This window comes from Schistocerca gregaria, chromosome 4 (assembly GCF_023897955.1).
Source record: "Schistocerca gregaria isolate iqSchGreg1 chromosome 4, iqSchGreg1.2, whole genome shotgun sequence".
In the NCBI taxonomy this organism is placed as follows: domain Eukaryota; kingdom Metazoa; phylum Arthropoda; class Insecta; order Orthoptera; family Acrididae; genus Schistocerca; species Schistocerca gregaria.
Window position 1 is genome coordinate 310,977,185 of NC_064923.1, and position 72,089 is coordinate 311,049,273.

General features: G+C 40.5%; 1 protein-coding gene across 1 annotated transcript; it reads right to left on the bottom strand.

Annotated features, from left to right (window-relative positions):
* Positions 1-8,906: 8,906 nt before the first annotated feature.
* On the bottom strand, positions 8,907-54,536 carry LOC126267212 (trypsin-1-like). The gene is made up of 7 exons (XM_049972185.1): positions 54,436-54,536; positions 40,791-40,864; positions 35,094-35,182; positions 27,152-27,290; positions 19,298-19,411; positions 17,215-17,364; positions 8,907-9,223 (listed from the first exon to the last, which is right to left on the bottom strand). The coding sequence occupies exons 1-7, from the start codon at positions 54,488-54,490 to the stop codon at positions 9,071-9,073; spliced, it is 774 nt and encodes a 257-aa protein (XP_049828142.1). The 5' UTR covers positions 54,491-54,536; the 3' UTR covers positions 8,907-9,070.
* Positions 54,537-72,089: the final 17,553 nt, after the last annotated feature.

Consider the following 72,089-nt stretch of genomic DNA (forward strand, 5'->3'; position numbering starts at 1 on the left):
TAGCCATTTCTAAGAATTATTTTGTTTTTGTAAAATTTTATGTAATGATCCCAGATCAAAGAATCGATATGTTAACATTTAAATTGTGTACAAGTAAAGTAAGGCATGGCCTTTAGCTTTTTTTGATGACAGCTAGGAGGTGCTTCATTGTTCACTTTTGTCGTTTTCCATCTTGGTCTCGTCATTTAGACATTGAGCTCTATATAAATTATAACACCTTAAGTTAATTCTTAGATAAAATCTGTTCAACGTTTTCTTGCCATGACAGTTCACGTATTTATGCTAACTAACAATGTATTAAGAGTTTTATTTTTCAGCCTTTCGTGGAAACGAGAAACATTGCCACGTGGCACTAAGGCGTCATCGGCGTGACTTTGTTACAGATTTTCAATATTTCTTTCCACTTACTGCGCGACCTGAATAGAATAAGTATGAGAATTTTAACCAATCACAGCACATAGAGCGATTACTAGGTTGTGAGATGCAATATACGTTTCGAAATTTCCTCGGTCTCCATCTTTAGTTCTACAGCTCCAAACACGAATCTGGGGCAGTTGTATCATGCAGATTCGGCAAATATTTACTGATTGGCGGAGGATGCCAACTGCTGTAGCCACATGAAAAGGCTCATTTGACTTAGGGTGCCACAATTTAATGTTCTTGACTAAGCTTTCCTCAAGTCATTTAACAGAACATTGCAATCGTTAGTGCACACAAATGTACTCTTTTTCTTCAATAAGTTGTTTAAATGTAGACTGTTAAATAACTGCTCATCCACATATTTGCGATAAAACGAGCATCACTGAATAAATGACTTATATTGCTTTTCGGTTTACAGCAATGAACAATTTTGAATTTCTCTGATCTTTCTGCGGACGTTCTATATTTATTATCCCGTGATAATGTCCCAATTTTTTTTTGTCTTGACAAAACCTCAGGGTCATACCTTCACTATTTAGAGCTTCTAACGCCGTCTCGAGAAATGTCAAATGGTCTTGCCCAGTTTTTGTAGCAGTCATTAGCTCATCTATGTGTAACAATATCTTGAACTGCTTTTGCTACCTAAGATCTTATCTAATACATGTATGAACGAAGAAACGAAAGTATTCAGTCGAAAAGGGACCACAGCGTATTAATAACGTCTACCAGCAAACAGAAATGCTGCACACTTCCATGATTCTGCCTCTAAGGGTACTTGCAAGTATGCTACCGTGGGCTCGATAAATACAGTACTTTACACCAGGAAATTTCTGTAATGAATTGTCCATATTCTCTGGACGATCTGTCTGTCTTTTAAAAGTTTTATTTAACGTATGCGTATCAGTAACAATGTGTATGATGTCATAATAGGGTATTAGTCTGTTTTCTGGAAACTGTCTTAAATAATAATTTTATGCTCCTAATATGCTTGGCTTCCTCTTGAATTTCAGTATTTCTTTTATAAAAATGGCAATGAAACTCGAATAATTTGAACGCCCGCTGAAATGTTCCATTGGAATCTTGTGATAGCTGTGACGTCACTAGCTAGCTGCTGCTCCAACTGTTGAAATACTAATTCACAGTGATGTCTTGTTTCGGAAGTTAGTGATATTTAGTACGTCACTCTACAAATACATCTACAAAAACTCATGAAATGTTGCTTTGAGTGACCAGAGAATGAGAAGGTGCGTAAAATGTGGTTGCACTGTAAAGGCAAATTGCCACCACGTCGTCGCAAGAGTTCACTAACCTAACTAAAAATGCATTGCAGTGTGAAGTTAACACTAACTTATTTCCGTGGTATGGACTCCTAATATTACAACAATGCATAGCGTCATTCAGAGAAAATAAATTCCCAGTAAAACAGTCGTTTTTTTTAAACTGCAGCTCAATTATTCAGAAGCTCAGTTGTTACAAAGGTACAGAGGTTATAGCACGATGCCCATAGACCGCTGGTTCGAATCTAATGCGAAAGAACATTTTAACTTATTCATGAAACCAGTCGACAGTCTTCTCATATGCAAACCAAATTACAATTACAAAACTTCACCACTCCTACAACAAATAGAATATTATTGTGTTTCCCTTGCTGTTTACACGCTCTTAAATCTGCAATATCTGTTCACACAACTCATGTTGAAATACATATTTTGTAGTTAAACTGACCACACACTTTTTGCTTTATTAGAAACAATGTTTTTATCATTGTACTGTCTAACTAGAATCCTTACTGTATAAACTTTTGCAGATTCATGATCTTACATAAAGATTAAGTAAGTCTGCTTTACACTAACAGACGTCAAACCCCTTAGTTTGTGTCAGTTGCATGCTGTACACGCTTTATATCTCTCAGTATAACCTCATCATCCTACACTTCCTTGCACTCTGGGCGTATCTTTCTCTATCCCCCTCACTCGAGCATATGATCTATTTCTTTTTGCATGACACTCTTCCTTTCAAACAGACATTCGTGTGGTGGTTTGAAGAATGGTTCATGCTTGACAACTTCCCAGTGGTGTTCACACACTATCACCTTCCCTAGTCTATTCGAAACACTTACTTGTTATTGTCTGATACCTGTAACAATTTTCCTTTTGTGTTATTGACAAACTCGCAGTCTGATCTACCACTTGTTGTAAATCTGATTCCTTCCCTTCTCCTTTTAGAATATTATTTACACTTAGATCATGAATGTAAATTCACTCTTTTATATTCCAATTATTTAACTGGGTATCTTCCATAACACCTGCTACTTCTAATGGAATTTTCAATAATTTCCGTTCTGTGTGACATAAGACAAATTTTCCATCAAAGTCTATTACAACTCCCTGTCATATTATGAATTCCTAAAATAATCCCTGCACTTATTCTGGAACTACAAGAAATATCTAACTAAAAATCTCTCTTTGGTATTACAGTCAAAACACTTGAAATATTATGGCCTTACTACTCTTACCCATAGCACCTATCACATCAATGTCCTTTATGGACTTTACCTCCATCCCAGTTTTGTACTTAATTTGGTTGAAAAATGCATTCAAAATAGCACTTATTTGCACTCCTACGTCCAAAAGTACAAGCAGCTCATGTCCTTATATTGCAATGGGAATGATTATTGATATTCTATTTTCCTACTATCAGTTTTATTTATGTTCCCACAAGAGATCCTTTTCGACTGCCAGGTCTTTCCATGTCATCCATCTCGTCTGTACACTGAACATGTTATATGGAGCTTTCTTCCTGTTCTTCAGTTGGCCGTCTTACCCCACTTCTTCCTGTTGCCTGGTGTCTACATTTTCTACTGCTGCTTCCTCTACTGTATCTGGTCACAGTTCTCAGTAATAGTGTAAGATTTATTCCTCTTATAAATCTGCATAGGTGTTCTTTTAAGTAGTGATGACCGATGATTTACTAATTCTTCTTACACCACCCGCCTCTGCTTCAAAAACTTACTCGTGCTAAAATCAGTTTGGTTTATTTCTTTATCGAGATAAATAAACTTTTCATCTCTACTGCTTTCAGCTTGTTACAAATGCCGTAATTCATATGAAACGTTTGAAAAAATACTGTAGTGCTTATAAGTTTCTATAATGTCACATACTTCGTCTTCTTTTTTACTAAGTGATTAGCTTCTGCAGATATCGACGAGTGCTGTCACAAGACAGTTATCGAAACTGTCATAGCTCTCTGTTAGCTTCATGGTCTGGTGAGAATTAGTTTCTCCATCAGTAGTCACCTATTCTTCAGCAGGCCAGTTCTCGAGCTGGTGAACATATTGCGCAAACAGTATAATCTCTGAACATGCATGCGTCTCTGTGCTATGCTTCTTTTCATTAACTCTCTTCTATTCTGTGATTCCGCCTTGTCGCATTTCATAGAGTTTCAGATTGAATTCTATATTGTCTTAACCATCAATCGCTGCCCGCCCCAGGATGCATTCTTAGTTGACGTCTTCTACGGCAACATGCTCCAAAATTGGCATTTACTCCTCTAATTCAGCTTGCTGATCTCAAACCCTCTCAGTTCCACTACTTCTACCCTGTGATTCTACTCGATGTACTTCTAGCTCGTCTCTTCCGCTATCGACTATTTCTTTTATTCTTCCACTTTCTTCATACTGACTTCAATCCTTTCGTAGTTCTGGTTTTGGAACTGCTCTTCGTGCGAACAATGCTTCATATTTTCGTCATTGTTACTTCTTCTGCAGTAATTCGCATAAGCCTATTATTATTTCTCCATGATCGGGCGTTCTAGCGATGACAGATTCTCGACACATACTGGCCTGCTTCTGGATAGACCAAAACTCTTGGAGAAATGTACTCTTAAATTCCGAAAGTTTCCACATCCGTTATCAGACCCCAAGTCTTAACACTTTCTGCTAACGAATCGATTATCGCATTGATGTCTTCCTTTAATTTATGGGGATGCTGATCAGGACTGCCTACATAAAGAAATAAAATTAAGAAATCGAAGTGTTACTAAGGAATAACATACGTCTTTCAATCAGAACAACATTCAAGTGAGGAAATGCTACGTCAATATAACAACCGACAAAATTGGCATTATGTTATTTCAAAAACCGACATCATAGACACCATATATCAGCGACTAATTTTGGTCGAAGGGATTATCAACTGGCTGCTAGAATCTACCACAATAAAAACAGCAGGTGTTTGCGTGTTGAGTACCTTAGCTTGATCCGTCTCAGCTTAAGACACTTGATATTCATTGTAATATGAGTCACCAGAAGATGAGACTCTGAACAGAAAAAAATTACTGAAATAAATTAATAATTAAATTATACTGTAGTTTACACAAAAAAGACATGAAATGCTTCAGTTGTTTTTCCGGTTATACAGTCATCGTTTAAGCTGTGTAAAATACGTGATATTCACTTAACTAGATCCTCCACTTGTTAATTATTTTTGATAAAGCATCCTTTGGTACTGTCACTTTAAGATATAATAATTATTTTTCAAACCACAAGTGAACAGCATTATTACACATGACTAAGTTGATAAAATAGCTCAATATGGAAATAACACAGCCACAGTGTTTGTTAATCATGCACCGTTCTTTGAAAAGGTGTCGTTCTGATATTCATAGAGAAAAAGTGTGGACCTCTCTCCCACCAGGGCTCTTTTCGGTACAATCCATTGAGTGACAGACGAAGTTAAGTAAGGCTGGACAAGTTCACCGTTTCCTCGCGAATAACGGACTTAAAGCAATTATCCACAGTTGGTTAATAATCACTAGTTGTTTTCAAACTCGAAAATGCTGAGTGTTGTAATAGCATCGCTGTTGGTTCATTTTATTTATAAAATGAACTTGCCTGAAGCGCAGTAAAAACTTTTACTCATGCTGCCATCATATTCTGTCACGGAAATTATACCATTTTGCATTATGAACGTATTCGTCAAAAGAAAAGTTAATGTCGAGACTCCTTACAACCGTTTGGAACGTTGTCAGACGTGTTACTAAATAAGATTATAAATCACTCCTTATCAGTTTATGGATTTTTATCTTGTGGTGTGAAAGAGAATGGGTCTTGTAAATAACTATGTAGTACCTGTACTTCTGTTCTTACCTCTAGGTTTCAAGTGTCGTAGGATCACTAAAATACTACAACAGGATTTTTCTCCGTGAACTATATTTGGACACACTCACACACACACACACACACACACACACACACACACACACACACACATCTTCATAAATATGAGACATTCATGTTATCTACAGTCGTAAATATCCAGAAGCCTATCGGAAAGCGTTTGTTATTTTCCTCATCATATTTATTTTAGATCATCTGGCGCCAAAGTCCGTGAAGTTCCGCAATCAAAGAAAATAAAATTAACGTCACCGAAATGACTGCGTCGTATTTATATTTTTAGCATGTTGCCTAGACAGATACCGCAGCATATCCCACAACTGTAGGATGGTCGATTTTTTTCTTCCGACTCGTATTGCGTACATGTTACTGGCATGTATCTGTCTAACATATGTGAAACTGCAGATAATTGTTCATTAGTCTGAATAATACACATGAAAATTTTTAAGAGTATTAAATAGATGACATAATTAATGTAAAATAACAGAAGAGCAGTTACATAATTATTGCAAAACGTTGCAAACTTCCACTTCTAATGACATATTAACGTTCAGACTATGTACCATAACATAAATCTTGCTATTTCTGAATAAAAGTAATCAGATTTACGATACAAACCCAACTTTTTCTGATATGTATGTATTACTGTTAAAACAAGAGGCTGATACCACACTATTGTTGTACTCCAGAGACTTATATAATCATAAAAGTAAAACGCATACATATAATAAGAGAGAGGATCATAAAATAATTAAGACATCATTAACTTTTACTGACACATATTACAGTAGCAAGAAGAAGCTTATACTTCACTACTGTTGTAAACCAGAGACTGACAACTTGCACTCATTTTTATGAACTATGTTTCTTAACCAATTTTATATTATGCACACCACATATGTTAAGTTTATGTTGTGGCAGATGTTTCTTTATACAAACTTCATGGATTATTATCCAATAATTATGCTACTGTTTAGCATCTAGATTTTGCCCAGGTTTGTACCTTCTTGCTGTGGGAGAGGTGTTTTTCTGTAATTGTAACTGAAACTTTTCGTTTTTCACTTTCTATTTACGTGAGAAACTAGCAAAGAAGTTCGCCACAGATGATATAGTCTCCTGAAATCAGCACTTAACTCATGACCGATATATTTGTATCATATGATGGGAAGGTTTAGTGAAAGTCTTTGAGTAACTCTTCAGTGTTTTTACCACATCAGTACTTACTTCTCTAGCCTTCTCATTAGGGGGCTGTTCTGTTAACTGATATCCCTACTCAGAACACCCTGTCTGTCCTCTGTAGAACTGGACTATATTAGATATTACAACACCTGTGACGTATCCACTGTAAAAAATAACATGGGGAATGTACTTACTTGAACTGTTCTTAACTTTGTAACTATTCACATACGTTTTGTACCTGTTTATAATTTCTTAACGTATTTCAATGTTTGTACCTTTGAATAGATATCCTTTGATGATGGTCTAAGACCGGAAAGGTTGATGCTCAGTTTTCAATAAATCGGCCGATGATCAAATATGCATTTCACGTAACATTAATTTTAGCCATACTCTAATGTATTTTACCTACAACAGACATCAAAGAACTGGTTTGGGATCAATTAGTGAATCATTTGTGGGACATAATTCACAATACGACGTATGCCAAGGACAAATTGTTCAATCAATAATGTGAAGAGTATCCTATATTAGGCTAGTGCAACGAAAATAGGTGAAGTAAAATTGAAATTCTGACCCAAAGATAGGTATGATGAACGTAACTTCCAAAACTAAAAACCATCAAAGAATAAAGTAGCTTGGTGGGTAACAGCAACGACCGTTATAAAGGCAGCATTTGGGGTCCGTTTCCTGACCCATCAGGGAGTTTAAATATGCAAGAAAGTTGCGAAAACAGCATGTACCGCTGCCGAGTGTTAGACTGATTTTAGTGTAATTCGAGTTTTGGCATTATAAACTAATTTATTTGCAAATAAGTATATAAGAATACGTATATACAAAACAGCATTGTACACACTGTGTAAATCCTTATGAAACTAGACACACACACACACACACACACACACACACACACACACACACACACACACGCGATGATTTAAGTTATGTCTCATTGTTGCTATGTTTATTATGCAAATAAGAACAAATATTGTCCACCTTTTGCTTCTGTGTACCCTGTTGTTGTGCTGATGTGAGATATATAATTTTTAAAATGATCTGCGGATAAACAAAAAACTGACATTTCACTGCCATATACATTACACGACATTTACGTTGGAAGAAGCAGTACGTTTGTTATGTACAGCTTGTGTCATTAACAGTTAACATCTCAGATTTCATTAGTTCTTCAGACTGTAGTGTTTTAACATACAGTGATATTCTGTATTACACATCCAGGACAAAAAATATTTTGCACTCCTTCTCTTAACCAACAGTTCATACTCATGAAAGCATCACGTGTTCACAAGACAAATATCTGAAATTTCTAAGGCGTTACCTACGTGTCCATATTATCTGTTGTGAGGCCTCCATACAACTGTCTCATGAATCAGTGCTGAGAATTCTACACCACCAGTTGTCAAATGTGTCATATTTTTAGCACATAATGTTTCGCGACTACGTTATCCCATTATCAAATACTTAAAGGTGCTACACCAACCATTAAGCATTTTATAATTGGATCACGTAGTCGCGAACCTTGTTGGGCTAAAAATAACACACATTTGACAAGTGATGACGTACCATTCTCAGCACCATTGTGTTCATATAATTAGTCTAACATCATCTGTAGATGCTGTCATGAAACAGTAATTGATGTATGAGCTTTATTGCGTTTGCAATGAAGTTCTGAAAGCAAAAATATGCAAATTGTTGAATATGGTGAAAGTAACATTCAAACATATTGTACGGTAAGTGTTATAAACTTCCTTGAAAAATTAACACAAGTTTCTCGTCGGACCCAGACACCAATCCCTATGGAAGCGAAGACGACCTTAATTGTCATGATAAGAAGTTAGAGAACGAAAAGCTCTTACACCGTACATATGCAGCCAATTTTCACATACACCCTTTACTTAACGATGAATGATGAATGGATAGAGAGAGAGAGAGACAGAGAGAGAGAGAGAGAGAGAGAGAGAGAGAGAGAGACAGACAGACAGACAGAGAGATAGTTGTTCCTTTCAAGTGTTACACACTACTCAACTTCAGATTACGTACCCAGCAATCTAATACCGTTTTTTTGTAAATGTTTTTGGATCGGACATTTGAAACGATTTAATGTTCACAAGGTGCAGAGGCTGATCGCAGTTTCATAAACTTGCAGGAGAAACTACTACCAATTTCATAGTATGTAGCTCATATTTTGTAATCCCATAAAGAAATCCGGAAATTACATATGTGCCGATATCACATGTTAATCACACTAAAGAGTATGCCTGTTTTTTCAGTGGTGAGAATTCTTTAAGATCTGCCAGTCGTCTCTTTGATCCAGTCGACGTAGAACGAAACTTCGACGTACACCCCAGGAGATCCCTTTGTAACGCAAGGCTTCCTGGACCACGACACTATACCGATCTGAGTGCCGTTCACTAACAGCGGTCCACCTCCATCTCCCTGAAAAAGGGAAAAAGAGAACTGGGTAATCAAAAATGCAAAAAGTGTAATGCTACATTTGATATGATTCGAAGCATCCTTTTCAGCGCTTTAAGGTCGCTCACATGCAGATCAATCAGAACATTCAGGTAAGTTTGTAATTTTCGTTATCTTTCAAGATACTTCTAATTAATGAGGAACATTTTACAAACACTATTACCTGGCTGATGACAAATGTTATTGAGTTTATTTATTTATTTATTGAACTAAAACTCTTTTACCACTAGAAGAAAAATGTAGGTTTTATTTTTATTATTACTTGACGTCGATATTGCTGGAAGTTGTGCTTTAAAAACATAAGTCGCGATATATCTCCAAGCAATGTCTGAAGAGTTTTGGGATATCAAGGAAAACTGATCGGGAGGGAGGACCGCGATTTTCAACCTCCTCGGTCTGATTGCGACTGCAGCTCGTCGTGCAGTTCTGTCAACAATTTCTGCTTCATTTATTTGTCGTTCTCTGCAGTAGCATTACCAGCTGTTAATTCTTTATGAGTCATATAAAGCTGCATTCGTTTAACAATGCATCAAGTCATAAAACAGGCATTGTTATAGTTCAAAGGCCACACTATAAGCAACGCAGCGTATCTGGAGTAATTTTAAAGCTTTATGTGACAATATTTGCAGTAAACTTGCTAACATCTCGCAAATAAATCTTCATTTCTTAAATATCTACTAATGGCAGTTATAATTTCTAGGAAAAGTAAATATACTGAACGCGAAATATCTTGTAGAATTGATAGGGCTCAATGAAACGTGCAGGAAGTAATACCACATACTTTTGGAGGGTCCTTTCATTACTTGTCTCTGTGAAGCTACTGGACCCTGTATAAGCGTTACTATTCTACACGTGTAAAAATACCAGTTTTGGCTATTGTATGTGTGGAATGTACGTTAACATTTACAACAAAACCTATGGTTTGAGAGTGGACAATTTAATCCGTATGTAGCCATCACAAATAATAATTTTAGAACGCATCTGAGAAAGAAGTTGAAAAAATAAATTTAACAAGTAAACACTTCTGACTGGAGGGCAACAAGGTAATCGTAAACAGTAAGTGCATTTGATCAATGAGTAATGGAATCAATACGATTAAATAATGGAAGGTGCGACTGAGTTTCCAGCACCCACTGATATAGAATATAAAGAAATTACCTACAGCGAAGATTGTACAGGTTTAGTTAAATTTGATGAAGTGTTGAAATTTAGTGGTAGGAACAAATATGCTAAATGAGGTGAACGTTGTACAGTAATTGAAACTACGATGGTGATATTGGAATAAGGGAAAAGAATTAAGTTAGGGAACTGCGTAGGAGAAAGGGTAAGAAATTTTGTGATTCATTTTAAAAGTTTCAAGAGACGTAAATTTTGTAAACCGCAAGAAGAGAAGACGTAGGAAAGGTGATTAAATAGAGGAAGACTATAAGAGTAACACAAATGTGTAGGGATGGATGCCACAGCTCTTGGTTACCGTTGTTCATAAATGGTTGGATCAAAATTTAATAAAGATGAAGAATAAGCCGCAGCAAAAGGAATGGAGCAAAATATCACTGAAATTCTGAAAAGTGCATGCAGATGGGCTAAGTAAAAGAACTGCCCGTAGCTGGCGTGCAATACACACAGGAAAGGCGTGCGGCGACACGGAACGTTGCTTCGTGACCCGTGGTATTTGTCTTTTATAGCCACGATTGACGCTCGGAAGCGACGAGTGGCGGAGACGTTAAAGTGGAGCGCTGCTGTTTCCATTAACTTAAAATGTGAAAATGCGAGATCAATTACAGTGTAACGTAAACTGTAAACATTTCCTGTCCGTGCCATGCTACCGTCGCTCCTCCAACAGGCTTCCGCATCCTGTGTTCACTGCTCCTGTTATGAGAAGCTTTAAACACATAAGGAGCAAACAATTAATACTAGCGAATATGATATATATGGGAACAATTATGTCTTTGAAAAGAATGGGTAACTAAAGGAATAAAGCAGTCTATGACTGTAAGAAGCAACTACCAGAATGAAGAATATACGATACGAAAGGAAGCCTTATGAATTGCCTAGAAACGTAATCACAAGGAAATGAAAAACAACAGATGTAGGGTTACTGTGGTAGATATTTAATAGCGAGGTATCTGACGCTGTTTCATGGAAGGCAATAGTTAAGATCATGGAACAGTTTAAGACTTCAACAGTAATCTTTAATCGGGTATCATTTGCAGCATTTGCACTTGATCCATTTTAGAGGCTTCTGTGTCAGTATCGACGCGTTTTAGTAAAGCGAGCTGCGTTAACTCGCACTGTGAACAGATTCCTGTTATTACATACTATGTTGCGCTTACTTATCGCACGATAATGGCTACCTTAATTTCTGACGAGCACAAATGATTCATCAGATCATAATGATTAGGTGATCTGTCTTTTAAGACAAATGTCGACTGCTACTTCTGATACATTTGCGTAAATGAGGAAAAAATGACTGTTGGTGTATACATACTCCCGAAATAGTTTAGAGCCGAAATCGGCCAAAAGTGGTCATTCATACATGAGTTCTTTGTTAATATGTAAATAATTAGTGAGAAATTAGTATACCTTTCTAAAAATTCCGGATGTAAGACCGAATACTTGAAACTTACGCCAAATACCTTGCTGTTTAGCCCACGCTAACGTCCTGACTAGGAACGCGTCACTGGTGAACACGTGAAGTGCGAATGCGCACCCTTGTTCAGAGCAAGTGGCAGAGTATGGGGTGAGCTAAAAGAATCGAGAGACATTAACGTGGGAGGGAAAGTACTACGGCTTTACCAGCACATTTACAGGTACACGTCAAGAAGACACTTTGCTAGAACTAGGACTCCGGAACTGAACTGGACAATTTTATGACTTCTGTTCATTCCGGTACATTAATCGTCTCTGCACAATTGTGACAACAGTATATTTACAATATTTCTCTTATGTCAATCATAAAACGTCTTTTATTCACCTAGCTATTTGGAAAAGAATGTATACCGAACGGTACACGTACTACAAGGTTGGGAGTCAATGAGAAATCCCCAAGGGTTGCTCTGATACTGTACCCTCTTTACATTTACAGCCATCTTTGTACAGTTTTCGTAGAAATGGCGTCTAATGAGATTATCCGTTTTGTATGGATGATTATGGTGAGAGTAAGTATATTGACTACGCGACTGATGAAATACGTGCTTGTATATGAAAATTATCAGCTGGAGTCAAAGTATTTGTTACGATGGTACTACTTTCGGTGTACGAGAGGTGTGAGAAAAGCAATGAGACAGACTGTTTTTCTACCAAACTTTTTCTTCTTCAGAAAACGATATTGTCCACTTCAAAGTAATTCCCTTCGGCAGCTACACACTGCGGAGCGCTGAAAGGCTTTAACTCGTACGAATCTTAACGTGCTTTGAATGTTTTCCAAAATCCCAAAATGACATCACTTTAAGACATTTTTTAATTGATGTACAAGGACTAAGATCATTTACGCACGGTTGCAGCGGAACCACAGGAATATCTTTTGAGGTTAAAAATTCCGTGATGGAAGTGGTCGTGTGACATGGAACGTTGCCATGATGTAGTATCCACTTGTTTGCAGTGTCCGGTATCACTCGATTCACCCTTTTCCGAAACCATTTAAGGACCTCTTGTAAAATACTTGGCTGACAGTTTTTCCTGGAGGGAGAGGTTCCTCATACACGAAGCCCCTACTTTCAAAAGAAGCAAATCAGCTTTGTTTCGATCTTTGATCTGCACATTGGAGCTTTATTTCAGTCAAGTAGATGTGTCTGTGTACCACTCCTCACTTAGCCGTTTTGTCTCAGGATCGTACTCAGAAATCCAGGAATCATAACCTGTGATCAGACGACTGAACCATTCGTGTTCATTGCCATTTCCACCAAGAAGGTCCAACACACGTTTCATCGATTGTCCTCCTCAGTTCTGAGCTTTCTCGGCGCTATGTCACAAAGCTTTCGAATGTGCGGATTTTCGGTCATGATTTGATGTTTGATGAAAATGTTTAAGTTTAACGCGGCAGGCCGGCCGGAATGGCCGAGCGGTTTTGGGCGCTTCAGTCTGGAGCCGCGCGACCGCTACGGTCGCAGGTTCCAATCCTGCCTCGGGCATGGATGTGTTTGACGTCCGTAGGTTAGTTAGGTTTAAGTAGTTCTAGGGGACTGATGACCTCATAAGTTAAGTCCCGTAGTGCTCAGAGCCATTTGAACCATTTTTAACACGACACCCCTCATTGTTATTGTTAAATGTCAGTCTGATCTCACAAGTGCATGCTCATTTTAGATACTTCGTCTCCCTGAGTGAGGATAATCTGCAACGTGTTCTCAGCTTTCCAAAACTTATTTGTGGCAGCGAAAAACTTGTGCTCTATAAAAAGTTCCCCAAGGCCTATTTCAACTTTTCGAAAGTTACACTCGCAGATTCTCCAAACTTAACACAAAAGCTGATGGCATAACGTTGCGCTAATTTACACTTTTCCATGTTCCTAGGGAACAACAAAAATACAGCTTTACTAATGGCGCTCTCAAAAGTCACGCGATGGCTGTAAGCAGCTGAAACTCGGACTGAGCATCTGGAAGGGATGAATACACCGGTCTGCACAAGTAGGAAAACATGGCGTTGCCAGGTCGCTCGCAGTGTTGTGAGTCTCATTACTTTTCTGGCTCGCCTTATGTATCTTGTAATACATGCATTCCGAGAAACCAATATCTTTGACCAGAGGGGTTTACCTCACAGGTATTCTTCTGGCTTTGGCATCTTTGGTTTGACTGAGGTGTTCAATAGGAGCCATGGAAGAGCTGAAAGGAGAGTCAGCAGAATGAGCTGGTGGTCAGCCTGTGTTCGCGAGTTACACAGGAGGAACAGTGCGGGCTGCCGGCGGAACGGTCGCGTGTGTGAAGGGGCGATAGGCTGCGTCGCGGGCTAGGGTGCGCCCAGGCGCGAGTGCTGACTTGGGAGCTGCTAGTGGCTGCTGCAATGCTTCACAGGACTTCTTAGCCCCATGCAGCGTCTCACATTCTGCGGAACTACGAGTTCTCTCTTTAAATATTGGATCTGAACCTGTTTATTGTTGTTTGTACAATCAGATTTTGCTGAATTGTATCAATAAATTTTGACTCAATTAATATCTGTCCAGAAATTTTTTATTATTGTTCAGATTGCGGAAATCACTAGTTCCGTAATTGTTCTATGCATGCTAGAGGTAGAATGTCTCATTAAATAAATAAAAAAATATGTTTTTGGTGTATCCTCTACTGACGCTTCTACTCCACCAGTCATATCAATTGTTCATCTTCTGGCACTGGTTAAAAAAATTCATTGTCGCAGTCTGCTTTCTGATGCATTGCATATAGTTACCCTAACGTCAAGTTAAATAGGTTACCACCAGTGATGTTATAGGATGTCCGTAATAGCAATTAATACCAAGGCTTGTCTATTATCTTAATTTTAAAGCAACTTACATAACACAAGAGAAAGCAAAACGCTATAACCAATTCCAGAATGAGATTTTCACTCTGCAGCGGAGTGTGCGCTGATATGAAACTTCCTGCCAGATTAAAACTGTGTGCCCGACCGAGACTCGAACTCGGGACCTTTGCCTTTCGCGGGCAAGTGCTCTACCAACTGACATACCGAAGCACGACTCACGCCCGGTACTCACAGCTTTACTTCTGCCAGTATCCGTCTCCTACCTTCCAAACTTTTCAGAAGCTCTTCTGAGAACCTTGCAGAACTAGCACTCGTGAAAGAAAGGATACTGCGGAGACATGGCTTAGCCACAGCCTGGGGGATGTTTCCAGAATGAGATTTTCACTCTGCAGCGGAGTGTGCGCTGATATGAAACTTCCTGGCAGATGCTATAACCAATTATTTGACTAGTGACAGAAGGTAGCGTACGTAGTTTTGACCAGTGTCGGAAGCTGGTACCAAGCTAACAATAATTATGTTTTTCACGGCATGATACAGGTAGATAAATATGAAACATGTTGCAGCTGTGGAGCACAATATAAAAAAAAAATCCTTGAAATATTCAGTTGGTTCTGCAGACATAAATACACTCCTGGAAATTGAAATAAGAACACCGTGAATTCATTGTCCCAGGAAGGGGAAACTTTATTGACACATTCCTGGGGTCAGATACATCACATGATCACACTGACAGAACCACAGGCACATAGACACAGGCAACAGAGCATGCACAATGTCGGCACTAGTACAGTGTATATCCACCTTTCGCAGCAATGCAGGCTGCTATTCTCCCATGGAGACGATCGTAGAGATGCTCGATGTAGTCCTGTGGAACGGCTTGCCATGCCATTTCCACCTGGCGCCTCAGTTGGACCAGCGTTCGTGCTGGACGTGCAAACCGCGTGAGACGACGCTTCATCCAGTCCCAAACACGCTCAATGGGGGACAGATCCGGAAATCTTGCTGGCCAGGGTAGTTGACTTACACCCTCTAGAGCACGTTGGGTGGCACGGGATACATGCGGACGTGCATTGTCCTGTTGGAACAGCAAGTTCCCTTGCCGGTCTAGGAATGGTAGAACGATGGGTTCGATGACGCTTTGGATGTACCGTGCACTATTCAGTGTCCCCTCGACGATCGCCAGAGGTGTACGGCCAGTGTAGGAGATCGCTCCCCACACCATGATGCCGGGTGTTGGCCCTGTGTGCCTCGGTCGTATGCAGTAATGATTGTGGCGCTCACCTGCAGGGTGCCAAACACGCATACGACCATCATTGGCACCAAGGCAGAAGCGACTCTCATCGCTGAAGACGACACGTCTCCATTCGTCTCTCCATTCACGCCTGTCGCGACACCACTGGAGGCGGGCTGCACGATGTTGGGGCGTGAGCGGAAGACGGCATAACGGTGTGCGGGACCGTAGCCCAGCTTCATGGAGACGGTTGCGAATGGTCCTCGCCGATACCCCAGGAGCAACAGTGGTCCCTAATTTGCTAGGAAGTGGCGGTGCGGTCCCCTACGGCACTGCGTAGGATCCTACGGTCTTGGCGTGCATCCGTGCGTCGCTGCGGTCCGGTCCCAGGTCGACGTGCACGTGCACCTTCCGCCGACCACTGGCGACAACATCGATGTACTGTGGAGACCTCACGCCCCACGTGTTGAGCAATTCGGCGGTACGTCCACCCGGCCTCCCGCATGCCCACTATACGCCCTCGCTCAAAGTCCGTCAACTGCACGTACGGTTCACGTCCACGCTGTCGCGGCATGCTAACAGTGTTAAAGACTGCGATGGAGCTCCGTATGCCACGGCAAACTGGCTGACACTGACGGCGGCGGTGCACAAATGCTGCGCAGCTAGCGCCATTCGACGGCCAACACCGCGGTTCCTGGTGTGTCCGCTGTGCCGTGCGTGTGATCATTGCTTGTACAGCCCTCTCGCAGTGTCCGGAGCAAGTATGGTTGGTCTGACACACCGGTGTCAATGTGTTCTTTTTTCCATTTCCAGGAGTGTATCTAACATACCGGAAGAAGACGAAACTCAACTAGTATTGAACATTGTCTTATGTAACTTCTCATTCAATCAAATTTTTCACAGGCGCTCTCAACTACTATCGTTAGTACAACTGTAAAGCGAAGTAATACACAGGAAATCAAAAACTGGAAAGAAATAAAAGTAAACGAACATAAAATCTCCCGGGTAATTAATTGCTTCAATGGCTCTCGTATTTCCTCAAAAACTCGACCTTTCCGCATTCCTGAAGTAGTCTTCTTTAGTCTTGTAGTGTTAAACCAATCATCAGCATCATAGAGATTCTGAAGAATGTACTAGCATAAGAGTCAAAAAATCAGATTCTTCAGAAAGTAGGAGTATACAATGACGCGACGTTATCACCCGCAAGATTTTATTTTCATGGACAACAGCCAGTAACTTCAGCAGACTTGTACATAAAAAGAAGAACGTAACTCACACTGCATTCTCCCCTGCCTCCTTCAGGCATCCCGGCGCAGATGTCCTCCTCCAGAACCTGGTACTCGTAGCCTGCGTACGCCTCCTGGCAGTCCTCGTCAGACCACACCGGGATGTCAGCCTTACGCAGTGTTTCAGCTGAAGATTCAGACTGGAAAAATAATGTGCATCGATTTCACAAACGGTTATCGAAACGAATAACATTTTGGAACTCCCTAATTCGACAAATTCACTGACATTATCATAGAACTGTGAATAAAATTTTATACTTTTCAATTCTTGGCAGCATTCCTCCATCCTTAATGCCTAAGTCATTTAATTCCATATTCCGTGGACTATTAGCCGAATTTTCATCTCATTGAAGTGGAATGTGTCAGTATAGAGGTTACTTGTTCAGGATTTGCCTGGCGGACTAGTGACACGTTAGCTATTTACAATCTGTTAAGCACAAAACTTGTTTATCTATTATTCCGGAAAGAACATTTTAGTCTTTAACACTACTCGTACTACTAGTGAAACAATCCCGAGTTCAACATTAAGGGTAAAAATTGCGGCATGCTCACCAACACGCTGATCGGAACGCAACCGTACACTCATGCATGTTACTTGGGTGGCCTAGCTTCTGGGTGTTGTCCACTACCAGCACTGGGAAGGCGGTAATCACAGAATTACAGACTTGACCACCAGTCGGCTGCTCTCTCTAGCCGACCAATGGAATCGTCCTCTTACAACCTCCAGTTGCAATCAAAGCAAGTCCTCTTTTCGAGGATGGTACTGCTAAAGGCAAAGTACTTGGCGCCAAGATCACACTACTTCTCAGAATCTCGTCCCATCTCAAGTTTGGTGACGAGATACCTCATTTCTCGGTCTCAGCGAAGCTTGGAAAACTTCTCCTTACCCCATGAGTCTCCCACTTTTTCCTGTTTGGGACTACTACCACCTTTTCCAGTTCTTGACGTGTCATTAGCACCTAGTCTCCTGTAGGATCTAGCCTTTCTGTGATATTTCTTTTTTGATCTGTACCTAGTGGAGCCTCTGTTTTTGGCCAGGTCTCCCTGATTATGTCTTCTTTCCTTGACTGTTGTTGTAGTCTTTGTGCTCCTTATTCTTTTTCCATCGTTCCACCGTCGTGAATATTTCTTCTTCAGAAATTATTTCCTCAAACTTTGGGGTTCCGTTTTCTAACTCCGTGTCACATTTTCACATACGCCTTGCGCCTTTCACTGGAACTTCCATTCATGGGGTTGTCCATCTCTGAGGTCATCCATTCCCAGGGTCGTTTGATTTTGTGGTCATCCGGCTCCTAGAACATCCATCTGCAGGGTCCTCTGTTTGTGCGATTGTCCCCTTCTGGCCTGGCTATCTTTGGGGTCGTCCATCGTTAGGGTTGTCTGGCCTCTGGCATCAACTGCCTCCATGGCTTTGGCGAGGTGTGGCAATTTCATACTCAACCAACTCGTCAGGTGCTCTGCGCTCTATCTGCTGGCTTCTCCGGCTCCACCAGATTCCTCACCTGAACAGGGCCTTCTATTCTTCTTTCCCTCCATGAAACCAATTCTTCCTTTTCCATGGTTTTACATGTAATGAGGAAGAGAGTGCTCCAAGGCCTATTCAATGATTGCTCATTTCTGTTTCTGACTATTCTGTGCCAGTAGCGGTTGCTTCTACACTGGCATCCGATCCTCGTGACTGGCCACATTTCTAGCTGCCAGGGTTACATCTCACTTTTAACCATCTGACTAAAGTTACTGTCATGCAGATTTTCAACAAGGATGACAAGGCCAAGAGTCTGGATCTAACTATTTACCTTTTCTTCATGCATGTCATATTACGTTAGTTTACAGTCGAAATAAAGCCTGATAACCCATAATCATCACCATGCCCATTATCTGTCATTGTATTGATGAGCAGTTTGTACAGAAACTACTGTAAATGATTTTTATGTATATAATCATCTTTAGTGCAGCACGCTGAGATACGCTGCAAGAGTACAGCTCATAAAAATTCATTCCGTGCTGTTCTTACGTACAGGATTTTCACTGATACTTGCGTTTTTCTGCTGCTGTGAGTTGACGCTGGCTCACCTCTGTAGCTCCCCATCCGACCACGGTGGCTACGGTCCCGCCTGCTGTCTGCTGTCCCTGTTCCGGTAGAGGCACTGGCTGTACTCTGGGACCTAAAGTGAGAGGCTGCACCAGCTGGAATCAGTGAAAAGAATCGCTGTCAATACATTTTCCATCTTATTGTTGATTGGTGATCAGATGAAACGGATATTTGAAATATAATACATAAAATACCAACTCGTTTGGCTGTTAACCTAGTGCAAATCTGTAAGAGACGGCATTAAGAGATGTAGACATTTCAAATCCCTTTAGCGTGGCAGATTGTGATGAGTAGGTATTTGTGTTTTAAATTGTGATTCTGTTGACAAAACGGCTAGCAGCCTGCACGCTCAGAGCATAACTTTTGGGTCCGCTGGGCTTTGAGTCCCCATCCGGCGAACTGGTCACCAAAAGCAGAGTTGTGGAAATCAGGCCACGATTTGACACAAAATTTGGTGTTCAGCCATATACTGGTGATAAGTGTTTCTTCTATCACAAGGTTTCGAACCAGCTACATCTGAGTTGAATGCCACTGCACAAGCCCACCTTAGCAATCTCTGCTATGGAAGCAATTGGTGAAATAAAATAGACCTTTGAAATGTATGGGAGACAAACTAGATACGTACATCAAATGTGTACTCAGTGCCACAACTATGCAAACGTCGTACACTCACGACTTTAGCTTCTCAAAAAATTTTAAGATTGCTTCTGACCTGGAAGTTACTATTTGGGTTGGGTTATTGGCTCTACAGGTGCCGAATATTACCGAACCATCATTTAAATAAATCATGTTATTTACAGGATAATCGAAGAACTGGGAGAGGTCATCCTCAGGGAAGATCAATTTGGGTGCCGGTGAACTGTAGTAATACGAAAGGTAGTAGGGGTTTACTGATCCTACAATTTACCCTAGAAGACGCTTTAAACAAAGCCAAACGTAAGTTAATGACAACTGTAGGCTCAGAGGAAACTTTTGACAATGCTGACTGGATTACACTCTTTGAAATTCTGAAAGCAGCTAGGGTGAAAGGTTATTTAAAAATTCGTACAGAAACCAGATGACAATTACAACAGTCGGCATGCGTGGAAGAGGAACGGTGGTTGAGAAGGGAGTAAGACAAGGTTGTAACCCACCCCCGATATTATTCAGTCTGCACGGTCAGCAAGCGTTAAGAAAACCAAAGACATTTTGGAGAAAGGATTTGTATTCAGAAATAAGTTTACTGATGACACTGTAATTCTCTCACAGACAGCACATGACTTGGAACAACACATGAACGGAGTGGACATTGCCTTGAACGGAGGATGTAAGATGAGCACCAACAAAAGCAATGCTTAATGAAATGTAGTCGAATTGGATCACGCAATGCTGAGGGAATTAGATTAGGAAATAAAACACTAAAAGAAATAGCTGAGTTTTGCTGTTTGGACAGTAAAACAGAGGAGATGGCCGTGGTAGAGTGTATATGAAATGTGCACTGGCAATGGAACGAAGTGCGTTCGTGAAGAAGAGAAATTTGTTGACATCGAATATAAATTTAAGTATTAGTCTGGATTGAGTTTTGTACGGATATGAAACGTGGGTGATAAGCGGTACAGTGAAGAAGAGAATAAAAGCATCCGTAATTTGCTGCTACAGAAGAATGCTGAAGATTAGATGGGTAGATCCCACGGCCAATGACGAGGTATTGATTACAATAGGGAAGGAAAGAAACAGACGGGATCGGTTGATAGGTCACCTACTGAGACATGAGAGAAACACCAATTTAGTATTCGAGGGAACTGTGCATGTGGAAGGGTGTGGGGGCAGAGGGAGATGAAGGGATGAAAACAGAAAGCAGGTTGAAACGAATGTTGGTTGCAGCAGTTATTCGGAGATGAATAAGTCTGCAATGAAGAAGGGTGGACTGGATAGAGTAGCGTGAGAGTGTATCAACAAAAGTGCTGTTACATAGTTGCTGTCTGTACAGCAATAATTAAAATGGGAGTGCAATCGGAGTTCTCATCTCCATCGACATGAACACGGATACTCCACAAGCTACAATACGGTTCGTGGAGGTTACTCTGCACCACTGCTAGTCATTTTCTTTCCTGTTCCACTCGCAAATAAAGCGTGGGAAAAACTACTCTCTATAAGCCTCCGTATGAGCCCTAATTTCTCGTATCTTATCTTCGTGGTCCTTACTCGCAGTGTATGTCGGCGGAAGTAGAATCGTAGAGCAGTCAACTTCAAACGCCGGTTTTCTAAATTTTCTCAACAGTGTTTCTCGAAAAGAACTTCGTCTTCCCTCCAGGGATTTCCATTTGAGTTCCCGAAGCATCTCCGTAACATTTACGTGTTGTTCAAACCAGCTGGTAGCAAATCTAGGAGTCCGCCTCTAAATGCAGAGAAGAGTGTGGATGGGTGGAAAGAGAACACTGTAGGTCTCTATCAGGGAACAGACTTGTCTGATGACGTGATAGAAGAAGAAATAAGAGTCGATATGAAATCCATAGGCGAAGCAGTATCAGAATTAGAAATTGAAAAAACTTTGGAAGACTTAAGCTCGAATAAGGCAGAAATAATAGATAACATTTCATCAGAATTTCTAAAAGTGCTTGGGGAAGCAGCAACAAAACGACTATTCAGATTGGTGTGTAGAATATATAAATCTGGCGATACACAATCTGACTTTCGATAAAACATCATTAACACAATTCCCAAAGCTGCAGGAGCCGACAAGTTCGAGAATTATCCCACGATTAACTTAACAGCTCATGCATCCGAATTGCTGACAAAAATAATATATAAAACAACTGAAAAGAAAACTGAAGATCTATTAGATGACGATCAGTTTGGCTTTAGGAAAGGTGAAGCCACCAAAAAGGCAGTTCTCGCGTTGCGGTTGATAATGACAGCTAGAATAAAGAATACTCGAGACATGTTCATAGGTGGTGGCCACCTGGAAAAAGCATTCCACAATGTAAAATGGTGCAAAATATTCGAAAGTCTGTGACAAATAGGGGTAATATATCTGCGAGAGATGGGTACTGTATAATATGTACAAGAGTCAAGAGGGAAGCTTAAGAGTGGAAGAACAAGAATGAAGCGTTAGGATTAAAAAGGGTGTAGGGCAAGGACGCTGTCTTTCGCCGCTACTGTTCAACCTATACAATGAAGAAGCAATCACGAAAACGAAAGAAAGTTTCAAGAGTGGGATTAAATTTCAAGATGAAAGGATTTCAATAATAAAATTCACTGATATTGCTGTCCTGAGTGAAAATGAGGAAGTGAATTGAAGACAAACAGAACTCCGATAAAAGATCCCATGTGACAATTTCAGTCTTGTCATTCTTAATATAGGTCAGCGTGGTGAGGGAAGCCTACACCTTATTCCTAGTAAGCATGATAAGAAGATTTATAATCTCTGCATGGATCAGAAATTTGTTAATCAACAGGATGCCCAAAAAGCTCTCAAATTTCATGATAGAGTAGTTAATTTGACCCACATATTTTTATAAACACTTACAGGAATTGCTAGATAAAGATATGAATTTCAGTGTCTCCTTGCGCTTATGTGGAATAAGGTAAAAGAAATAATCGTGGAGACTGAAATGATCACTGACCTAGCTAAAATGAATAAGTTTAACGGCATCAGTGTTACTGTCAAAGCAAAAAATTCGTTGGCTACAGATATAAAGTCAAACAACGCGTCCAGTAAGGAAACTTACAACCGAGAAGTTCTAATCAATAGGGCAGACAAGGGTAATGTCACAGTCAGTTGCATCACTGAGGTAAAAACGTGTCACACAAACCTAAAAAAGAAACCGATGGTTCTGTCTTCCTGTTTTCGGATCCAGGAAAAAAGATCTGTAAATCGTACTAATCCACAATACGTTCACAAATTAAGGAGCCCAAAAATGGAAAAATCTGTTAGGTATGTAGTTAACAATACTACATCCCCAAATTACGAGTTGAATCGTGTGATGAATAAGAAAACTGAAAGAGGCCTTCACTTTTGGAATTCGTATGACGTAAAAAATCGTTCCGAGGTTGCTAACTTACTGGCTGACATTAAAATGCCTAATAACGCCAAACTTGCATTGCTGGATACAGCCAACTTGTTCGGTAAAAGGGTGCCTTGATATTAAAAAAAATAATTTACTGACACAAGAAAGTGAAAAATTATTGAACTGATCGAGCTACTGGATATGTAGTTATCCTGCAACTTCTTTGCTCTTAATGGAAAAATTTATTATGAGGAAGTGTGGCCTAGAATGGGCTATAGCTCAGCCGGGACTTTAGCGGAAATTTTTGTCAAAGATCCAGAAAATAATTTTTTCCAAGAATGCACTGTACTAGAAGAGATAAACATTATACTACAAGCGACACATCTATGACCTCCTTCTTTTAGTTAATGGGGACGAGGCTGACATACATAACTTCGCATTTTTAATAAACACTATGCATCCAGAAACCGGTTTTATATTTGAACTGGAGCAGGACTGCGCTATCAATTACTTCTATCAATTACTTAGACTTTTCTATTACTACACGAAATAATAAGCATATATTCGGTATTTACAACATACCTGCACGTACTGACGTAACTATTAACGCCCGCTCGTCACACCCTCAGTGGTATAAAATATCTCTTTTCCGTTGCATGATTCATTGTCTACTGCGGCTTTCTTTACAGCAGTGTGAACCTGAGATCCTTAAACCAGTGGTATAAAATATCTCTTTTCCGTTGCATGATTCATTGTCTACTGCGGCTTTCTTTACAGCAGTGTGAACCTGTGATCCTTAAACCAGGCTAGACCGTTCCTTACGCAAATCGTACCGTTACAAATGAAGTTAAATTTACAACAATGACCCACAACGGCCTTGCGTCACGAAATATTGAGAATTGCTTTTATAGAACGGATGTCAGGATTAGTACGCAAACTACTAACTCTCTTAAGGCGTCATACGACACCGGATAGGGCCAAAGCCCAAACTGTGTGAGTACAAGTTCAATTCGGTCAACTGCGACATACCATGGCATTACAGGCAGATCTTTTGATATGCCTTTCAGATGTCTTATCTATTATCATAATATAACACCTTTAGCTCGCGTATTCCCTCTGAAAGACGTACGGTGCAGAACATTGAGCAAGGGCTAGAGATATTACATACTTCAAAGGGAAGAACACTTTATTTGCTCGTAGAATTATCGATTTCTTCCACATGAAGAAGGCCTCATATAAAGTGTCGAATAACCAGACAGAACTGAGTCAGAATTATTTCTTCAAAATGTTCCATAAAAAGTTATAGAGTGATTAGCCGTCGCTAACCTGCGACTGCACATCTCCCGGCCTTGGCTCTCAGAACACTGCCGCTATCCGCCATCAAGCCGCGCGTGCCTGTGATGCTGCTGGCGGAGTTCCTCCTGCTTCACCATCAGCTGTCGCCTCATCTCGACGAACATTTTATCTTTCATCGTAAAATTCTATGATGAACAACAATGAAGTTCCTGCTGTTTTCGATGCTCTGTATTTTATATGTCTATTGGATCTCTGTTCGTCTATTATTCACTTGCGTTATTACATTAGGTATAAGTTAGACATTACGATCATTTTTAATCGTCATTGCTATGTTCCTTTGCAGTACACATACAAAACAATAGAGTCAATCTTTGCAAATGCAAGCGCTCGTGCGCCACCTGTTTCCCGTTTCGAGTACTTCGGCTGACCAATAGGAGCTCTTACATAATTCAGTTACTTTTCAAGTGTCTTGTCACGTTGGAGGGGGAGCATATTTTCCTTTTATCCTTCGACCTGTACACTATTTATAATGACGATAACTTCGTACTCCGTGCAGGAACATGCTTCTTTAAGATAGGGTGTGAGGGTTCCTTCTCATTCTACAACTGTTTGTCACATAATTTTATTATAAAACTATAGCGAACTCTTTGGCTTACAGGTACGAAACAGCTGACAATTTTTGCAACAGTTGCATATACTTTTCTCGAGAAAATACCTGCTGAACTATCGCAAATAATGATGTTTTGATGCAACTTCTTCTCATATAACTGGAAAATTTCCTACATTATTATCAGTTTGCGAGATAACGATTTCCCTTATTTTTGGCGTATGATATATCTTTTGTCCTGTTATGGGCATACTTAGCGCTACTTTGATGTTTTTATCATTTAACACACAACTATGATCCGACTTTTATTCTGTTATTTATATATTTGGCGCTACTCTGTACTTTGATGTTTTTATCATTTGACTCTCACGTATGATACGTCTTTAACATATGGCACGTTGCCAGTTAGCTATAAAGGCAGATTCCCTGTTTGATAGTTTTCAGCTATACTCTCCTGTTATTTTTATGGTTTTAAAATTAAATGGAATTAGGCACAATCTTCTTAAATTTTATTCCTAAATTAATCCCTGTTACGTAGAATTTTCCTCCTACAAACAGCTTGCTGCCAGTCAACGTTCTAGTACAGATCTTTGGCTTACATTTTTAACTTTGTGCCCTTACGTGACTGCACGTAAAATGCTTTACAGTTCATATTTCCGCTTTACCATATTTTGAATGATATGTTGTCTTATAAGCATCAACAAATTTTGTATTATTCTGTTAAATAGATTTGTGACATGTACACTTCCACTTTAGAAATGCGTCCCCATTTACACTTATGCTTAGCTATTCTACAGCGTTTTTGTATTCTCCTTGATTGTCCTTAATTTTCTTAGGCTACATCATTTCTTCCATGTGTTACAAATCTGAAAATCGTCGCAGATAGCAAACGAAGCTAGTTATCGTACTGTAACTGTGATAGGAAAATTTTGGTCCACATGTTACTTCAAAAAAGAAGTATTCAACAAAGTAAAGAAGAATTATAGGGTCTTTTGAGTGGAATAAATTATCATAATGAGTATAGAATACGGATAAAGTGCAAATCGAAGAAAGACGAAAGTCGTGAGAAGTAGCAGAAATTTATTACAATAATTGGTGACCACGAAGTAAATGGAGATTAGGAATTCTGCTACCTAGGCAGCAAAATAACCCATGATGGACCAAGTAAGGAAGACATAAACAGTAGACTAACACTGGCAAAAAGGGCATTCCTGCCCAAGAGAAGTCTACTAGTATGAAACATAGGCCTTAATTTGAGGAACAAATTTTTGAGAATGTATGTCCGGGGAACAGCATTGTATGGTGGCAAAATACGGACTGTTGGTGACTCGATCTGTCGAGCTGCCATTTGAGAACAGCATTCCAGGGGATGTTTTCCAACAGGATAATGCGCGCCCACATACCGCTGTTGTAATCCAACATCCCCTGCAGTGTGTCGACAAGTTGCCTTGGCCTGCTCCATCACATATATGTCTCCAATCAAGTACCTATGGGACATTATCAGATGACAACTCCAGTATCATTCACAACCAGCATTACGTACAACACAATATATACACGTTCACATGTTTTCATTCAACATTCTGGCTGTTACACCAGTTATTAATGGACCAGCATTTCACGGCGTATCTCTTTCTTACTTTAAACTCTGATGTTGTAGTGTTAATCATTAATTGTGTTACCTAAACAAATTATTCCTGAAATTTCATTACTATATATTAATTATTATTTGGCTTAGCGATTTTTTTCCGCCAGTGTAATTTCTGTAGAGGAAATACGTGCTGCTAGGGATCATAACTTTATCCTATGAAAACTCATAAAACACTGAACATAAGAAATTTTTAAAATGATAACAGTTGTCGATTTTTACCGCATACTGATGTTCTGCCTTACTCAGACATGTATATCATCACTTGATATGCATACAGGAGTCTGGCATTTACCTTAATCAGAGCTACGTCGTTTATGTAGTCGTAATGGTAATTTTCGTGGAAGACGAATTCGCTGACGTGGATGAGTACTCCAGTATCATTTCTCACACTGTTGGTACCGGCTCGGACGTCGGACACGCGGATCTCCTTCCTGAAACAGAAACAAGACTTCTCGGGTTACTTTACAGCTACCTAGGAACACGTTCCTTGGTGTTGTTGTGCTTTGTCACTTCGTATCACTACTAATCTTCCGTGAACTATGAGTAATTTAGAAATTCCATTTTGACCGATAAGAAAACAATAGAAACCTAAATATCCACAAATTGTGGCAGAAAAAGGAGCTCGATGAGACAAATAAATAGTGAGATACAACAAGACGTAACAAAATCAGATATGAAGTGTCATAATTAATTCATAGGAACAGTAGTTATCACACCAGAATTGAATAGTGATTGAACACAAAAACTTGAGCAACAAGAAACTAACAGGAATGCACAATACCTTTACTGATCTATTAACCCTCCTAATACCGTGGGGTCTATAACGACACCAGACCGTAATTTTCTGTAAAATATACCTTATTTCCCATTCCTAAAAATTATGAAAAATTCGGACTCTTCCTGAGTTAAGTAATGGGTTCGTAATATATTAATATAACTTTTTGAAAATATTTAGTTTTTCAGAAAATCAAGAGAGAACCACTGAATACCTTTGGAGTTAAATGTGACCCCATTTATCTCTTGCGGTATTATTACACAATAATGCTGCATTGATCTGTAACTGTTGCTGTATGTCCTTTATTTTATTCATGTAAATATTGTTGTAACATGTGATTGTTGCCAATACTTTATAAGCCGACAGTTATTTGTTCCATACAAGTGGAGACTGCTATTGTGTGTGTTGCATTTAGTGGAAAATGTCTCGTCATGTTTCCGAAGATGAAGTGCTTGAAATATTACTGCAGGATAATCCTCTGTCTGGAGAATCAAATAGTGATATCAGCGATATAGTTTGTGATGTCTCATGCAGCGATGGAGAAATTAACCTCTTAGAAGAGAATATTCCTCAATCAGGCGGAAGTTCAGAAGAATATTTGGACAGAGCAGATGTCTAGCCTGAACAGGAAGTGACACATATTTCTGACGTTATGTCTAAGTACACATTGTATTTTTGTAAATGTGGGTTAGGGTCTAGCACCAAGATATACACTTTGTATTTTTTTCTAGGTCTAAAAACAAGGAAGAATTGTGGCACAAACACGAGTTGAGAAGAGCTTGAGCAAGAGAAGAGAGATGGAACATAATGCGAATGAAGCCAGGTCCAACAAAATTCGCTGTGAAAAATGTAGACTCCATAGAATCAGCTTTTCAGTTGTTTCTTAGGAGAAACAATGTTGATGTAATTCTGAAGTGGACTAACACAGAGGGTAGTCTTGTTGATGGAAGTAAACGGAAACCAGTAGATGCAGTTGAATTGAATTGCTTTATCGGTGTCTTGATCCTAGCAGGTGCTTGCAGGGCCCATAATGAAGCAGTTACACATCTGTGGAACGAAGAGGATGGTAGACCCATTTTCAGTGAAGCAATGGCTAGAAATCGCTTTACGCAAATCTCAAGGTGCATCCGATTTGATGGCGCAGATGCGAGACGTCATATCCCTGCTCCTGACAAGCTGACTCCCATTAGAGAAATGTTTGAAATGTGTGTATACACATTTCAAGGAACATATGTTCCTCACAGTAACGTAACAATTGATGAACATTTTGTAACATTTCGTGGTAGATGTCCATTTCGGCAATATATTCCTTCAAAACCAGTAAAATACGGATTGAAATAATGGGCTGTATGTCATAGTGCAACATCTTACGTTCTCAATCTACAAGTTGACACTGGTCGACAAGAAAATGAGTCTCGTGAAGTTGCTCAGGGCAAGAGAGATGCTTTAGATATGGTGAAAGGCTCAGAAAACAGTGGCAGAAATGTAACAACTGACAACTTTTTCACTAGTTTGGCGAGAGAACTTCTGAAAATCAATCTCACACTCTTAAGAGCAATTAGAAAAAATAAAGGAGAACTGCCACAAGCTTTCACTCAGACCAAAGGTAAAGTCAAATTTTCATCTATTTTTGAATTCCAAGAGCATGCTTCAGTTGTTTCATATTGTCCGAAAAAGGGAAAAGTTGTAACTTTGCTCAGTACAATGTATTCAAGGAAGGAAGTGGAAGATTGTGAAGAATGCAAGCCAGTAATTATTCTGGATTATAGCAAAACAAAATCAGGAGTAGATACCGTGGACAAGCTGGTTAGAGAGTACACTTCAAAGAGGATGAGCAGAAGGTGGCCAATGATATTGTTTTATTATGATTGATATCAGTGCAGTGAATGCATTTATCATATGGCTACATCTTACAGAAGACTGGGCAGAAAGGACCAACTATAAGAGACGGGCATTTCTCATAGAATTAGGGAAGCAGCTCGTCGGAAGAAAGCCAGACAAAATTATTTCCCTAGTACTTCCATCAACAGTATAGACAAAAAAAAAGATGAAGGCGTCCGTTTTGTAAAAGGTCTGAGGATAGAAAATTTACCGATAAATGTTCGAAATGTGGATGTTCTGTGTGTAAAAACCACTCTGCAATTTATTGCTGTAAGTGTAATGCGTCATAAAAGTCGATTCGGAATTTAATCAAAAATGTTTGTAGTTTCATGAGAATCGTTTCTAACTTTACCGAAAAATTTAAAAAATATGCTTTTTAATTTAATGTAATGTCACTGACATAATGTTTTAGATTGTGGGAAACATATGGAATGTGATTTTTATTCTACCATTATTAAAACTATCCTAAATAAAGAATAAATTCCGTTGGGGTCACTGAAGACCCCAATGGTACTCAGTGTAACAAGAAATACTCGGTATTAGAAGGGTTAAAATATGCTGGAGAGGAAGCGAAGCTTTATCAGTATGAAATAAGTATAACAACGAAACTCTACCATCGGAATTTACGATAAAAACTATTAACCCGCCCAATAAAAGAAATGACAATGAAGTAGTCAGATTAACATTTGATAGCCGTAGAGTGACAGCAATCTGTTCAGGATTGCAGTAGCAACAACTTAGATTACTGACTAACCTTGCCTTGATAAAAAAAATGGTTCAAATGGCTCTGAGCACTATGGGACTTAACATCTATGGTCATCAGTCCCCTAGAACTTAGAACTACTTAAACCTAACTAACCTAAGGACATCACACACAGCCATGCCCGAGGCAGGATTCGAACCTGCGACCGTAGCGGTCACGCGGTTCCAGACTGAAGCGCCTAGAACCGCACGACCACACCGGCCGGCCGAGGTCAGTAGTGTAACTGTATAATGTAATGGTGATGGCATACTATGCCGAAAAATATTTCGCAAATAAAAAGGTCTTGCATTCCTATATCCGGTCGGGCACTACTGAGGAAGACGTTGTCATCAGGAAAAATAAAATGGACGTTCCTACGCCCATCTACCCACTAAGCAAGCCGTAAAAGACACTTAGCAGAAATTTGGAAAATAATTAAAGTTCCGTTGGGAAAACTAAAACTTTATGTGGTTTGTCGATGAAACTATAATGTTGTCAGGGACGGCAAAGAACTTGGAATACCAGTTGAACACAACTGACACTGTTTTGTAAAGAATTTACAAGATAACCAAAAAAAGGGCAACAATGTTAATGAAGTGTAGTGGAGTTAAGTCACCCTCACCCGACAGAAAAGAGCGCTATGTGAAAACACTTGTACATTGTTCAGGAATGATATTAGATGCTGATAACAAGTCCCTGGAGGAGAGACACCTACGCATGGCCTTCATGAACAAGAGATACAAAGTGCATCCAAAAAATGAAGTGATTTCAGACAAGAATCAAAGTAAGATCACGGACGAGAAGCAGGAAAAGAAACTTGCATTTTTACCGTTCTGTGGTTTCGAGTCGGGCAATGTAAACCGTTCGATGAAAAGACACAAAATCAAGTAGATCTTCAGATCTCCGACAAAAATAGTGCAATTATTTAATCCAGGTAAAGATGCACCAGGTCTCAGAACATCTGGGATCTACAAAATATATTGCAAATGTGGCTTATTAATGGGAATCAGATACAACTTTTTAAGAGTAAGTTAAGAGAGGAATTACAGGGTGAGCTGTCTTAGAAAGAGATGATAATGTCAGATACAGTTTCGTCCACAGTAATTTTGTACGCATATTTGAAAGTAGCATTGCTAAAAGTTATCCAGAAAATTAATTAAAAATACTAGTATGCCGTGGGTGATTACGCCAGGAATTAAATCTCATGTAATGGAAAGAGGAAAATACACACAGGGGTCAGAAGAATTCAAGTTTCGACGTTACTTGCATACTTCAAAAAAATATTATAGTATTTTAAGAAAACCATTAAAACTTCAAGAAGTGTGCAAACCGTGACAAATAAATAATGCTGATAAGAAGATTAAAAGTTTGTGGCACATTGACAGACATGAAACAGGAAGGTCAATTCACATATAAGGTACTGTAACTGTTAAACTAAATGACAATGTCGTCACTGACAATTCACAAGCTGTGAGTGCTTTTAACAAATACTTTCTAAATGTAGCAGCAAAAATATGATTATATGGTTCAGTTGAAAGAGGCAGAGAATATACTGAAAATGGCATTGCACAGAACTTTAAACTACTAGACATATCACCAGCATCCCTTGCTGAAATTAATAGAATTACAAAAACTCTGAAAAACAAAAGCTGATATGGTGTTGTTGGAATTGCAAACAGAAATTTGGAAAGTTTTTCTGATGTAATAAATAAGTCCTTGGTGCTATATCTAATGCAGTACTGGCATATGGAATTTTTCCCGACAGTTCAAGATATGCAATTCTGAAACTTCATAAAAAACGTGACGAAAACGGCTTCAATTATCATCGCTCAATTTCCTTACTGACATCTTTATACAAAAAACTCTAAGAAGAAGCGGACTCGACAGTAGTCTCACATTTCAGTAGAAGTAATTACATACCTTATAACAGTGTGGAATCCAAAAGGGTTGCTTGACAGATAATCCTATTCACTCCTTCACTCGTCAAATATTAGAAGCCTTAAATAATAAAATATCAGCAGCTGTTATTTTTTGTGATGTCTTCAAGGCGTTTGATTGTGCTGACCTTGTTACACTCTTAAGAAAACTTTGGAATTGGTAGCTTTACACCAAGCTGATTGAGTCATACTTAACAAACCAAATGCTGAAATTGGTGTTGAATTATTCCGAAAATCTTGGAAACGTAGAAAATTGTAGTGACTGTGGAGGAATGACAAAGGGAATCCCATAGGCTTCAATTTCTGGTCCACTCCCATTCCTTATATACGTGGATCAGCTTCCACTTAACATTCAAAAAGCAGATTGGTATTTTTGCAGACGATACTATTGTTGTAATAAATTCCATTAGAGAGACAGTGGCAAAAGAGATTATTATTGATGTGTCTGAAACAATTACTAAGTGGTTTCTGAAAATAGATTCTCCAATAATTTCGAAAAAAAACACTGTATTAAGTACTCTACAAAAAACAGAGTCATACCAACGGTTGATATAGCACAGGAACAGGAGTTAGTAAATCGTGTAGAATGCTTCAAATTTGTATTGGTTAAACCGTGAACAGGAAGAAGCATATTATTGAGCTCCTCAACCCATCAAGTACAACTGTTATTGTTCTTCCTATAACTCCAGTTGTTGGAAACAAACGAATCAACCTCCAGACATATTCTGTGTATTTCTACTCAATAATGCCTTATGGAATAATTTTCTAGACTAGCTCATCACTTGGAAAAGACAAGTATTGATTGTACAAATGCAGGCTGTAAGAATAATATTTGTTCACCCCGCAGTCGTCACGTAGCAAACTCTTCAAGGAGTAGGCATTTTAACTGTACCGTCGCAGTACATATATTTGCTAGTTACATTTGGCATATGTAATTCATCAGAATTTAAGAAGAACAGTTCTGTCTATACCTACAACGCTAGAGATAAAAGTGTCCAATAACATAACATATCCGACAGGTGTCAAGACATATTATAAATTTAGCTTAAAAGCCTTTCTCCTGTACAAATGTTTCTACTCCATGGAAGAATTTCTATTTAAAAACTGGTAGTCTGTATGTAAAAAAGTTGAATAAGTTTTTTTTAACTGTATTTGAATGAGTAGGACTAAATAAAACGTGTTCGTTAAGATTAACGTTAATCTTGTACACGTATGTTGTAGACCCCCGTTTTGCACGTTATTTCTGGAAAAAGTATCATTCAGATGATCTGCGGACACGTAACGAGCTAACTAACTAACTAATTGTCACTTTCGTTTTCAATTGCCCTCTACGAGAAACGTAAATATTTGAAATGAAACATCTGATTGGCATAACAGGTACTGAGAATAAAGGATTGTAGGATAGAAGTAAATAAATAACTATCAAGTTAATCTCATCTGCAGCTAATGGTAGGTGTCAGCAACTCTTGCACACCTCTCAACTTCCGTAAAATTAGTAATCGCCTCATGAATTGCAGGATGTAATGAACTGTACACAGTCGTCCGTGGTCCGTACATGCATACTAAGGAGGAGGATACATATTTAGCAGCACTGTGCTGCAGCCAGAACATCTCAACTCTTTTGCCTGTGGTGCAACAGTATGTAAGAGGACATGTAAGACAATATATATGATTAAATTCAGTATTGATGTTTCATTATACTCTTAGCATTTTTAAGCTAAGTATGCATTCATAGCTATAGGAAATAAAGCCATCAGCGGTGACAGCAAGGCAATGCCTGAGGTTCAACTTGTAATCAGAGTAGCACATGCAGGATACTCTGCTTAGGAAATGAAAGAAAGACTGTCAGTCCTACAGTCACGGAGTGTCACTACTTCGGTAGTCATTTGTTTTGTATACCCGTCGAAAAGTGATATGGATGCGCGTTCTGTGGAGAGCGTAAACACTATAAACATATCGACTGGTGCAGGTGGCACGCCCTCTACTCGCTAGGAGCGAAACATGCACATGAAAAGGTTGGATCCAGCCCCATTCAGTACCCTAGCACCGCAGCCGTCAGAGGAGATCGCTACCGTTTATGAAGTGTAGTAGTTTACACCATGATTACCTGCCATTATTGACTATGCTTGTGTTCTTAAATTTGGCCTTAGATGTTATTCGAGCGTTTATGACGGTTCACAGTGTATCTGTAGAGATGCAAGAACCTGCTTGTGGACGACTGGCTGGAACACCGGTCAATGGAACATGTTTACTCTTGGTCAAAGTGCTTAAACTAATAGAATTCATTTTGAAAGAATTGAACGTCCCATCTTGCCAATTTGATGTGAGTTATTTGTTGTTCCCTTCAACAGATAAAGGCGAATTCTGGAATGAATCGTTTGAGAAAGCCTTTGTCGTTTTTCTAAGTTATTTCTATATCATCCAAGCTCTAATTCAGTTTCTAATGAACCAGTCGCACACGGAACGTTAAATTCGCATTTTGGAGAAGTGAGATTCAATGACGTCCGGCCATCCTGCAGGCATATTAAGATCGTTCCTGAAATAGACTATGGATGTTTTTGACCCCATAGTTATTCTTAAGATATATTACTCCAAGTGAAATTACACCACTGTGGACAAAATGTTAGCCTTCTATTCTTGCTTCTTGTCATATGTGATTCTCACGTGACTCAAATATTACACTACTCAAAAATCGATCAAATATGAAGCTACAGGCATAAACAAAGTGAAATTTGCTCCTAACCTAGAGATCACTTCAAAATTGTATGTAAAACCTATAAAAAGTTTTAAAACTACTTAGAGTCGAATTATAGCAGTGTTTTATTCAAAACAGCTATGTAAAAATAATCACATGTGTATCATTTCTCTTGTGCTGTTGATGCATTCTGGTTTTCCTTACCCATCCACACAGTGACCAGCAGTCATGACCCAGTATTCGTTGATGATTGTAGCGCTGCATTCTGGTACACCGTAACGGACATATTGAGCCTGGAACAAATAAAATAGTATTTTAGTGAAGCTATGAGATTCACTGTTAGATCTACTACATTCAGTTGTTACATGTCCTCGCTAGAATTGCTAAGTAGCTAGGGTAAACTTGCTCAAGAAGACCACTTCTTATGAGAATTCTCCCTTGTACATTGCTCTAAAAGAGCCATTAATAACTCGTGTGATATCAAGCAAACCACCCGTGGTTGACTCAGAAGTATCACTTCTTTCGACGTGACTTACAAGCGGTGACAACACTGGAACGAACATCCATTCAGCAATGGTCACGTGCTTCAAGATCCATTAAAGAAGATTGAGGGATTGAGACTACTTTGATAAATGTGGTCGAAGTCGAACCGCAACAGGACGGCTAAGGGAGAAGTGATTGCACCATAAAGTAGCGGAGGTTCCGTCCATTTGCTGCCAGCGACTATGGGGCGGAGAAGTCGTAAGTAGATCACATTTTTATGAAGTGTCCACTTCGAGTGTTTGACGGTAGCCGGGTGAACTCTATGTAGACTCGAAGTGCTCGAGATTGGTTATCAAATTCGGGCATTTCCATGTGATTTCAGATACTTTTGTGTGCTTGTAAAACCACCCTGTAGATATGGAATTCAGGCCAGAACGGGATAGCGGGGCACACCGGGACCATGCTCATGCTGCTTTCCAAACTGGAGGGTGCTGCAGCTTATTATAGTGATACACAACTACGTCTATGAATTGATGGAAATGTGTGACAGCCATTTTGACTTGGTCTGGAGTGCGGCTCCTAAGACAAGGGTTATCGTTCATACTTCCAGCTGCATTTCTATATCTTGGAACGCACCTCCGTTACAGACGCCATTTTGAAGGCTACGTATAGCGCCGACAATACTCGGCACTTCATTAAACTACAGGTGCTGTAGCGGGAGTACTCCACGATGTCCTACACCAAATTCCGCATTGTTTCAACTGAAACCAGCCGAGAAAAAATGTGTTGCTTTATTTACTGAACGGCCAACATATTAGCTCTTCTTCCTGTTCGAATCACATCTGGAGCGCGCGAATGTTTGCTGAAATGCCTCTGTGTGCACTATAATTATAGTAACATTGTCTACGGGAGCAATGAATAGTAGCTGTAGCATAATCCTAGGTTCGCTGTTTAAAGTTGTTTCTTTGCACTTTGCAACTAGGTTTTTGTGTGATAATCTGCGTCTCTCTTCAAGCGTATATCAGTTCAGTTTCTTCAGGACCTTCAAAGCACTTTCCCATGCGTCAAACAAGTCTGTTACTGTATTTGTTGCCCTTTTTACACCCACTCAAAAAGGCTGGCTAACCGAAGTATCAAGGGAAATGTTGCAGCTGCGTGACATCAGTCCAGATGACTTCGTTAACCGCCTTAGTGCTGCGTGTATCACTGTAACCCGAGACAATGGAAAAGGAGCAAAAACAGTTTTATTCATCACCGCCTAAAAGCGTGAAGATGCAGCCACCACTGGACAAGATAATACTATGATTTTTTTTTAGGAACAGGGACGGGGACGATGACTAACACGGTATGATGGTGACAGGTAATACATTTAAGTGACGAACTGTCACAGCAGAAAATTCCCGAAATCTACTAACAAGGTAACGGTTGGCTGTCAAGACGAAGCTTAGCGGGAAGCGGAAGATGGGATGGATTTACTCTACGGTAACGCCCTACTTCATTCTGTACAGGAGACGATTTCATATTCTACTTGTTTGGGATATAAATATCCCCGTATTGTCCTGACGTGCAGCAATTTCAAAATGACGACAGGGTGACTTTCATGAAGAAGAACGTTTACTGAGGATCAAAATGCATCCATCGACTACCAAGGTCTCCGTCAAGACATCCTTCGTTGAGGAAATTTGTCTTACTGAGCGGCGAATATGTAGAGGGGGACTCACGCTATCAATACGTTCATGGTCGCAATTTTATTTTTTGCGATTTGACAAATACAGTTTGCTCGTACAAGCCTGGAACACAGTAATACATTGAATCCAATTGATAACAGTAAAACAAGAACTGTAAGTGAATACAATGTGAGTCCACCGAAGATTGATTAATTGGTTTAATATCCAAACTACGGGGTCATCAGTCCCTCTTACCTGGAGCACGCAAGTAGACAAAATTACACACCCAATAACGGTATAGTACATGAAACCCAAGGAAATGAATCGCAAAGGTTTACCGAAGGGCAAAAAAGCCTAGAGAAAGGAACATGTAAGAAGAAACCATTGAAGAAAAATGTTAAATAGCAAACTGAAGTTTATAATGAAAAAACATTCACGGAAGCAGATGCGAAAACGAAGGGCGTTCAATAAATAATGCAACACATTTTTTTCATTACCAGTTTCACTAAGAAATGCAGAATTTATTGAGGGACAACGTTGAAGATTTTTGCTTCAGCCCCTACAGCTTCATGAACTTCCGATAGGTAGCGGCGCTACGAGTAGCCTTCAAAATGGCGTCTGTGATGAAGTGGCGTTCCAAGCAGACCGCTGTCACTGAGATTCTTTTGGCGCAAGAGCAGAACATCGCAGATATCCATAGGCACTCGCAGAATGAGTGCGGAGACCTGGCAGAGAACAAAATCACTGTGAAACTAACAGCAATAGCAGCACTCGGTGGCAAAAAGGAGTCTTTTGACTAAGGTTTTGGCACTGCTATGAGTGTCTTCATGACAAATAAAACTCTCAAGTTGGCATGTCGCGTATTAAACTAAAAATCAAGGTCTTAATTAGTTTCATACGTGACATGCCAATTTCAGAGATATGTTTCTGAAGAAGGCACTCACAACAGTGCCGAAACCTGCGTCAAAAGTTTCCATTTTGCGACCCAGGGCTGCTATTGCTGTTAATTTTACTTTGTAAACGGTCACTGACTACGCAGCCATATTAAAAACATTTAAAGGCACTGTGAGTCGTTGGGCGAGGCGTCTATCACCATCCCAGCAAGGTCGTGCAAACGTATCCGATCGCACATCCACTATGTGATCCAAAGTATTCGGACGCCGTCAAAAACATACGTTTTTCATATTAGGTGCATTGTGCTGCCACCTAAAGCCAGATACTCCATATCAGCGACCTCAGTGGTAATTAGAGATCATGAGAGAGTAGAATGGGGCGCTCCGCAGAACTCACGGGCTTCGAACGTGGTCAGGTGACTGGGTGTCACTTGTGTCATACGCCTGTACGCTAGATTTCCACACTCCGAAACATCCCTAGGTCCACTGTTCCCGATGTAACAGTGAAGTGGAAACGTGAAGGGACACTTACAGCACATAAGCATACAGGCAGACCTCGTCTGTTGATTGACAGAGACCACCGACATTTGAAGAGGGTCGTAACGCGTAATAGGCAGACATCTATCCACACCATCACCCAGGAATTCCAAACTGCATCAGGATCCACTGCAAATACTATGACAGTTAGGAAGGAGGTGAGAAAACTTAAATGTCATGTTCGATCGTCTGCTCATGAGCAACGCATCACGGCAATAAATGCCAAACGACGCCACTCTTGTTGTAAGGAGCGTAAACATTAGACGATTGAACAGTGGAAAAAAGTTGTGTGGAGTGACGAATCACGGTACACAATGTGGCGATCTGATGGCAGGGTGTGGGTATAGCGAATGCCCGGTGAACCTCATCTGCCAGTGTGTGTAGTGCCAACAATAAAATTCGTAGGCGGTGGTGTTATGGTGTGGTCGTGTTCTTCATGGAGCGAGGTTGCACCCATTGTGTTTTTGCGAGACACTATCACAACAAAGCCCTACATTTATGTCTGAAGCACGTTCTTGCTTCCTACCGTTGAAGAGCAATTCGGGGACGGCGATTGCATCTTTCAACACGATCGAGCACCTGTTCATAATGCACGGCCTGTGGCGTAGTAGTTACACGACAATACCATCCCTGTAATGGACTGGCGTGCACAGAGTCCTTTCCTGAACCTTATAGAACATCTTTGGTATGTTTTGGAACGCCGACTTCGTGCTGTGCCTTACTGTCCGACACCGATACTTCTCCTCACTGAAGCGCTCCGTGAAGAATGGGGTGCCATTCCCCAACAAACATACCAGGACCTGACTTAACGTATGCCTGCGAGAGTGGAAGCTGTCATCAAGGCTAAGGGTTGGCCAACACCATACTTAATGGTGGGCGCGACGAAGTTGTAAGTCCGGAAACTTTTGATCACATAGTGTAGCTGTGACTTCTGCAATGCTGGAACTTCAGTGTGTTTGTCGCCACAAAAATTCAAACGACCTTCTCCTTCTCCAAGACAACGGAAGCCCTCACACCAGACTGTGCATAAGAGAGTAGTTCACAAAACTCCATTGGACTGTTATTCCCCATTCACCCTGGATCTAGCAGCTTCCGAGTTTCACCTGTTTGGCGCAATGAGGATGCGCTCTACAGGTAGCCGTACATCAATGACGGGAAAGTTATTGAAGCAGCAACCCGTTGGCTCCAACTTGGACCAGTAGAGTGATGCCAAGCGGGCACACAGGCCGTCCTAGCAGGGTGGCGTAAATGGATCACATTGAACAGAAATAGTATTGGAAAATAGGGTTTTGTAGCCAAAAGAGCGAGGAATCATATGGTGTATTGGAATCCTGAATAAAACAAACCTGCTTTCAGGACAATGTGCGCTGCATTACTTATTGAATGGCACTACGGTATGTTCATAGTCCTTTTCTTTGACATTGTCCCACATTGGGGCAAGGTGGGCGTGATTATTAACGAATCTGGCATGGTTAGTTTAATGGGTGGCTGTATGTCCTTCCTTTCGCCATCCCTGTACCCTGTGGGATGGAATGTGTGTACCCAAACTGTTTGCAGGTAGTGTCCTTCGTAAGAAAGTTGTTGAAATGTTGTCTAATGGTGTAACTGTAGGGGGACATAGATATAAGCTAGGTATTCACCTTCTGGTATGTGGATAACCCCCTAAAAACCGCATCTCAACAGACCAGCTCAGCGACGCTCGTCATTAGTCGGCCAGGTGGATTCTGTCCAGGGCCTGCGCACCTCCCTGTCCTGGAAAAGGTGATTTGTCACTCAGAATAAACAGGCGGGTCATATAAGTCACCAGGTAATGAGACAAATATTATGAACAATCGGTAGTTAGTGTTTCAGAGGATGGTGTGTCATGGCGTAGTAAATGCAGAAAGAAATCTGCATGGTCCCGTGATCACACAGTTGATAGAAGGAGGAAATATAGTTTAAAGCATAATAGTAATGTCTGATTATAGCACGTTCGCCTCTAGTACCAACTGTCAAATGTGGATTATTATTCCCATGCTGACATTCACTTTCTCCTAGGATTGGCACCTACTCATGGGCAATGTAATTACGGTAGCGGTCGTCACTCCTGCAGTGTCCTCGTTTGAGAGGGTGATACACTAGCCAGCTGCCTGCTGACTGACTAGTCTTCTAACTTTGCGCTCGATTTTGATTATGGCGAATGTCATGTGAGCAGACCATCACGTTTAAATTAGCCAGTTCCAGCATACTCTCTCAGTAGCTTCTTAAGTACAGATACTTGGGATTTGCATTTGAACGCTTTAATAGAGCCAATAAATGGCCCATTAACGCTAACATTTTACCATGAATGGAAACTCGTTATCTCCAGCCTCTGTGCCGTTCACAACTCTTGAGTCAATCTGTCCTGGAGGTGCACCTGCAACAAAAGAAACATATGTGGAGAATCCTATATGTAACATAATTCTTGCATGAATTATATTATATTCCGTGGATAGTCATATATTATAAAACAGGATCTGAGAGTGCACAACTACGTTTAAGTACACGCCCTGCAAACAACCATATGGTGCATGGTGCAAGGTACGTTGTACCACTACTCTCGCTGCTGTCACCTCGAGATCATTTCACCACTCTACAGCATTGTCAATAATACAATACCAACAAGCGTTATTTTGGTTTTATTTTTTAGACAACCAGTGTCGGAATTACATTATGACATGTTTTGACCTGCGTATACCGAGTAACATTCGTGTTACAAAGCAATGTAGCAGTGTTAACTGGTCTTGTGAAGATTTTTTTATTTCCCACTGCCATGTGCGCAGCTAGACAGCTTGCTGACAGCTGTCCAAGTGGTAGTGGGAAATAAAAAAATCTTCACAAGACCAGTTGACACTGCTACAATGGTTTGTAACACGAGAGCTACTCGGTATACGCAGGCCAAAAGATGACATAATGTAATGCCAACACTGGTTGTCTAATAAATACAACCAAAATAAAGGTTGTTGGTATTGTATTATTGGAAATAGACCAGCCGAAGTCCAGCACTCCAGACACAGGATGGAGTTACATTTATTATACAGCATAGTCAGTTAGTACTAATACAAATGTTAGTAAAAATTACGAAAAGAACATTAGACAAAATTCCCGAAGAGGATTGAAACTATTCTGCTTGTGGAACGAAAAATGCCATCACCGATGAATTTGCGTTGTTTTGGACCTTGTAAAAAACTACCAGCGAGAAACACGTTAAGAAAACTATGACGTTAATACGGGTAACATGTTAGAAACCATTACTCTATCGTGTGACGCATGAACGTATTTTATTTACCAGATGTTCGGCGCTAAATAGTGCACGAGTATTTATACGCCGTCGTCAGGATGTGACAACCGAGAATATCCTCTGCATTCCGAATTCTTTTTATTTTCAGCTATTTCTGATTCTTCATCATTGCGTCCGCCACCAAAATCATTCATATATGCCATAAAAAAGTAACTGTAAGCAGTTTCAGGCCATTATTTCCCTTTAAATCAAGCAAAAATATTTTTGCGTTTGCTTTTGTAAAACCGAAGTTTTTCCGAAGCATACAAGACCAATACTCTCATCACTCAGTAAGGGCATTTTGCGCAAAACTTTATCTTTTGTGCTGCAATGTCCCTGCATTTTATTAAAAATCGTTGTATATCATTACAATTCCTGACTCAAAAAACAGACGTGCGGACAAGACAAAAATCGGAGGTCTCTGAGCCAAAAGAATTTTTTTTGTTCACCGCGATCACTCTGCAATTTCCGAGCCATGGGATACTATCCTCTATCGCAGGATCAAAGTACAGTTTGAAATGGGGCTGTCCTATTTGCCACACGATATTCAGGAACTTTTCACCATAAAAGTGAATGAAGTGACGAATTTGACAAATGTTCTCACTCTCTGTAGTATCGATACAACCATATTCTTTGTAAGCCTCTGTTTGCCGGCAACGATGTTGGTCAGAGTAAGTCAGAGAGTAGCAGCAGTGTGTGTTGGACAGTCTGGGAATGTTCATAAAGGATGAAAACTGGCATCCATGTAGTGGAGACAGCAATATTTAAAAGGAATTTCGTAATTATAGTTTTGAAGGTATTGAGCAAAGATAAAAGTCAGCTTTTAAGATAATCCAGATTCTTATATTTGTAATATGTAGCTTCTTATTGTTAGACCATTGTGTATGGTTGAAGTTAGGCGTGGAGATTTTGTAATGTATCACATGGCGTTGTCTTATAGTTGAAACAAGTGTCAAGGAAAGCAGTTGCACGCAGCAGAGTTATTTAGAAATTTTTGCTAACTTTTTTAGGTGTGAGAACTTTACGAAAAGGTGTACTGTTCTCTTGGTTTCATGAAGCATAGTTAAACTTGGAGTACTTTTTCTCATGAATCAGTTCTTAAGACTAGTTCCCTATTACTTTCACGATTCTGTTTGCACATTCGCACTTGCCCTTCACCCAGTTCTTTAGTGAGAAGCATTTTATGAAAATTGGTAAGATAACGTCTCGCGCTGCACTTCACAAGAACGTCAAATTAAATTTAATTTTTTAACAGACACCTCATTATTTCTAATGACAACGATTTAAAGATCAGAGGAGCGCACAGATAGACTAATAAATTTAATTATCATTAAAGTTCCTGTCCACTGTAGGGCACAGTGATTGTTAGAGTGTATTTATGAAGAAAATCATATTATTCAGGTGCTTAACATAGTAGAAGATTTTAGAAATGTGCTACCTTGTGAATTTTTAAGCGGCTTTATCCGAAAATCAGATGCATTAAATTTCACGTTCATTTGCTGTGCAATAAAGTTAACAGTCCTGATACAGTGATTGTTTGCAAGACTAAAGATAGAAATTAGCAATATTCAGGGCCATTTTTTTCTTTGCAGCCAAATAGCCAACATAAGTTGCATTAAAAATGAATTGCTTCCTCACAGACAATTGTTTCATGTATCGGTTGGTCTGGATTGCGCATCATGTACCATGAGCTCTACATATTTCTGTTCAAAATTAAATTTTCACATAGGTCTTCTGCCCTGCACCAATATTTAAGAATTTAAATTCTCGAAATAAGTTTCACACGCTCCTGAGATACCAATTTGATACTTATGAGCACGAGTTTTAAAAATATATAAGAAACCTTCACCTGGCGACCCACCCAGGATGCATGATTACATATTAGTTTGCTGACTTTTGGAAGTCAGATGAGGTTTTGTTAGCCAACTATACATATTAAAATTTCAATCATAGGATTTGACTTAGCAGTTACTTTCAAGATTTGTGAGACAGAAACTGACATAATGATACACTATATACCTTTATAGCAGCACAGATCGTTTTGCATATATATTACCAGGCAACACTACAGACAAATTTTCTGAAGAACAGTTAAAGTTTGGTTGAGGAGGAATAGAACTAATGTGTATTCTCTGCATCTTTGAACACCAATGTTATGATAAGCACTTTATTCTCTGTTGTAAACTACTAAAATACTACAGACAGTAGTGCAAGTCAGATTTATTCATTTGTAGTGTTATATTGTGCTTAGAATAAGTGATTTTGTACTGATGTATGCTATTGCTAATGACATACTCCCAGTTAAAAGTATACTTGTTTTTTGAATCTTCATGTGTTATATACTTAGACAGTAATTTTTTATGCAATGTGATACTTTGTGCCTCTTACTGAATTGTATGTATTTCGATGCAAAGTGATATCAGAAGCTTAGATTTGCATTTATTCAGTGAATTCTGTTAGTGCTAACTTAAATATTTGTCTGTTTTCAGTAATATTTATAGGAAGTGATTTTATTAGTTATGTGTGGAGTGTAGATATTATGTGTGTGACATTTGTTTTTGGTTTGCTGCTTTAATACAATTGCATTAAAATGTCAACATCTATCAACAGCTTCCAGAGCTGGATTAAATGTTAGAACTGTAGCTGATGCAACTTACGATGTTTTTGTAGACAGAGAAGGTACAAGTGAACAGGGTTCCGTTCATAATACTGATTTAACTGAAACAAATTGGACACTGCCAAACAGGAGTGATCAGGGTACTTTTTCAGTATCAAACATAGAGCGAGAATGTGCAGTGGGGGATTCTTCTTTAACAACTGAGTCTGTAGGATGTTATTTGTCCGTAGTTAACCCTTCGGTAGAGAGCCGAGATACAGTACACCCCCACGGGCCATACTTTCGTTTATAACACCGAGATGGAAGAACGGACGCTGCTGATGTCCTAGCTATTACGGCCAATTATCCACATGCAATCCACTCGTTTTCCTCATTCGTATGGTAGACGTGGACAGGTAAACATCTTAGTTCTCTCCGTTGGGTTTTATTGCGCCCAACCTTTTCGTCCTTGTTGCATGGGTTTTCAACACTGCAGCGCCAGACGTAAGTGACCTGTAATACTATCTTATAATACATTATTGCAACAGTCTTATACTTTCCGATGTAAATAACAATTGGTCTATGACTGGGCCACTGGTATTCGTCTGTTGTATAATATTATATCATAATCATTTGATTATAGTATATTACAAGTATATATATTTTGGATGTCATCATATGGATGGGAAAGCGCTAGGCTGAAGTGGCTACTGCGAAACGTGGAGGAAGAGGAGAAGGAAGCCGAGAATATGAAGGGTCACCAACTAACATGAATCGCTACCTGTTGATGATGGGGAAACTGCAGAGAGTGGACAAGACACTGGCTCATATGAGGACGCTAGCGACGATGGAATCGACTGCCATATCCAATGTGACGACTTCTACCTCGGGAAGGATGGGGCTACCATGTGATGAAGAATTCTGCAGGCCGATAGAAGGTTAGGAACAGATATTGGAACATCATCAAAGAGACTGCTGTGTCGACGAGAAATGCTAGGAGTGCGACGACTCACGAGGAAGCCCTTAGTCTTTTCATTACAGAAGATATTGTCCCGATGATCGTGGACTGCACCAGCAGGAAGATAGCGACGCGTAGCAAAACCTACAAGGCAGACAAACTGTGTGCGAAGACGGACAAACCTTAGGTCATGGTTCTCCTCGTGCTTCTCTATCTAATGGGGAGATTCAAAGCTGGAGAAAGGAGCTTGCAGGTTGCTAGCTTCAGGACCACCGATGGAACTGGTGTTGAGATCTTCCCCCTGACGATGACTATGACTCTTGGCAGAGACCTCCAGCGCTGTCTCAGTATCAAACAGACTCGTAGTGCACATTATAAACTGTCCGATCCGTGAAATCTTCTACCAGTTTTAGAAGAACTGCCAGGACAGTGACATCCTCGCTAGCAACGTTACGATCGATGAAAAACTGGATAGGTTTCGTGGCAGACGCTCATTCATTCTTGACAAAACCGGCCAAGTACGAAATCAAGATCTTCACCATGTGGGAGTAAGAGGTGTTTTGCACCTCCCCATGGAGGTGTACATCGGAAAGCAACCTGACGGAGCTTTCCACAATAGCAACTCCCCATCTGATGTGCCAGAACACTTCATAGCCAACATACCTGGATGTGGAAGAAATCTAACGGCGGACAACTGGTACATCAGCGTTCCACCGGACACTACCCTGCTACGCAAGCACAAGATGACTCTGATTGAAGCGGTTAGAAAAAACAGAAAAGGAACCCCACTGACCGCCCAGTCTGGTGCAGCATGTTGGGAATCAGTAATCAGATCATCTTAGGAGTCCTACTTTATAGAAAAGGAAAATGTTGTGATTCTTACCTCCACCTTTCATTACGATGATCTTGTAGACGAATCGGCTGGGGACAAGAAGAAGCCTGAGGTGACTACCCACTACAGTTGTGCGGAACTTTCGACGTGAGCCAAACTTGCAGAAGATGGCCACTCAGGACGTTCTCCTCGATACTCAATGCCGTTGGAATCAATGCGCAAGTGATCCATCTCTGAAACTCACTTCGGGCAACTGTTACACGTCCACAACTAGTCAAAACTCTCGCCCTCGCCCTTCTTTACAAGCACCAGGAGGCATCAAGGCACCTTCCTAAATCGTTGCAGCATTACCTCAGGGACTTCTTTCCTAGTTCCAGCAACCAAGCCGTCAGACATTCTGCGCCAAAAAAGGTGAAGAGAATTCAAGATGTGGATAGTGCGGCCGCAAGAAGGGCAGGAAGACGAACTGTGTATGCAAAGCCTGTAGTCAATACATTTGTCTCGCGGAACATAGGATCTTCCTTTGCCCTGACTGCGTCCCTGAAGCTGAAGCACATGCCAACTGACTCCAAGACTGTTTCGAAGGACGAACACAGGCCCAGATGCAGAACTTGGATGTTTAGTGTGTGTTGGTTTTATTATGTAAGTGTTAAAGTGTTCATTGTCAAATTTTATAAACATACGTGAGTTGTTTACTGTAAAACGTTGTCACGATACTTAATTTGTTCATGTTCTAAAGCTAAAATAAAGTGTGAAAAGGAAGTGAAACGTAATACAACGAAGTAGTAATGGTCTGGCACGGAAAATGAATGAGGCAGGATAGATGTAGGCTCTGGGGTGTACTGCCTATATGTTGGTGGGATAGGATCCACCTATGTAACTGAGAGTTAAAGATTTAGGTTTTGTATTGACCAAACAAATCGAATCTCACCCATTCTTGATGTACCGTAATATTACAGATGGGAACAATGATATTTTGCAAGGTATTCGAAAGATATTATCATACTACAATAAACAACAGTTTAAAAATTTGAAGAATGTGACTGAAAACTTGTCAGCAATCTAGAACAGAATAACAAACAAAATTACAGAAGAAGGTTTGGCCGATTTAAATGAGGAAACTAAACAAGTTAAGCAAGATGTTCGTGAGAAGTTCAACCCTGTCAAGAGTCGAACTCAATGAAACGGTCGAAATTCCACAGTTGAAACCGCAGGACAATTAGTTTGAAACTCATATACAATGTGTAGAAGAGCAGTGTCCATCGCTTAAGGCTAGAGAGCCAGAATTTGCTATCCAGGAACACTTACAGGGTGACAATTGTTGAACTATACGAAAAAAGTAAATTAGTTACATACTACGGCGTGCACACACTTTATTCAACGTGCGAACGTCATTACAGATTTTACAATTTAGGTTATGACATGTTCGATATGCCTGCTATTATTGGCAATGATGTGGTGCAAACGAATATCGAAATTCTGTTTGAACTGCTGAAGTGTCGGAACATTAAAGCAGTCGATGACCTCCTGAACGGCTGTTTTCAGCTCAGCAACGGTTTTGAGGTTATTGCTGTACATCTTGCATTTAATATACTTCCAGAGAAAAGAGTCGCATGAGTTCAGACCAGGAGAATATGGCGGCCAGTCGAGGCCCATGCCAGTGGCCTCTGGGATCCCTAGAGCAGAAATGCGGTCGTCATAGTGCTCCTCCAGGACATCAAACACTGTCTTGCTTCGACAGGGTCGAGTTCCGTCTTGCATCAACCACATCTTAAATCAGAGTTACTCTGGACAATGGGGATGAACTCATCTTTGCAAGCCTTCGCGTACCGTTGGGTAGTCATCGTACCATCGAGGAATATCGCACCGACTATTTAGTGACTGGACATTGCCCACCACACAGTCACCTGTTGAGGGCGAAGAGACTTCTCGATCGCGAAATGCGGATTCTCAGGGCCGCAAACGCACCAATTTTGCTTAGTGACGAACCCATCCAAATGAAGCTAAGCTTCGGCGCTAAACCAAATCATACAGCGCATAATAATAGCCATCGTGCACAGCGGCCAACCGTGCAATTTGAACGTCCTAACGCAAACACGTTCAAAAGTTACGAACATTTTATTTCATATAGTTCAGTAACTGTTACCCTATAAAAACAGTTACCAAACAGGTAGGCGAACTTTCTGTAACCGTGACCCAACTAGACAATTGCGGACAAAAATTCTGATGTTACACTGGCTGCAGCGTTATCTGATTCAGAAGAATGTCCTTCTCTTCAACGTTTTAAACAGTGACAGACGACCATTAATCAAGAGCACAAGTCTGACGTAAAGAAACTTGGTAACCGATTATCGCCCACTGTACGGAAAATCAGTCACGGGATTGATGATGCCATTTGCCATACTTTGTGTTTTAATACTTCTGACGAACTTCCTGATTTGTGCTATGTGGGGGAACTGTTAAGTAAACGCTGTGCGCTATCAGACAAGATAGTGCGGATGTCTCAAACTGCGCGAAAAATATCTTATCCTCCCACCAGAATGATTCATTTAATTACAAACAATTTCTTGCAGTTCGAAAGTTAAAAATTTTTCAAAATTCTCCTAGTGACATGCAGCCCAGAGAATGGCTACATCAGTTCCAATATTGTTTCCCAACTTCATGACCAATTGGTCATAAACTTGAATATGTATGTGGCTTTCCGAACCAGTCACAGGACCGAGAGCAGTAGTACAAGTAGGCCAAAGGAAAGGTGAATTTTATCACACATTCTTGTCGGCATACCGGTCTGAAACAACACAAGACAGAGTCAAAAACAGGACCCTTATTCTACATAATTTTGAACAATCCGACTTTTGTAGGTCGGTAGACTATTTGCAGCATACGATACGCAAGAATTAATAGCAATTTGTTTGACTAAACTACTGACATGATTGCAAGCCATTATTTTGGCAGGCCGCTGGAAAGGTGACATTGAGGCTTCTCAGAATTTTCTGCAAGAATTCGAAGTTGACGGTAAGGAATTTTACTCGTGAAATAGAAACAGAGACAATAACGGACAGTATTTCCAGTCTGCAAGGAGGAGGTTCATAACAACAGTTATGAACAGAATAATCAATTTTCCAATATCTGTGATCACAATTATTCATACAATTGGCAGCCGAGAGAACAGTCCAAAAATTGCAGCAATTTCAGAGGCAGGAACAGAAATCGCAATTTTAGGAAGCAAAGAAATTACGGTAATAATGGCTATCTCAATAGAAATCGGTATACTGAAGGCAATACCAGCAACTGGCGTGAAAGACGAAACTTTAATTCAGATCGCGAAACTGAGTCATATCACCAGATCATTACAATCGAAGACGAAATGGTTCGTGTGATCATAAGAATTACGAAGAAAAAATAATCAGGAGGGGCGCAAACGTATGGTTTCTAGAGTGGAACAACGCGCTGAAATAATTAAGGACAGTTCACCTAATACACGTGTCAATGCTAGGAGTGAAGGGCAATCATAAAAACGACAGATAGCGCACAAGGCAAATGACTTGTTTATCGACACGGGGTGTCTTTCTACTCATACTAGAAATTTTATACAGTGGAAAACTAATAACAACATAAATGAGAGAGATCGAGAGAGAGAGAGAGTGAGGCAGAGAGAGAGAGATAAAACAAAGCATAATCTTACGAATGCAGGGACTGCTGAGGTCCGGGTACTGAAATTGAAACAAATTAGTGTTTTTGATAGGATAACTAATTATATGCCTTGGTCAAATGATGATGAAATGAAACAGACGTGCATCCGTCTTAAGTGAGGGAGACAACGAATGACGTGGTAGAGAGTACTGGTGACACTCTCTTAGGAAAAGCATATTGTAACGAGGATACAGAGGAGCGGCGAATAAATTTTGTCCAGTTTGATGATATTAGAGACACTTTGTTGGAGGAGAAGGTAGACTCAGAAGATGTTAATTCATCCTGTAACGTTAGATTATGTTGGAAAAGTTTCGTTATCAGCAGTACTGAACTCAGGTACACATGTTTCGGAAATCAGTGAGGCAGTTATCAGTGAAAGTCAGCAATTAACGGCTTATCCAACATTTCCATTGCAACTAACTAAAATTAAGGGTATTCTTACTAAAAATCTGTAGAGGTTAAGAAAACAGAAACGTTCAGATTTCATTTGCCAAAGCCATCAGGTCTCTGGTAACTTCTTAATTGTGCTCTTTCTTACTACACAGATGATATTAAGTGTTGATTTCTTGACTGAATACAAGGCCATTCTAAACTTAAATGATGCTAAGGCGAAAGCTTAAGTCGATCGCAAGTTGGTCTATTTGCATTTCAAAGGAGGAAGAAGGCGTCAACTGTTTGAAATATTTATCTTCGTCAGAATCACTCCTTGCCATTGAAGCTACTGGTCATAAATCATGTACTTCTCAGGAAGTGGGATAGTTTTTTTTTTATATCTCCAAAATTTAATGTGATAAAGAAGACAGTGTAGAGGATTCTTCTGAGGTAAAAGTTTATATGTATTTCCCAAATGCTCACCTCCAACGATGATTAAACTTCTGGAGTTTGAAGCTTTCATCCAAAGAAGAATGCTTAACAGCTAGAATATATGTGTAGTCTACAGACGACACATTGCATTCAATAGTATTTCAGTTCACATCAGCCGTCTGGAATTACCCAACAAACACTATGTTTTTTTTTCTTGAACTGCATCATCTAAAGTAGGAACAACAGTGGAAATATTCAATTTTCAGAAACTAGGTTCAAGCAGTAATTTTACAAGCAGATGACATAATCAGTAACATGTGACGGTGAAACAATATTAGTTAGAGAGAGATTATCATAAAAATTGGTGAATTAGAACATGGATTTTGCCAACGAAACATCCTGATGTCAAACACTCAGTTCGGCATCAAAAGTTATACATCGATAGAGTATCAACCATACATCAGATTTAGTTCGTACTATGTGCTGTGGTTCAGCAGAACGGGCGTAAACGTTAGTTAAAAGTAACACCAGAACTATGACGCACAGGATAAGTATAAGCCGGCTGGTGTGCCCGAGCGGTTCTAGGCGCTTCAGTCTGGAACCGCGCGACCACTACGGTCGCAGGTTCCAATCCTGCCTCGGGCATGGATGTGTGTGATGTCCTTAGGTTAGATAGGTTTAAGTAGTTTTAAGTTCTAGGGGACAGATAACCTCCGATGTTTAGTCCCATAGTGCTCAGAGCCATTTGAACCATTTTTTTGATAAGTATAACTGTAAATAACTGAACGGCAAGGCCTCCGTCGGGCAGTTGGTAGAGCGTTAGATTCTTCTACCAACTGTCCTAGGTTCAAACCCGTATGAAGACAATTTCGTTTAGTGTATTACACGTGAAAGTGTTATTTGGTACAACATTCTTATGACATGTAAAAGCGCTGTTTGGAGTTTACAACAATGTTCTCTTGGCAGTATGCTTTCGCTTCGTTTCTTTGAAAGTCACATGTCCGGAAGTATTAGTAATAATAAAATAATAATAATAATAGTACAAAACATAAAACTAATAGTAGTAATAATAAACAAAATAATAAGATAAATAGTAAGAACATAAGGTTAAAAAATCAATGCAAACACGACCACACAAATACACTCACACACACTGTCATTCATTTATGAACAAAGGCTTCACAATAATTGTTGCAAACGAAGAAGTATGTGAAGCAAACTACTTTCGTACACAAAGCACATTCAATGAATCCCACATCTCCGCACCCATCATGTAGGTTGCAGAGTGAAAGCTCGTATCTGAAACCAAACTTTGTCGAAGTTTGAGAGGATCTGAATTCATCAACGAGGTAAGCCATTATCCACCCGTGACGGTGGCAGTTACAGAAACGTGGAGAACACAGCTGACTGTATGTGAGGGACTGCAGCTTAAGAAAGTTATTACATTGTTGCAGACTAATCTCTTTCGAAGAATAGCCAGCAGCAACGGGCATTTTACGAATCATATGCTTGTACATTCTGAAGACATGAAGGTCAAGTGGTTGATAAATGTAGGTTGTCTTTGTTGAAATTATGTGAATTGTGATTTTGTCTTCCAGTAGGTTATTATTTCTGTGCAGTTCATGAAGAACACTTACGTATGTGTGTGCCCCGTACGATCCAGCATTAGCAGAAGTTTCTCTCCACTGGTTTGTTACACTACCTGAACAATTCTTCAGTCATTTTTCCGGAGGAGAGAGAGTCGCTGATTAAATCGGGTGCTGGAAACATGGAGTGATGGGTATGAGTACTCAAAGAAGGAGGCTCTTGAAGGACCAAAAACAGCTTTGGAGAAAGTTTGCTCATCTGTGAAAGCAATGAATAATTATGCACGTATGCGTTGTTTCGTGAATGAACACTACAAAACCTGTAGTATCTTTAGAACATCCAGCTGCAAGTGCGACGCCAACAGCCATCTCCTTTTTGAATCCACTTTCGTTGGCGTTGTAGATATTTGCCTACGTGTAGGCAGTCATGAGTGCACGAGTTCTTGTTGCCAGTTCTCTACCAGTTGTGGCACATGTTCACTGTGACAAAGACGCAAGACGCAAGACGCAAGACCCATCGGTCAGTCGCGTCTAATCTTGGGAAACTTAAATGTCTTGCTTTTCTTTTATCCTATAATTTGATGTCTACATCGTAACACGTCGATTTTCCTGGTGACAGTGTTCGATGGTCTCCATCATATGCATTGTGACTGTACTTCTCCTTAGCTCTCCACTTTCGCACTGCCGTTTCCATACATACAATATACACTGTGCAGGAAATCCTGTGCGAAATCTGTTTTTCTTTGCACACATCGTGTGATGTGCAAATTTATGGGTTGGCTTCTACTGAATTTTGACGTTGAGCCAATATCTGAGCATTTAGACTTTCTCGTTTCTTGAGTATAACACTGCCCTTTTCTCGCTCTGTGCTATTTCATCATTTCCATCGCCTGAAGACCCCTATGGTGACGATATGGAAGACGTCGACTCTAGTCCATTCACTTGGCCACAAACGAACGTTTCGGCTTCATCTGGTGTGCGCTCGTCAATATCTAATGTTTCCTCCTCCATGACGTTCGACGTATTCCATTTATCAATTATGTACAGTAGGAATTCCGCAGAGTTTCTATCATCTGCAGTGATTCCCGTTGTCGTACACACATAACAGTTGCTATGCAACAGTTCGACGAGATGTCAATAACGTTCCATGGATTCATGTCGCACAACAACTGCAGCTGTAGCACGCAGACTGGAACTGTTGACCCATTTGTTTGCGTGTGCACAAACACGGGACTCCAGCCACAACACGCATATCTGATGTACAGCGGCGCCGCTACTTCCATTCTGTTATTATTATTACTTTTATTATTCTTATCATTACTATTAATACACGTGATGCAATTTATTCTACTTTTCCGATTCCTTATCTCTATTCTGTGAAACTACAAATGCACTAGCTGCTTCATCATGAGTGGTGTCTGTGCTGTCGCACATGTCCGACAGAACACTACACCTATCTGTACAAATGTACTCTACAGGTTTGTTACTTTCAACTAACGAAGTGAAAGCAGACGACGAAATGAACATTGCCACAAATTCTGAAAGTTCTTTTACATTTCATGAAAATGTTCTCCCATACTACAGTTTCTCGCGTTAAAGTTAAAAAAAAATTGTCTTCTGGAGGGATGTAAACTCAGGACGTTTGGTATGACGACCTCACGCTCAACCAACTCACCAACGAGAGATCTACAAAATAAATTCTCACAGATATGCATTTCCCGTACATCATAGTTCTGGTGTTACTTTTAATTGCAATTTACACATATTCTACAGGACGAAAACGCATAGCAAGAAGTAAATAGTCTTTTGGTTTATAATCTATCGACTTACAATGTTTAGTACCGATCTGAGTGTCTGACATTTGGAGGTTTGGGCCTTAGAATATTAGTTGCCTCTACGACTATAGCGAAGAATAAATGTATCACAGAAACTTGAAAGTAATTATGGATCTTATGGTTGACTTAGTAACATTAATAAACATGGCAAACCAAGAGAATGTTAATTCACTTATAAAATATCCTGTACGCAGAGACTGGATTTCTTTGTGCCCGACAATTTGAGTGTTTACCTGCCGATACGTCAGTCTTGTTATTGCTCTGGACAGATAAACTCAAATATATTGAAGATACGCAGGATCGTCAAATGCCTGTGACCCAAGTGTGTAATGTAGTAGGAGTAGATATAGTACAAATTACATACCATAACACAGGTTCGCTGAAAGGAATAGTAACACGCACCCAAACGCACAAATCATAGTGAATGTCAGAAACCGTGTCTTCTTCTGTGACACTTTCCCGTCTACGTATACAGAATACCATCGACATTTCTCCTGATGATAACAAAATAATCTAATCTGTTATCGAAACTGATGATATTAAATACCACTGGGAATCACAAGATCTTATTCCGTCTCGCAAAATCCTTGTTGGAAAATTTAACTTGCCTGTCACCTTCAGAGATATGAGAGAGTGCTATTATAGCTACATGTGTGTTACACTTTTCTCGAATTTCAAACATAGTATAATGTTATCTGTGTTGCTAAAGAAGACATTAATCGTCCGTTACTGTAAAAACGCACTTACGGAGTTGAAATTTGCTTCAACTTATTATTTTCTACGCGACAGGCAGTGTTCTACTACCACAAAGGAATTATTCATTTACTACTCTAAATACATGTCATTTAATGTAAATATTTATGCCACACAACGACAGAGACAAACATGAAAGGAAATTGCCTTCACAGAATCATATTTAACGTAGATCTGTTTCTCGATTTGTATGTCTAATACAACCTTGAATATGAAATCGCCCACTCTTTATGAATAAGGCTTATAGCCTAAGATGTTCGGATACTCGTAAAATTACAATTTAATTTACAAAACTAGGATTTCAGCCATAACTGAGCATCTTGAGGTGTGCGAAGAGATTTTTTCATGTGTAGGTGCAGTACATGTAAACAACCACATGATAACTAGTGTTAATTACAAAACCACAAGAAAGTATACATAGAAGTATGATGATATACGCTAGTGCTCTGCTTTAGGTATTCAGGCCGTCAAATAATTATCTGACATAAAACTTGTCTGAAATGTCAGATACCTTGAGAAATTATTGAGACGTTATTCCTCTAAGACAACTGTGGTTGATTGGTTAATTAACTGAGAGGGTTTATGCTACAAATGGCGAGGTCATCAGTCCCACGATTCCGAAGTAACTCACAGAAGAAAGAAGGTCTGCTAAAAGTGGACAGATCCAGTCACGGGAGTAAAATTATACAGTAATGAAGTTAAAACACACACAGTAGAAGGCATAAAAGATGAGACCAAATCTAAAAACTGGAAAAAAGCGGTTTTTCCGTGGGGGAGTGGTCATGGGGTACCTGACGGGAAGACATGAAGAGACGTTCCAACCACAACCACCATGAACCTGTTCTGGAAGTAAAGCAAAGCCTTATACCTGGAAGTAAAAACCACTTCCACGAAGGAAACTGAGAACCAGTTCAACCATTCGTGAATCGTCTGCTAATATTAAATTTACGGTTATGCTTATCCATTACGGATATTTTAGAATCGTGACTGTATACTGAATGTAAGTAAGTTTATAGTTATGAGCTCATCAATAGAATAGAATAAAAGATATCCCCATCCCTGTCAAAGCTAAATTTGCAACTTTTGGCATCGTCAACCTATATACAAACATACCTGTCAAAGAAACATAACTTACTCAAACATGGGACAATGGGTAGAGCTGAAATCTATGAACTCTTAGAGATCCTGGAGCTTATTTTATCTCACAACTACTTCCTGTTCAACAACAAGTTTTACATTCAGGGAGATGGATTGGCAATGGGTAGTAGTCTTGAAGGCTTGTTAGCAGACATATGTATCAATAACCTAGAAGAAAACTTTTTTAGATGCCAAACCCAACTAAAAGATACGCTGCTTTATTACAAACGCTATATGTTGATGACACTCTCGTTCTGTTCAATGGAACAATAGAAGAAATAAATAATCTAGCCAAAGAACTTAATAAAATTCACAATAAAATTCAATTCACAGTAGAACATGAAATACCAGAAGGCATTAACTATCTTGATCTAACAACCTCAAATAAAAATCAAAAGCATAAATTTCAAATTTTCAGAAAACCAACAACCACCAGTGTTACCATACACAAATCCTCTAGACACCCAGACCAACATAAAAAAGCATTCTTCAGAACAATGGTTAATTTCACGCTTAAAATCCCAATGGACACAAATGAAAGAAAAAAGAAACAGAAATTATTGCCTCCAGCAATGGGTACTACCCTGCAGTAATAGATAAACTAATACATAAAGCAAAATTAAATCAAACAACAACCACCCACAAGCAAGAAGATCACATTTATAAGCCTGCCTTTGCTAGGGAAGATTTCTCACCAAATTGCCAACCTCTTCAGGACATACAACATAAAAATAAGTTTCTTCACCAACAACAAAATATACAAAATAAAATCCCACACAGCACCAAAACCACTATACAACAGAATCAAAAGTCAGGTGTGTACAAGCTCATTTGCAACTAATGTCCAAGCTTCTACATTGGACGAACTGGTAGAAGCTTCACAACAAGATTTAAAGAACACATAGAAGCACTCCGTCTTAACAACCTGAATAAGTCCAACTTTGCCTCACATCTTGACTAACAGAATCATTCTGCAAACAACATAGAAGAGAATCTCCAAATACTCCATTTCGTCAACAAAGGCACAATACTTGACCGAAGAAATTGAAATGTTTATCTACACAAATACTGCATCTGACTACCTACTCAATGATCAAATTGAACTGAGAAAGAAATTTTTCCTTCAGAACTTGGAAGATCTACTAGCTCAAAACAAGTAACCACTCAAAGAACCCTAAACCGTCTTTCCATCCCCCCTCGCAACGACCTCCCCCCTCCCTCTCCTTACATCCTAACTACACCAGTTCAAATGTAATATCCTACCACAGAATAAAACCTGTACTATGTTTCTAAATGTTAAATCCCTCTACTGCTAACATAAAACAGTACTTTTATGCATATTGCGTTTAGCTGGAACAAGCAGAAGCTACCTTTACCAATATTCCAGATCATTTTAATGTTAGAATAAAAATAAGTCAACAGTTAAAGAACTTTTGTTCATGGTTTTAAATATAAAGTGTACAGCCATATAAACAGCTTTAGTCCATTACAATCACTATAACTTTTATACATATACCTTTAGCTAAAATAAACAGAATCTACTCCTGCTAACACCCCAGATCATGTTAACATAACAACAGAAATAAGTCAACAATTCATCTGAAGATTAGTTTTTAATTTAAATTTAAATATAAAGGTCGTAGTCTTACCGACAGCTGCGTCTCACTGCAGATACAATAACTGTGTAGCATTGATTCATGGATATCCATATTAATGCCAATCACATAAAAAAGTAAATAAAAACTATAAACTGCCTATATTATATGTAATATACAAATAGAAATAAGATATCAGATCACCTAAAGTTTGTTCTTGTAGTAAATTATTTATTTATTTTATTTTGTTCTCTTATGTTATCGCCAGTCTCATTAAAATATTTGCCTTATATCGCCCTTAATAGATGTAAAGAAGAACAAATTACATCTCTGTGCAAAGTAGGGCTATGGCATATCTTTCTGTCAAGATCTTTGTTACAAGCAACAGTTGTAATGCGCATGCTGGATGCTGGAAAAGTCTCGCTGTCAGAGTATAATGAATATAGTTTGTGTGGAAGTGTGTGTAGTTATACAACAACAGGACATCAAAATGGAGACAGACATATGGACACTAACCAAAAAAAGCTGTCGCACTAAGTGAAAACGAAATTTACATCCATATCGACAGATAAGCTATGGTCATGGCGATACATTAAAGTGTGTTCCATCTTTTTGTCATAGAGCCGACACCCAGAATTATGATAGCAATAATTATATAACTTCCTGAAACCACCTGAAGATGAACGTGAAAAGGTTCGAAAACCGGTTCATGGAATAAAACATAATTATTAAAAAAAAGTGACGGGTTGCAGTTGTATAACTTGAATACAATTACATTTAAGGAATCTGGAAGACGATACTTAGCATAAGGGGCCAAAAGACCAATATGTGTGATATTGTCAGTCTGGCTCCACAACCACATTGTGGATTACACACGAGGAAACAGTGGGCAAGATGAGTATGACCAATGCTTAGACGGCACAAAACAGTGTACTCCTTCAGAGAGGAGAGGAAGGAAGAATGCCAAACTGCAGTAGACTCCTTCATTGTGCAGAGTTTATTACTTGGAGGAATACCGCACTAGATGGCACTCCTCGTTTGGGCAAAGGGAGATTTGACGCACAACACTGGGGTAACCACAGGCCCAACAGAGGTAACAAGCGCATTGATGGAGTGTGGTACTTAGCACAGAATCCTGTGGAATACTGTTCTCCTGAATCTGACGTGCGCTGAGCGAAGTGCCAACTCGAACCCAGAAGAGCTGGTGAGATAAAAACTCACCGATAAAAATCTGAAGGGGGCCAAAGAAGCCCCAGTCATTGAGGGTAACTAAAATGTGATGGCACAGAGCCATGACGTATGTCTTATGTACGTCAAAGACGACCGCGACAAGGTGCCGGCAGTTAGTAAAAGCCTGTCGAATTTTGTTTGCAATGTGAGTAAATGGTCAGCTGGAGATCGTACAGTCCAGAATCCACACTGATACAGGGACAAGAGGCTCAGAGATTCTAGTACCCAACATAATTTGAAGCTAACCATCCTCTCGAGCAGTTTACAAAGCAGGTTTCTCAGGTTAATCGGGCGGTAGCTGTCGGGAGACGTCGGGCTCTTCCAGCGTTTAAGGATGTGGCTAACTATACTATCTCACCACTGCGACGGGGAAAGCACCCGTGAAACAAGTGCGGCTGAAGACCCCGAGGAGATGCTGCCTCTGGGAAACATCCAAGCTATGGATCATCTGGTTGTGGATGGAACCCTGGCCTGGGGCCGTGTCTCATGAAGAGGTAAGAGCCTGCAAGAATTCCCAGTCAGTGAAGGGTTTATCATAGGGCTCAGAATGGTGCAGGGTGAAACAGAGGGGTCTGTTCAACTCGGCGTTTCCGCCGAAGAAAGGCAGCAGGATATAAGGAGGGCGCTGATGCCATCGCAAAGTGTGCCACGAGGTGTTCTGCGAGAACCAATGGATTAGTGCACAGAGCACCTTGTAAGTTAAGACTGTGGACAGTTACTGTCGCTGTCGGCCCAGAAGGCTACAGAACTTGGAACAAATCAGCAATGAAGAGGCATAAGTCCCCAGGGAGGAAACTTACTATTGCCAGCATTCCTTTTTACACTGCTTAACAAGGTAACGAGCCTCAGCATGGATACGTTTAAAATCGAGGAGGTTGGTCTGTGAAGTGTGTCGTTTAAATCACTGTGACACACGACGGCGATCCTGGACAGCGACTGCTACATCCTCAGTCCTCCACGTTACCAGTTGACGACGAGGGACACCTGTGGACAGGGGGTCAGCGGTGCCAGCAGCATGAAGAATAGTGGTAGAGACACCTTGCATGGCCACATCAATGGAATTCGAGAGGCGGTGTAGAAGTGCTCAGCAGACTTACATAAAGGCCAATTGGCCATGTGGAATGCCCAACGTGGTGACATGAGAACGATAGAAACACTGGAAAGTGGTCACTGGCATAAATGTCACCATGGGATGACCAATGTATAGAAGCAACGAGTCACTAATGACGTCGGAGCGAACCAAAGTACAGACCTGGGGTCGGCACAGTTCTTACAGAATGCACGATGCACACGAAATGTCAGAGAGTGGACATCATGGAAGTGCTATTATTGAAGAACAAGACAGAAGGCGAAATAGGAGGAGAAAAGACGTTGTATTTGCGATAGGTGACTATAGTGTTCGTTCAATTCCGCTAGATGACCAAGTGGCGAAAGTCCAGTTAGAATAAAGAAGCTGAGAGGAGGTCATGTCACTTGGTTAGAGGTCGTCACCTACAAGGATGGGGTGACATCCATAAAGAAGATGTCAGACTCAGGTTACAAGAAGGGCAGAAGGGACTTCAGGGATCACTGGGGGGGGGGGGAGAGACTGGTCAGGGGACTTATATTTCTTCTCCTTCTCTTGCAGAAGTGGAGGAGGGCAGGGCACAGAGCGAGTATATGCAGCTGAAAGATTCTGAACCGAAAAGGAGCAGGCGACCTTGGGGCGCACAGATAGCGCTTCTCTTGCCCAAATTGTGGTAGGAGGCTTCCGGCCATAGGAACGCTGGGGAGAGGGGTCCTTGGGGGAGGAGGGAGCCCCATCACTGGCAAGTGCCAATGAAGGCAAGCACTTCTTCAGCCAGGGAAAGGAAACAGCTCCTGGACAGGAGATTAAAGAAGCCAAGAGGAGGTCATGTCACTGGGTTAGTGGTGGTCACTGGCAGGGAACTGCAGGGCAATGGGAGTGGGAGGGCAGAGGGGTATTGGGCTGGGGTAAGGAAGATGAAGGAGGGGGAAAGGATTTAACAGAGACAATAGATGAGTATAGTGAGACTGGATGGAATCTCTCATACTTTCTGCAAGCCTCAGTATAAGACAGGCGCTAAAGGGACTTGCAATCTTGGATCTTCTCTCTTCCAAGCCAGGCAGTTTGTCGAGGAGGGGAGTGACGGTCACGACAATTGACGTACATAGGTGGCGCTATACAGGAGCTTCCTTCATGGATTGGGTGTCCAGTCACCACACAGAGGGTCCACTGTACAGTGGAAATGCACATGTTCAAAGCAAAGGCACTAAAACATCTCACAGGTGGTGGGATTTACGATTTCACATCACATTTGTGGCATGTAACCTTGAACCTCTCTTGGAGGAAACCTCCCTCGAAAGCCAGAATGAAGGCACCAGTATCGAAGCGATTGTCTTTGCGACGAATCTGCACATGTCTAACAAAATGAATGCCACATAGCTCCAGATAAGCCTGGAGTTCCTCATCAGTTTGCAGGATGGATCCCTATGAAAAATCACTCATTGGACCATAGTCAGAGATTGGTGAGGGGTAATAGACACTGAGACATTGCCAAGACGATTGAAAGCACGAAAAGCTGCAGATTGGTGGGCAGAAGAAGCTTTGATCAGCAGGGAGTCCGAGCACATCTCAGTAAGAGACTCCACCTCACCAAACATATCCTCGATGTTCTCCACAAAAAAACAATGGTTTCGTAGCGATTAATGTGTCACCATCCGTCCTGGTACAGACGAGGTAGTGGTGAAAGTGTTTCATTCCAAGACAGTGAGAATGGCAATCCTTCCATGGTGTAATCAGAAAAGGGACGGCTGTTGGGTCATATGAAGCAGCATTCAATGATCTTCACCATTTGAAGACATGGCCGTTTGAGAATGGACGGTTTTGCAGCTTGATACTCTTCAAGGACCAAGCATCCACCCTGATACTAGCCACTCCGGTCAGGGACTCTCCCCCTGGGTACCACCCAACCACAGCAGGGGCTGTCTGGCAACAGCAGTTCCTATGCTCCCTGAAGGCAAGCAACCACTCCTTGGCATAAATGGGGAGGGAATAGCTAAGGTGTCAATAGTGTGATCGATGTGTTGTTAGGGAGCTGAGCCACATGGATACATAACAGTCCTACTACATGGACTGTCTATATGTGCTGGTGACCTATCAGGGTGGATGGGGGCTACAGTGTGGAAGGGAGAAGGGCAGTAAGAGGGGAGAGGAATCCACACAATAGATGCTAGAGAGGGATTCTTCCCTAAATATCTCATACTGAAAACAGAAAACTTAGAAGTGGACATCAAACCTCAAGCAGGGATCTAAACGCCAAAAAGGATGAATGAACAGGCAGAAGGAAAAACATTCCAAGCAATACAGGGAAACAAGTGGATAATCATACCGAAATAAATCATAACACTGAGAGAGGGGAAGGAGGGAGCAATGAGGAAGGAGTGAGGACAGGGACGGGGGGGGGGGGGGGGGGGTAGGGTGAAGCAAATGTAGCCAGAGAAAGAAGATTGGGCTGCAGTAGCTCCGGGGCCCTGTATGCACCACGCACGAACTCACGGACGAACCTTGAGCCCCCTGGGGGGAAGACAAATATGAAATAATTTTTCTTCGCTACAGAAACTAAACACTGTATGAGTTACTTCAGGGTAACTACGTTGCTAAGAGGAAGGGGAGAGAGAACAAAAACTAAAATAAGTCATAAAAGTGAGGATACGACACATATTTTAAAGCTAGGTGTGTACCTGTTGTTCTTGTTCAACAAAAACAACCAAAAACAATCTCTTGTTTCCTGCACCTTATGAGGTTTTCTGTGATATCCAAATAACAGTGCACAGTACAAAGACAAAATTGTATTCGAGAAATCCACCGCTTCTGAATCTCCACGAGAATCTCAATATAAATATCTGAGTCTTGTACTTAACCCTTCCATTTCTTAATCTTTGTGTAATAATTTGGAAAACAAAAGAAAGCACAAAATCAAGTATTACAATGATCACAGATTTTGTTTTGAGGTATTTTAAAAGAAATGGTTAAATTTTTTAATTATATGATCACCTACAGGTCTCATCATCTAACTGCCTTCAAACCTACCTGCATACTTGCGCGGTCGTCGACGTTTTAGGCAACTCATAGTGTACATAAACTCATTTCAGGTTTGAGGTCCCAGATGTTAGAAACTACAACTAATTTGCTTCATTTTGAATAAACAAGCCTTTTTAACGAAATGAAACAGATTTTTTCACATCTATTAGTGTTCCACGTCTTTTGGCACAATATCCCTCAGGAGGACATTCAACGACTCTATCAGTCAGTGGTAATCCGAATAACCAATGCATAAGGGCCAGAGATGGACCAACGTGTTATTGACTTGCTCAATCAATGAAGCTCTTACTCTTACATAAATTGCCCAGTTTTCCTCACATTTTGTTCATATTTTTTATCTGTAGACGTAAACCACATCCATCGATTTCCGTCCCATTCGAATTACTCCTTCGTGATGAGCCGTTTTTTTGTCTTGCATTGTGGTGGAATTAGATCCTGATATGCGTCATACCCTAAATGATGTAAGAACACTATTGTTTTTTAGCTATTTTGACAAACGATATCATTTGTATAGCGCCCGTTGGTGACGTAGTCAGCATCATTGAAGCCAGCCTCAGTGCTTAAGAGAAATGTACTATAGTCGGGACATACGACCACCAGAAACAACAACTGGAGGAACTGCCTAACAAACCTCGTTCTTAAAACAATACCATAACTTGTAAGTCGGCCGCGGTGGTCTCGCGGTTCTAGGCGCGCAGTCCGGAACCGTGCGACTGCTACGGTCACAGGTTCGAATCCTGCCTCGGGCATGGATGTGTGTGATGTCTCTAGGTTAGTTAGGTTTAAGTAGTTCTAAGTTCTAGGGGACTAATGACCACAGCAGTTGAGTCCCATAGTGCTCAGAGCCATAACTTGTAATCCCCGTTGCAGTGTAATACATTCAACTTAATCCACCCCAACTAAAACCCCCATCATAAAATGACTGTCCCCATCTGCCCTAATAAACCAACACTCCATACTAACAACTCCCTACGACCTATTCCCTCCCCTGTCAGACAACAGAATCCGCGGTGCGAAGGATGCCCTCCAGCTATCCTCTCCTCTGACCTGCCTGATAAAGTCTGTTACCAAATCACACAGGCTGCCGAAAGTGTACTACACTGGAATGCCAATGCTGCATACTTGTGTTTCACTTCAGCCATTCCCGTGACTTACACGTTTTTCGGTAGTCCTACCATGTGCAGCATCTTTATATCCTATTACAACTAACTCCTTCACAAAGTGAAAGGCATATCCTCTTCTATTACCGAAATAATAACAAACAATCATCTGACATGCTGTCTTGTCCAACGCACCAGCTCTCCGTTCAATTTTTTTCTTCACAAGTTTTAATAATAACACTCCGTCCAACTGGTCATAAATCCACTTATCATCATGTTCCAGTCAATCCGTAAAAGCACTGTAATTTGCAATCTTACACATCATTAATGTCACACATTAATCTTTATTTCAATTTATTGAATATGTAAAATAGTTGTGTGGCTAAAATCAGTTACACATTGGTGCAAGCCTGTCCTGTTTTGCGGGAACGAAATAACAATAAAGTGCTAAAAGTCGTGACGTTCTCGTCTTGTGCGCCTGGTAGACATCATGATTGTGGGATCGTATCTGAACGACTTAAAGGGCATCCTAGTGTTCTGCATAATCAGAAAATGGAAATTTTCACATAGACTACCAAGAACTAGGAACTAATATTTAAAGTAGGGTGTGTTAGGGCGTACAATGCCACTGCCAACACACGCATATACTATTGACCGACAAAGATCAAGCTAATAATATGAACATGAGCTGTATTCTTCCCTTTTGAACATGAACATAATAGTGAGCAAAGTACAAGTGTCTAGCGTAGGCTAATAGCATAAATCAGAACCTAATATTTAAAGTAGGGTGTGACTGGGCGTCCTTGGTAGTCTATTTGAGAATATCCACCACGCTCAAAATAATCCTCATCCTAAATAGTTAACAGCCTAATAGGCAACATTCTAAGTAGGTAATATCCGATACACTAGAGTGTGTATTTCGACAACTAGGGTGGCATAGCCTATTTAAGTGCATAGGGGTCTTGAACTCAATACTGACTAATAATTAAGCTTGTCCCTTACGAGTTTGTTCCACGTCGCCCTTGTGTCTACATATAGTGGACGGTCTTACATATTATATTATAGTTATTGTATTTTTGTTTAAGTTATTTCAGGTTTTCTAAACACAACGTTGACCATCTGTCAATAAAGTCATAAATGGTGCCCTAAGCTTTACACACCCAGTCGTGTTTGTCCTTATCTCTTCTCTACTCTCAAAACGGAATACTTTCAGTGGCGTCTTCAATTATGGAAACAACAGAAGTCGCAAGGAGCCATGTCTGAAGAGTAGGGAGGTTGGCGAACGGCTGTAATTCCATGTTTGGCCAAGAAATTTTGGATCTAGTGGGATGAATGAGCGGGGGCGTTGTGATGCAGTTGCCAGTTTTTTTTTTTCGCCGTTCTCATGTCTGGTCTTTTCCGCCGAACTGCGTCACGGAGTTGCCGGAGAACATCTTGATATTACTCCTTTGTCACTCCCATCACCAAATTTTGCACCATCTCAACAACTACTGCACTCCGAGCAGCTTGGGGACTGCCAGAACTTTGGTCACTCTCCGCTGATTTGAGGCCACTTTTGAATCGGTTGAAGCACTCCTTAATTTGTGTTACACCCAGCGCATCTTCACCAAACGCTTACTGAATCTATTGAATTGTTTGACTTTGAGAATCACCAAGCTTTTGACAAATTTCGATGCAGTATCCTTGCTCAATACGTTCAGTCATCTTGAGAGAATCGGTAATCCGACCAACACGTTGTGTAGCACCTCACTCAGCGACCGACAGGCAGCGACTGACGCGCTGGAAAGCGGAGGCAAAATTCACGGATGTGCATAATGGTCTCTTACTTTACTATGTGCAGTGCCGTCGTGCTGTCGTCTCTATTCTGCGCGGGAAAATCAAAGGTCGGATACTTTGCAGACAGACCTCGTAGTTGTCGACTACCTGACTCGCCATTTGATATGTCAGCGTGTGTCTGTGCCTGGAGTTGGATGGAACAACGTGAACGTGCATTTACAAGCTATGGAAACCAAGAGGGAACATTTCCGATACCTTATGCTGTCTTACTATCGTGAGTAATGACGGCAGAAGATTTTTTTCTATGTACAGGGAAGATAGCGTAACGGCTCGAGCATGTCGAAAGAGGTTTAATCGATTTCTTGTTGGGAATTTAGCCCTAACAAACAAACCTCGATCTGCGCGGCCAACTATAACGGTCGTGGAACGGCGTAATGACATGACAGTCAAGAACCCACGAACGACAACCCGGGTACTCTAACTGGAGGTCTATGTCGTTAGTGAAAATCTAGCTAGGAACATTAAGAAGCTAGGTAACGTAATTATTCGCAGTGTTTGGGCTCCTCACGAACTGGTTGAAGCGATTTGCTTCAGCGCGTGTCCATCTGTGATACATTATTGACACACAATCAGAATACTTCTCTTCTGGAACGGCTGGTAAATGGAGATAGAAGTGGATCCTGAACAACAACTCCAGACGTGTACATCGGAGTGGAAGACAAGGCAGCTACCATTATCGGTTCCAAAGCCAGGGCTGCATCTGAGAAAGGTCCTTCTACGTGTCTGGTGAGACATACTGTTCGCTGTTGCACCATCTCAAGGCTCTAATTGATGAGAAACGACCAGATTTGGGACACGCTGTCATATTTCGCCACGACAAGTTCTGTTCTTTTGAGTGGGTTGTATCAACTCCAGTCACCGTATTCGCCAGACATTGCTCCTTCCGACTTTCATCTGTTCCATTCGCTGTAGATTTTAGTCGATGGCAGACGCCTCACCGCCTTGTAGAACTGCAGACAAGCTCGAATTGATCAACCTGAAAACCTGCACAATTTGGAAGAATAGCATTTATGAACTTCCAGAGAAATTGAAATATTTTGTCAGCAATAATGGTGATACTACAGGAAATAAATAGTTTGTTTACAAATCCGATCCACCTTATTTAGTTGTATTGTGCACGACGTTGTTTGTGAAATGTGTAGACAGTCAGGCCGGCAATCACTCTGTCGTAATTGTGCTGCGGGAAGTTGTGTTCCTAGGCGTTTATTTGTGGCTGCAGTATTACGAACAGCGAACGAACTTATGACACAAACCAATATTATTCCATCTCTGGATGAACGTATGGAATGGTTTCTTCGATTTTATGCCACAAAACGTAAGGCATATGGATTTGTACTTATGAATAAGTGCTAGAAAGTGACTTAGAGTTGAAATTGGCCAGTCAGAGAGCAAGTAAAGGAAATTCTACCAATGCATAGTGTCTGTCCTTTCGGATGTGTCCCGCTGCAGCTGAGAGCAGTGACACCTTCAATTTTCATACAAGTAAAGGAAAGCTATACAGCCCACTATGGACAATATTTTCTTTCACAATAAGAGCTTACCTTAGAACTACTCGGGCTAACCACTCTGAAACTTCGGCTCAGTTTCCAGTGCACAAAAGGAGTTGGGTACATCCACCTCGTAAGTATGTATCGAAAGTCACATGATACTCACATTTTCACATGACAAGATGATCGAAGAAGTCAACCTTTTCATTGAATTCTTTTGTTTATGTATGTATTGAATTACTTAAACTAAGATTATAATCTCCAACCCATCTAACCAGACATTCCAAATATTTAACCTTAATTTCATTACGACAAATATTTTGTAGGTTACATCTAATGCGGAATCTAGCATTTACAAAGTACAGCGGCATAAACAGTGCAGAAAAAGACACAGTTTACTCTCGATTTCTCAATTTTCTTGGGAGATTTATTAATAGCATACTTCCGGATGTTATAGCGAATTGTTGTTTCCATTTTATGCTCTGTATTTCGACGACCGGCGGCCGTCATTTTTCGGTGCTGCGAGTTTTGCTGTTACATGTACTCGCTGTCCAAACTCCAACCAGACTAATTGGTGGTGGCTATCTATATTCGAAATGTTGTTCACAAAATGGAAACAACAGCTCGGCATAGCACCTGAGGCACACTTTAATGTGTTTATTTTCGTTTACGACAAGAGTGAAGACAAATTGCAGGCAAATATGTTTAAAGTACAGGTTCTGTCAGTAATGACCACGAGGGGAGGAGTTAAAGGTGGAGAGAAACGGTAATGTAATTAAAACAGATATAACGAAGGCGGAAGACCTGGCGGATAGCCGTGCATGCTAAAACTTCGTTTCCGGGATGATAAGTGTGCCAGTGCCGGATCGAATCCGCCGGCGGAGTAACAATGAGTGTCTGTGAGCGGGCCAGCCTGGATGGGGTTTTTGGCGGTTTCCCACTACGCAGTAGGTGAATATCGGTCTGACACCCAGGTCCCGCACCAGTTACACGATTCGCATTCATTGAGATAAATTTTACCCACTTTCACATGAATAACATGGCATCCAGACAGCTGAGGTACACGTATTGTGTACCTGGGGGATTATAGGGTGGCGACATCAAGGATGTCTGGTTGTCCCTCAAACTACTCATACCAAATCCGTTAATAACGATGTCGTCCCTGCGCCGACTTTGGCCAAAGGCACAAGAAGCAGAAAAAAGTAATGAAGAGACACGAAAAGAATGTGGCGTGACTGACAGAAACACTTAAAGAAGAAAGTCATGTAGCTGCGAGAAGAATGGATATATTTGTTTCATTACTTGACAGAGTAAATAATGGCCATATTCGTTAAATTTTGGAAAAAAATCTGAGGTTGACAGAAGGAAGTGCTCGCAGCCTTCTTTAAAATCAACTAGCCGCAGATATGTACGCAGAGTACAGAATTGCTGGTCCTAGATTCGTATAGCCGCAAGTATCCACATACATTTATGCGTTTCAAATCAGGTTAAGTTAGAAAGTAGCCTGCAACGAAAAAAAGTGCGTATTTCAAGCAAACAGTCTGGTGGAAATGATGTCTTTCTTTGAATTTTGAGGCTGACGTGCCCACTCAATAGAAATCAGTCATTAGCTCAAAACGTCTGACAGGATTGAAAGGACCCATCTCAATGTTTTAGTGATACACATAGATAAGCATTGTTGTAGTCTGAGACTGTAGTACAGTTGAAGATACGAGTAATGGAAACATGAAACTTCCTGGTAAATTAAAATTGTGAACTAGACTCGAACACAGAACCTTGACGTCTTGGGAAGCCTCTTGCCCTTTTAGCTATCCATTCATGACTCACAACCCGAACTCATGGCCTTAATTCTGCTAGTATGTCTCTTCTGCACTCTACGCTTTGCAGGTCCCCTATATTCCGTGACAGACTAGCACTATCTTCCTTCCAGTCCGTAACAACAAATTACGCTCAACATTTTATGAAATGACGATCATCAATCTCTAAGCGTAAAATTTTGCTGCATTTAATCAAATATTCCTGTTATCTTGTGTGCAAGGACACATCAGGTAGTACCTTAACAGTCCCTGTTTAAATTGGGTTTGGACACTAATTCCTGCTGCCCCAGTCGCTGAATGCATGCCTGCAAGCTATTGTAACACGTAGTGCTACATTTTCGACAACCAGTTTCCTCCCATGTACTTATTTGCATTGTTCATTGAAGAAATTGAACCTCTTATAATATTCATTTCCCATTTGGAAGTACTCAGTTTAGGATGAAAATCGCTTGCATAATTTCATCCTTCAGTATTTGGGATATCCTGGATACGATCTCTGTATCTGACCATTCCGTGTCTCGTGCAAACACCTAGTGGTGTAATCATGATCGCTAATGATCGTGCAGCCTCAATATCATAAATGGCCTAGAGATGCTTATAGACAGTATTCCTCCATAAGAATTATTCTAACGTTGAGATGCTTTCCCAAGCGTGTCTGAGCATTATCCTGCTGAAAAATGGCATTTCGCGATTTATGATTTTCCTCAGTACATTGCATCCAACCACATAGCTGCTTCTTATGGTGCTGCCAAATCGCGGTACAGTACACGCGTGTGAGGTCATTCGAGTAGATGCAGCTAAATGGGGGCTCTTCTGAACCACATGTCTCTTTACTCGCGATATCTAAGAGAGCATTCACGAATTTATTTTAATCTGAGCGGTTATGGCTCCTCAATGAAGGTAGGCCGAAGCAACGCCAAAAGTGGCATCAATCCATTGTAGCAGATTTTATAGAAATGTGGATGGACACAAACTCATATGGATTGCAATGATTTCAGTGACATATCTACCAGGTCATAACCATTCCAACACGGTCAGCACTGGTCACATGATCCAGCAGTCACCTGTTACTCTTTTTGAGCTTTTTAGGATCTGACATATGAACCACTGTTACAGCATCATAACCCTGCCCATTCAGAAATATCACAGTACAACATAACAGATTTTTGGATAGGAATCATTTTACCACATTCCACTCATATGATGATACTGCAGCTTTTGACGTCGATGGGGCAAGCTCTGTTTTTACGTTCGTTTGACGGCTCTTCACTGAGAATGAGAGGCACATCATGTAGCCCACTGGTACATTCGGATCAACCCGCTGCTTGTAAAATGTTCAACATACACGCAGTTAGGCTATTCTTTCTAGTTGTTGAAATTTTCACGTACGAGGGGACTCATAAAGTTATATCAGTGATACATATACAGACAGAAGCGAAGAATCAGACTTTACATCAAGGCTGGGATTTCAATCTGGGTCTGCTGCCCACTAAGCATATGTGTTAAACAGTTAACCACTACGCCACCCTGACACATTGGCTTTGCACAACTGCACGGACTGCCCTAGCACTCCTTCATCCTCAGTCGAAATTCCCGAATATGCTTCAGCCCGCATGGTATTCTCATAAACTTTAACAGCATTGTAGAGGCTCTCCAACTCCATTGGAATAGCACGCCAGCATCGAAAGAAACGAGGGATCATGCCTAAAATCCAGGCATAGATGCTTTAATGAAATTGTTAGAGAGACCTTATCAAGTCTCAGAGATCTTTGATACATAATCATGCAGACTGTTGCCAAAAAGGAAAATCTGTCTTAAGGAGTGAGGTGTCCTAGGATATTTCCTGCACAGCCACTCTGCCAAAGTATCGCAATGGTTACCTTAAGTTCCTGATGATCAGGAGACCAGGATTAGACTCCTGAAGTCTCAAATTTTCAGTCTACACATATACACCTCAGATGTCTGAGCCTTGATAAAGTCTCTGGAAACATGTAGTTTTGTTTTATTGTAACTGTCACCAACAAAAAAGCAATTTTCTAAATAAAATTTTTGTTTTTTTCCACATGTATGTAGTTGCAGATATGCTACACGTTGTAAACCCAGTAGTACAGTACCGCAAAACGCCGCTAGATCAGTCAAATCAAAATAGCGCAGTCCACTACTGTCGAACACGATGTGGCAATTCATTCTCTTCGTTTGAAGGCAAACAGTGCTACAACAACCCATGTTGGCTTGGGGTGGAAGTGCGCGAGAACAATCATCCCATGACGCACAGGTTAGATGACTCGTACGCTTCAAGTGTACTCAAGCCTTAATAACGGTGATGAAAGTGGCTGAATACCTGTTTCTGACGAAACCGCCCAAATCCCAGGAGAATTGGAGGTTTAATGCTTCATGAACGGCTTATCACGATCGAAGTGATAGTTCAAAATTGAAAAATCAATTATGCACCTCATTTCCAACATCTTACGTGATATTTAAAGGACGAAGGCTGCTGTTTTTGGGTTCCGCTACTACTCACACCTAATCAAAACATTCACTGTACCGGGGGAGCTGCAGAAATTTTGTAGCTGCATCAAGCCAATCCAGATGATATTCCTAACTGCCTAACAGCCATGTGCAATTGCTGGGTTTATTGCTGTGGTTAGAGACAAAGGAGCAAGAGTGTCAGTGAATAAACTTGAAATAAAAACCTTCGTAACAGATAAAGAGTCGTTCATGGAAGATCTGAGTATTTTTTAGGTAGTACTAACATATTATTCTTATAACGGACAAATTGTCACAGAAATCTACAGCATTAGTTACGGGAGATTACCAAGGAGAAGTGACGTGGGAGGATGGCCAAGGGTTCGTTTTTGAACCACTAAAATGTCCCAGCTATTTCACACAGGATACTGCCACAAATTGTGTGTTTTTGGCCTTTCAAAATTTTTCGCAAGCCTTACATTTTTCCTATCT

Coding starts and splice junctions, on each gene's coding strand:
- LOC126267212 (XM_049972185.1), bottom strand. CDS start 54,490: ATGATTTGTGCGTTTGGGTGCGTGTTACTATTCCTTTCAGCGAACCTG. Junction 40,865..54,435: donor TTCAGCGAACCTGTGTTATG/GTATGTAATTTG, acceptor CTTTTGTTGCAG/GTGCACCTCCAGGACAGATT. Junction 35,183..40,790: donor ATAACGAGTTTCCATTCATG/GTAAAATGTTAG, acceptor TATTTGTTCCAG/GCTCAATATGTCCGTTACGG.